The 72,089-nt window shown below is 41.7% G+C and overlaps 2 protein-coding genes across 6 annotated transcripts; one reads left to right on the top strand and one right to left on the bottom strand.

Annotated features, from left to right (window-relative positions):
• Window positions 1-4,888: 4,888 nt before the first annotated feature.
• Window positions 4,889-8,347, bottom strand: SAT1 (spermidine/spermine N1-acetyltransferase 1). The gene is made up of 6 exons (XM_067545041.1): window positions 8,068-8,347; window positions 7,692-7,743; window positions 7,520-7,603; window positions 6,116-6,217; window positions 5,994-6,034; window positions 4,889-5,420 (listed from the first exon to the last, which is right to left on the bottom strand). The coding sequence occupies exons 1-6, from the start codon at window positions 8,131-8,133 to the stop codon at window positions 5,250-5,252; spliced, it is 516 nt and encodes a 171-aa protein (XP_067401142.1). The 5' UTR covers window positions 8,134-8,347; the 3' UTR covers window positions 4,889-5,249.
• Window positions 8,348-23,631: 15,284 nt separating this feature from the next.
• ACOT9 (acyl-CoA thioesterase 9) lies at window positions 23,632-63,553 on the top strand. 5 transcript variants are annotated; one of them, XM_067545035.1, is made up of 16 exons: window positions 23,632-23,730; window positions 26,158-26,249; window positions 31,807-31,833; window positions 37,721-37,766; window positions 39,680-39,850; window positions 39,947-39,984; window positions 46,431-46,514; window positions 47,661-47,770; window positions 50,833-50,906; window positions 53,004-53,071; window positions 54,856-54,967; window positions 56,376-56,466; window positions 57,239-57,324; window positions 58,174-58,261; window positions 58,462-58,612; window positions 58,916-63,553. In XM_067545035.1, the coding sequence occupies exons 1-16, from the start codon at window positions 23,717-23,719 to the stop codon at window positions 59,002-59,004; spliced, it is 1,341 nt and encodes a 446-aa protein (XP_067401136.1). In that variant the 5' UTR covers window positions 23,632-23,716; the 3' UTR covers window positions 59,005-63,553. The 5 variants fall into 5 exon arrangements, with proteins under 5 accessions (XP_067401136.1, XP_067401138.1, XP_067401139.1 ...); XM_067545037.1 differs by lacking the exon at window positions 31,807-31,833; XM_067545038.1 differs by lacking the exons at window positions 31,807-31,833; window positions 37,721-37,766 and having other exon boundaries at window positions 23,696-23,730.
• The last annotated feature ends 8,536 nt before the right edge of the window (window positions 63,554-72,089 follow it).

Raw genomic sequence — 72,089 nt, 5'->3', positions numbered from 1 at the left:
CTTGGGCCCTACCTAATTAGGCAAATTCAGTTTAAAAAAAAAAAAAAAAAAAGACAAAAAACAGCTTATTGGGCTCCAGAACCTTTTCTTTCAAGAGGCTCTGGAAGCTCCCAGATTAGAGAGACCATCATCTAAAAAGGTATCCCCAAGGATGGTAAGAGTGGCCATTAAACCTCCCTTGGTGCTGAAGCTTGATATAATATTCCAGGCAAGACATCCCCATAAGAAATCATTTATAAAATAAAAGTGGGACTTAAAAAGTGCCAATAGTATTTCTTCTTTCTATGCACTAATTTTGCTAATTAGCCGTCTGCTTAGCAAAGCACTTTACTCGTGTGCTTAAGTGTTTGCTGGATTAGGGCCCTGTTCCTGATATTTTAAACTTACTCGACATGAAATGTAAAATGGTTGAATTTATAAATTAGCATTAACTTGTTAAATAAAATTGGTTGAGAAGTAGAATCACATTGTACAATATACACTATTACTTTTTTAAAGAGAACAGTGATGAGGTATGGGCCAGTGCTTTTATTCTTCTCTCTCCTTTATAAACACATACTTCTTACATCATCATTATTTTTAAATCTGAACTTTAGATTCTCCCAGGGGGAGATTTTCAAAGGCAAAAAGTGCAGTTAGGCCGTCATCTTCCTTTGACCTAACATGGTGATGGTTTCCAATATAAACAAGGCTAGATGGTGTATAAAACATGTGCCTAACGTGCATAGATATTGGATACTTGCAGAACACTATACTACACACAAGTGGAATCAGCTTTAAAAATGACATCAGGTGAGTGTGGAATTAAATGCTATAAGAAAATAGTATTTTAAAAAGGAAATTGTAAAGTAAAATCAATCTCTGACTTTTTATCATCATCATAATCATAGGGATGAGATTTTTCAAAGGCACTTAGAAAAACCTGTTAGGCATCTCCTAATTTATTACCTATGTATTTCCATAACACCTATCATTATAATATCTGACCTGTAGAAAGACTCAATTATTTATGATGTGTAAAGATAAACAAAATGATTTTTCTGCTTCCCTCTTTGTTAGTCTTGGCGAAATATTTTGGAGGACCTAGATAACATCACATACAGCTGTAAAACAAACTTCCAAATGGGAATCGGCATCCACTTTGTCTCCCAGGCCTAGATCTTTTTTTTTTTTTTTTGCCTGTCTCTGTAAAGGAGGAAAATAAGTCTGTGAAAGAGTGCTCTCTTTTAATTAAGCATAATTTCCCCTTTATAAATGGTTCCTAAATGACAGAAATCTGCAAAATTCCAAGATTTGATTTAGAAGGGGTTTGGCAACCCTCTTTTGTTTGTTTTTTAGTTTTCATGGGCTTATCCTCCTTGTTTTTTACTTTGTGTTTTGCTGTCAAATGAACACTCAAAGTGAAAATGAAACTCGGCTGAAAATGTGTGCTTTGGTGGGGGTGGAAGCTATGTTGATATGAAACCTTACATTCTTTTCCAGAAGCTCTGAAGAGATTGAGTTTGAACCGGAGTTTGAACCTGAGCTATGTTTAAATTTGTAATAAAATTCAATACCAGATTTTACATAACTCTCCCGATTGAAATATTGTATTTTGTTTTTTTTCAAGAACAGGCTAATATCTTTATTTGAACTGCAACCATCTTTTCCAAAACCTGATTCAGCAAAGTATTTAAGCAGGTCTTTAGCCAGGAATCAAAACAATTTTCAGAATTTAAATTGTGCAAAGTAGAGTTTGATAAATGGGATGGATTCTTTAAACTTAGTCAGCACCTGCACGTTGTAAATTTTGTCAGAACAGCAATCATTCTACTCTATGTATATGTTCATACCCAGTTTAGCATTTGTTGCTTCAGTGGCAGGATAGTGGCAATAGCTTACACCTTGAGAATGGGTGACTAAAACACGGAAAAATTGAGGTAACTTCAGAGCTTTGATGTGGACTGAGCATGAAAAACCCTGGTGCTGATTAATTAAAGTGTTTATGATGTGGCATGTATACTGGATTAGTCTATGAAGAGAATGTCTGGACAAAGATCAGTTTGTTCCTGTTATGATGATGTAATATGATTACTTTGTAACAGCTGCACAAGGATTTCATCCTCAGTTCAAATCATGCAAATATAAAATTTTATTTCCTTTCTCACAAATTTCATAAAAATGAAGCAGAAACAAGCAGTGAGAGATAATTAATCATAGAATCATACGGCTGGAAGGGACTTCGAAAGGTCATCTAGTCCAGTCCCCTGCACTCAGGGCAGGACTAAGTAATATCTAAACCATCCTTGACAGGTGTTTGTCTCCCCATGCATTCTAACAATTAGTGCTTCTAGCTGTTTTCTAGAGAAAGGTAAACTGCAAAAGAAAGGAGGGAGAGAAGTTAGATTTGGTTGTATTGGATTTATGAAGGCACCCTAGGTTCTAATTTTTTATTTTGCATTTTTGACATTTTCTGGAACTAGTGAAACTGACATAACTATTAAGGATGTGAAAACTGACTAATGGAGAGGATTGTTTTTTATCAAGACTGTTTAACATTCTTGGGTCTTGTTAACATCTGTTTATTCCTAATGTTTGACAAACACTTGTGATGAAATCCCTTGGATAAAGATTTAGCATCCCAGGATTTTCAATGAGGGCTCAAAAATCATCTATCCTAGTCCTCTAAGGGGCCCACCATCAAAAACAGGGAAGATGATCTAATAGGCATGTCACACTAATGCAAATAAAGAAAAAAAAATTCACCTTTTCTTCATATATCATGCATAATAAAGGAGCAAAACCCTTTGCAGGTCACCTTTAACAAGGCAGCTAACAATAGAACAGTACAAGGATAAGTAAGCAATATAAAAAGGAATTCAGATTTGAATGACACTACTCTACCTTGCAAAGTTGAGTACTATTTCCACCTCTTAAAAAACGTTCTAAATCTACTTGCACTTTTTTTTTTTGGCTGGTGTAACATTGTACATAAAACTAGGATTTTATAAGAATCAACTGTTAGACATCCAAACCCCACTTTAGGCTCCTTTTGACCATCCCAATTAAAATCACCTGTTCAGGGACCACTTCCCCTCTTGTAAAACTTCTGCTTTAGAGTAGTTCCTATTTGTATATGTGGCATGTTATGTAAGTGCTACATTTTTAAGAACAAAAGGTCAAATTCTGAAGCAGATTATTTTGTTATTAAACTACATCTAGTGTCATTGGACTTCATTTATAAAGGAATTTTTAATGTTAGTCTTAATTTTGTAAAAGTCAGGGCTATTTTTTTAAAGGATTCAATTATTTCCAAATACTTATTCTATTAAAGAAATAAGTGACTGCAGTGTAAGAAGGAAGTTTGCTGCTTAGGCTGGAGAAGTTGTTTAAATGCATATATCTTTTTAAATCTTTCATCAGATAAAATAGAATCACTAAACAAATATTTAGTTATTTTGAATTGCTGTTCCTGAGGGAGAAGGCTATTACAAAAGTTACCTCGCTATAGCAGACCTAGGTGGGTCTTTGTATTGCAGTTTAGTGACAAGGTGATTTCTGTCCTGAAATATTTACAGAGAAGGCCTATTCTATACTCAAAAGTTGTATTGGTATAACTTTTGGTGAGTTTTTTTTTTTTTTTAAATGAATATCCTAGTCCAGCCTGGGGGGTGGGAAGAGACAGACTGTTATTTCCATTGCTGTACAGGAATAAGCTATACCTATATAACCACCTCTAGAGATTTACTGTTTTAACTGTGCTGGTACCCTTTTAGTGCAGAAAAGGCCCCAGCAGTGAAGTGGGTAGCTTTTGTACTTCAGCCAGTCCAAGCACTGTTCAGATTAAGAAAAACAAGTAAAAGCTCCTTAATTATAACCTTGGGGTATCGCTTTCCTTATCACCCTCACTTCCTCCCTTGTTCCTGTGCAGGTGTAGAGTTCAGCTAGTTTTATGAAAATTGCTCCTGTTATCTCCCTAACCTAAAACTATTTTACTACAAAGTATCTCCATCGGTAGGATAATGATCTTTGAGCATTTGTTGCACAGTGCAGTGACAATTTTTGCATGAGTTGGTATCTTTCAAAGAGCCTCCTTAAAAGGAGAGTAGTAGGAGTTAAACACAACAGGTGCAAGGGCTAAGTGGTTTTAAAAACAAACTTAGTTAAAGCTGGTGCAAAATGCTTGCATAAATACTCTTAAATCAATTTAAACATGGTTTATTGGCTTAAGGTCATATAGAAGCTAAAACAGTGTAAATCAGATTTGAATTGATGTCCACAGAGGGGTTTTATACTAGCTGTAACTAAAACAATTAAAAGCCAATTCTAGTTAAACTAGTGCAAACTATTTTAGATAGCGGTAGGTAAAAAGGGGCCTTAACTGTATTGCCTCTAATTCAGTGGTCCCCCAACTTTTGGGGTCATTCCCCTGCCAAGGAGCTGGGGCTAAAGCCATGGTTAGGGCTTGCGCTGCAGCCACAGGGCAAAGCTAGGTAGGTGGTGGTGCTTCTCCGTCCTCAGGGGAACTGGCCCAGGCCTCCCACCTCCTCATAGTTCCTCTACAGCCCCTTATAGGGAATGCCCCACAGTTTGGGGACCTCTGCTTTACTTACTCCATTATTCAAATAGAAAAAAACACTTCAGATTGCACCTCAGTTTTCCCTTAGGCAGTTTTTTTCATGGGGGAGGAGGGGGGGAGAGGAGGTGTTAAAATGAGAAAAATGCAGCTACATATTCCTAAATTAGAACAGTGGACACAGTATCTGGCAGCTACTTTAGTTTTAAGAAAACCTCATTTAGCTTTCAAGTGGGTGTAGTGTTGAGTGGCAGTGGTGTCATCTAGTGCTGCAGGAACTATTAAGTGACTAAAGGCCAGTCTACTTGTAAGAATTCAACCACACTACAGTAGTGCCATTAAAGTGAAAATACTGTACTTTATTTTATAAAAGGAAATTAAAACAAAACCCCTGCCAGTGTGTACATTGTACACATTTGAATGACACTCACAACAATGAAGTTTTATTCAATATACATTTAAAGATCACAAGCCCACACTGGTGAAGGATGATGTTTACAAACAAATAATCACAGGTGTCACTTTCTGTAAAACTGATGTCTCAAATCCACATAACAGTAACAATTATACTACAATGGCACTAGTAACAGAGCTTTTGAATTAGTGTCCAGGCTATTTATTCCACTACAAATTGTACAGAAAGCAAGGCAAGAATTTACACAAAGTATAAGATGTCATTTTCTAGAATAATTCCTCACTCTTCAGTTGCCATTTTCAACAGATGTTCTTTGTCAATTTTGAAGAGCCTCCATCCTTCTTCAGTAGACAGATCCGAAGCACCTCGTCTCTTGTAGAACCTGATGGAAGGTTCATTCCATTCTGCCACTAGAAAGTGCATGCTGCTACAGCGGCATTTGAGAGCAACCTGTGAATGGGACCAGTATATTAATTTGTTGTGGAAACAAATCTATCCTTCCACTATTGATAGGCAAGAGTCCCCAAGAAATCATACTGCTAAAGTGGACACCACAACTAAAATACTGGCAGCTGTGTTAAGCTGTTATAGCAGTTTCTTTCAACCCATCTCAGTCTCCTTTGTCCCCCTATCTCCATTGTGCCTATCACAATTGAGATTCAATAAGCCAGTAGGAGTTTACAGAATTTGATAAGCCTGCCCCAAATGTTCACTTGTCCACTTCATTACTGCAATTTAATCATTAACTTTCAAGTGCTGTTAAAATGGTAAGACGTAAACCAGGGGTTCTCGACCTTCTTTTTGTGCTGTGATCTCCTTTGAAATTATTTCAGACTGTGACGAAGCCCCCACAAAAGTGATGATCCCCCCTCCCCCATCATTACCAACATGCCTGGGGACTGACACCTCGCAACCCCCCAAGGGGTCATGACCCTCAGCTGGAAAACCCCTGCCATAAACAGACTTGTTTCTCTACTGTTGTCTTGTGCTAAAAATCTAATGAAGAAAGGAAAAGCTACTTACCTGACTCAAATTCTTCAGAATTTCTGAACCAATGCCAAGTCCTAAAAAGACAAGAAATGTTGTTAGTTGTAATTTTAAAAAAGCATATACAATACTTGTTCAAGCTATTCCTTAAAACACACCTCTGAACTCAGTCATTACAAAGAAATCTTCAAGGTACAGCAGTTTTCCAATCCATGGGTCGTAAGTGAAGTAGTACATGGCAAAACCCACAATAAGATGTCCTGTAAAAAAGATTATATTACATCAGGAAAAAAACCTGACTTTTTGAAAGGTAACAAGATTAGTACATTTCAACTTACATGCATGAAACCTAAATACCTAGGTTTCCTTTCTGTACATGCAATTATTAATTTATTAGCAGTCATAAGCCTGGTTTAAGAATGGAAATTTTTAATAAGCGCACTGAGTTGTAGGTAAAATAGGAATTCTGAGAGCTTGAGATCTGTGTTGTGGAATGAAGACTATCCTCCTAGCTCCTCCAAGGCAGTGTTTATAATTAACATCTAAGGCTTTCTGCTACAACCACATTGTACATACCCTACTGATTTATCAGTATGTCCACTTTGGAATATAAATCAGTTTACATTTTACACGGCAGTTCAGAATATGGTGGCAGTTAGCTCAATTTTGCTTCCTTAAAAATCAGAACACAACACATAGTAAAATCTAAAAAACACACCTCTGTCTTCCAATTTATATCTCAAAAATTACTCAGTGGGAAAACCAGGAGTGCTCACAGGCAACCATTAATTAACATAATGGCATCTTCTGCACTGCCTCAACTGTGTTCCCACTAATAAAGTAGTAGTCTGCCTTCTTTACCCTGGGCACCAGAAAGATATCTACTTTGATCAACCACTTTCCTTGTTTGCTTGAAACAAGTCTATGGCTCTCTGTAAGAGGAGCCAACAGATCAGTGCAAAACTGGTACCCTCTTCCAACATCATTCCACTCAGTCCTAAAACTTGAGATTTCAAATCATGTTAGCCATGATGCTTTGTACATACTCATATGAAGAGAGTGCATACAAAATTTCTGATCTACCGTGTGTTTTTGGTAAATGTTTGGGAATAGTACTTGTCCCTGTAGACCTTACCTCATGAATCATGATCATCTACTTTATTGTGTAACGGATCTTTTAGTTACCTCCCCGCCCATCCATGTACACGGAAGGGCCATGTACATGGCGAAGCTAGAGACTGTAACCTGAAGATTGGGGACAAATTAAAGAAAAAATGTGATTCAACAGGATTACATAAAGGTAAATTAGGGTCAAACAAGAACAACTATTTAATTAAATGGAATTACAGTACATCATATATATTATACCTGGTCTCCAGAATCTTCAGGATGGCTGATCACTTTAGAAACAGATCACAATCTTAGTTCAATAGTTGCCTTTTTAACCTTTTCTTCTTATCCTCATTCACAGCCGGAGCTTTATGCATCAGCAGCAGCTTTAAATAATGCATTACATACATCCTGTGCATGTCTGATTTTGAAAAAGTAGCAGGAAGTCTTACCTTCAGCTGTCCACTGTTCTTCGGGCACTTCTGCAACAAGACAGCGGTAGAAAGGGTGCTCACCAAAGCCGTCTTCAAGCAGATCTACCAGGACGACAGAAGCTGAGCTATATTATACATTAAATGTAGCGGGCCTATCCCCAAATCAGACTCATAGCAGCTAACAGGTTACCTTTCTCAGTTAGCACGACTTGATCCTCCATCTCCTCATATTTAGCTAGTTCCTGCAAAAAAAAAAAAAACCAAAAAACTACCAGATCTGTAAACAGGTTTCCCTGCGGCTCTAAGAGCCTGTTCCTGCCATCGAGCTGTTTACTCAAAGCCTCGCTGAGAGGCCGCCCCGCTCCCTTGGGCAGAGGCGGGGGAGGCGCCGCACGTGAACCGACCACAACAAACAACTTGTTTTTGCCAAGTCACTCGGGCAAAGCTGCGTGTGCTCGGCGCTGGGCAGAGGTCGGGCAAGCACCATCCCGCACACGGGGGAGGGGGGGGTCAACTCCCTCCTTCCCCTCCCCCTCCGCGCAGCCGCGCGCGCGCCGCCGCCCTACCTTGATGAGGCGCAGCAGGTCGGCGCAGTCCTCAGGCCGCGCGCTGCGGATGCGGAACGGGGCCATTTTCGGCGGCGCTTCCCCCCGCGGCCCCCGCGGCTGGCCAGTCCCCGGTACGTGAACAGGAGCAGCAGCCGCTTGTTCATTCGTGTCCCGGGCGCGGCGGCTCAGTCAGGCTCCGAGCATGGCGCGGCGGCGGCGGCCGCGACCCTCTGGCGTCTCTCAGCCCCCGGCGAAGCCCCGACGAGTGCGCGCGCTGCGGCTCTGCGTCTGTACTGGCTGCCCCCCCCTGCGGCCGGCCCCTATTTATTGACAACAGGCCCCGCCCCCTCAGCCAATGGCGCGTCCCCCTCTCCGGCCGTCAGCCAATCACAGGGCTCCTGGCCCAGTCATTACCTCACTCTTCCGGAAACTGGCGGCGCGGCTCGTGTCTTGCCAGCCCGAGGCCGGAGCCCGCGGCCGGGCAGCGACCCCTGGCGGGCAGAGACATACAATCACCTAGGGAGGGAGGTAGAGAAGGGAGTGCAGGACAGACACACCAGCACACAACCCAACTTGTGAGGGGAGAGGAGATTTTTTTTTTATCTAAAAGGCACCACCCTCCCACTTTCCTCCAATGAAAGTGCCATGCACTGACTGCCATACAGCACACGGAGAACTTTGCTTTGTAAAAGTCTCATTTAGAAGGAGTTCATTAATGTAATTTTTTAAAACATCCATTAATGTTCTGGCAAGGAGCAGAAATATGACACAGCCCATCCAATTTTATAAAAGACCTCTGGTTCTCCTGAGGCCTTTGTTGATTTTCCATTTGACACACTGAAAGTAAAATGGTCAAGAAAACTGAGGTTGGGGTAATGTAGGAAATTGTGACGGTTTTGTCTTGTAAATAGACATGGCTTTAGAAGCTAACGTTTCAACAATGTCTTCTTCCAGCATTAGCATTTTTGAAAGTTCAGTTGTTACTCACCCTACTCCACTGAAATACGATTATGTGTTATTCCAGATAACATGGTTTGCACTTTGTTTTGCTTTCAAATCTAAAAAGATTTTAAAAATTTGCTGAGATGGTAGAAACAGTTTCATGGGCGAATATATGGTACAAAACACAGAAAAGAGGAAACAAAAGGAAAATGATACACTGATACTTACATCTCACAGCCTATGCACTACACTGATTGGTGGAATACAAAAACATATGTAGTTGGCTTGCTAGATCAATCAATTACAGGTAAAAATTCATTTCAGCAGAGGTTCCAAGCAACAAAATGTTGTCTATAAATTAGTGTAATGGGCCCAAGCACAAGAATTAGCCTCCCTCATTGGTCCAAAATATAACTCATTTGACCTTTGGTGAACAGTATGGGTGAAATCTGACTCCACTGTAGTCCATGGCAAAACTTCCACCGACTTCAGTGGGGCCAGAATTTCACCATTTATTTGCTCATCTATTTGCTCAGGCTTTTCCTTGTAGGGATAAGTATAGAGGAACATGTCTTAACTGTGGGAAGTCTATGCAGAGCTAATAATGGTCATTGAGTTTTTGTTTTTAAATTTTGTAAATATATTTGTTCTAAGACTGGCAGATGGATGCATTCTATCAGCCTAAAAATCAACTGACATTGAAAATGACCTTTTCAAAAGACTTACCTCATGATCTGGATCAAATTAATCTTCTTTCTCATGTTATCAGCTAGCAATCGACTCCATGTAAAACCTGCTGAGTCTGAATAAATCAAGTTTTTCCATCCAGCAAAAGGGTTGGTGTTCATTAGCATTTGAGCTGTGAAATACTTAGAAGAAAATCTAACTGCAAGTACCATACACATTTCCCTTGATCCTCAGTTGGCCTCTCCTCTGGATCACAGAAATCTGCTCATTCATGAATGGGCAGCCAGCCAACTCTAATCATGGGAAAATTTAAAATTAATTCATTTTACAAAATAATTTTAAAATGTGGTTGCTGTCTCTATATTCTTTATAATTGCATGTGTATGCCAGGGTATAGGGTTACAAAGATTAAGATTTGACCAGGACTGCTTCCATGCTCACAGTTAATTACATGCTTAAATGCTTTGCTGGATCACACACTTAATGCTGAGCATCTTGTGAGAGTAAGCCTTTGTTGCTAATGATGGGACAGCTTTTGATGCAGGGCCTCATGCACACTTTAAACACACACTGTAATGTTAGACTGTTCAAGCATTACTCATCTTTTTTTGGTTCAGGACTTACATTGAAACTGAATTATGCCAAAATATGACAACTTTTTAGAAAACTAAAATTCTGAGAGTGAATTTACCAACCAAAGATGCTCAGATTCTATGGTGTTTGACAGAAATGTAAAGATTAGATAAATATTCCAGGTAAATTCAGACCTGCTTATACCAGGTCTCAATTTGGGTCTGCCTATTTATTTTAGTAAGTTGTTAAAAAGCTTTCCTCCCTAGTATAGCCATTTCTAGGAAACATTGTATACCTTTACAGATACATCATACATTTCTCAACTCAAGTCCTCTTTGTTTCTCTATGCTATCATATTTCACAATAGGTAACCTATGCCAGCAGCAGTAACCAATAAGCATTCTGTCTTTGAGGACACAGTCTGAACTTTCCAGGGCCTGATTTACAGAAATCTAATAACACTTTTCCTTCCCATTTTCTTCCCTTCATTCTTTCAACATCCATTCCATAATGGCTATTGTTGGGTGGTCATCTTCATAGCTCCAAATTCAGGGCCAGTGCTGCCCTCATCCTCCTGCAAGCCCAGAATAAACGGGATTTATGCAGGGAGTATGGTAGAATTTGAGGGATGAAAGCCTCCCCATCACCCTGCAAGCGCTGCTATTACACCTCTTGGGCTGTAATGAGAGCTAAGGTTCCTAGGTGTCCTGTCCACCAAAGGTCACAGTTCCACTGGCTACTTCCCTATCCACTCCTTGTCCTTGATCTCCAAACCATTCTCTTTGTTGCTGAGTCAAAGAGTAGTCTGAAATTAATTCCTCTGTGCTGCTCCGCTGCAGCGTGTCCCTATGTATTGCAACTGTTCCATAGCACTTTGGCCTTCTGTGCTCATGCATGGGAATGAGGGGAGAGCATCACAAAATCCAATAGCGTTTTAAAGGCTTGTTCCTATGCATTTCTCTGCTTATGTGAGTGCCACATTTGCAGTATTTACTCCATTCCCCCTGTAATGGTCCTTGGTCTCAGACTCGGAGGGAGGCCACTCTGCCTCATTACACCCCTACTAAAAATAATTTGCAAAGCTGGGGTTAAATACAACTATTGAGAAATAACTTCTAGTCTCTCTATTTGAATGTAGTTATTTGGACTCCCTAAGATAGCACACTCATATTTTTAACCCAGTCTGTTTCCTTTACTTACTGCTTATGTAAGGGACTGTTAGTCCCTTACTGAAACTTGGTGGGTCTTTTTGGTTGGCATCTCTTGAGGAAACAGGACCCTGAAACAGACAGCCCCCAGGGCCAGAGGGAGAGATCAACGCGCCAGGTCAGCCTGATTGACAGGGCAGGCAGGCCAATGAGGGAGCCTCCTTGTGAGCTGGTGCTGTCTGCCTGTGCCTGGGCATACAGTGGGGCTGAGCTAAGGACAAAGCAGCCAGTGGCTGGGAGGCCAGAAGAGGCCCAGGGAGCTGAGCTGAGCAGAGCAGAGCAGAGCAGACGCAGAGAAGCCAGGCCAGGGAGCTGAGCGGAGCTGGGGCTGTCTGGAGCTAGGTATGGAGGCTAGAGAAGAAGCCCAGGGCGCTGAGCTGACCCACAGCAGCAGAACCAGTGGGGCCCAAGGAGCATCCCAGAGAGCCGAGCCGAGTCGAGCCACGCCACACTGAAGCAGAGTGGAGCGGGAGCAGGGAACGGGCTGGAGCCATCTGGAGCTGGGTGCGGTGAGCGGCTGGGAAGGGCGAGGAGGTAGGGCCCAGCGCAGGGAGATGCCATCATCCAAGAGGCCTCGCAGACCAGACTCAGAGGGGGATCGTGACCCCGACAGGAGGCCTGATGCAGGGGAGAAGGACCCTGCCCCCTAGAGCCTGGGGGCGTGTGGCCACTGCCAGAGTAAGTGTCTGACTCTGCATCCTTGCAGCGCAGCCAGGACCCAGGCAGGAGGCATGCCATGTGTGAGGAACAGACTGTGAACATCCCTTAACCCTAGAGACACTGTGTATGGTGCCTCCGGGCCAGGGGGCAGCATTGGGTGTTTTCCTTTAACCTTTCCCCTCATTTCTTTTTTTTATTTGGTTTTTGATTACTGTTTGTTTAATAAATTGTAGTGTTTTGAACTATATACAATGATTAGTGGGTCAGGGAAATGCCCAGTGCAGAGTTAGTACCCCAGAGGGGGGACCCTAGCCCCTCCCCTAATTGACCACAACGAGGTTTGGGGTTGAGCCTCCACCAGGAATCCTGGGCCCAGCCTTGTCAGGGTTACAGGGACCCCACCACACAGGAGAGTGGAAGGGGAGCCCTCGATGTCAGGCAGGCCTCTGGGTAAAGGGACTGGGAGCAAAGACTCAGATTCTTTTGCTAGCCAACTCCACCCGGGTATTATATGAGCCAGGAAAGTTCCCCACAATAGTGGGCCCATTCCCCCGCTTACACTGAGATATTGTATATCCTTGAAATGAAACCCTTCTTACTGCTTTTTATTAGTGCAGATTTTCTTTTCCTTCCTCAGTTTAATTAAAAATTTTCCAGAATAAGGGTGCAATCCTTCAATCCTCAGCTGTGAGTAGCCCCTTTGACAACAATAGGACTCCTCAGGAGTAAGGATTGCTCATGTGAGTATGAGACGCAGGATCAAGGCTCAGGTTTGTTTAAAAAAAAATTGTGCATATCTGTAAATAATAAATGAGTTGTAGGTGTACCATGCTTCCTTTTAATTTGTTCAAAGGACACCACTTTCACCTGGGTGTGCTTTTCTTTATCCAGACACAATATCTGTGTTATTTTTCTTCACTTGAAAAATGAGTGATCTTCTAATTGGGATATAATATGAGCATTAATGGCATTCTTACCACTTACGTAAGCTAGTCTTTTTTTTAAAAGTGTATTTATAAAATGGTTTATAATGGGGAAGTTACATTATGATATCAATTTTGGGAACTACATGGAGTTTCCATTTCCTGGAATTGAAAATTTTCTAATTGTAGCAACCTTGCATCCAGCTATCTCACCTTACTAAGTTCCCCATCTTAGTAAATGCCTATTATCTGCTGCCACATAATAGTTTTGAATATTTGGAAATCAAAGGTTGTCTGCTTTCCTTTTTCTGAACATAAATACTTTGCATACAATTTCTTTACTGCCCACATTAAAGAAAGCAACACCCTCTTCTTTGGCACTTGGTAAGAAACTGCCATTAATAAAAAACATCATTAATGATACCACGTGTCAAAACAAAGCACATTTTCTCTACATCCCCTCCTCAGAGATCAGTACTATTCAGGCATGAACTACTAAATAAAATCAATCAAACAATCCATTTTTGGAGGCCCCCTTTTTAAACAGTGGCACAAAAATTAATTAGGGTCAGGGAATTTATGGCATCACCAAGATTTTGTGTTGATATAATATCTTGACCTGCACCCAAATACCTGAATTTTCCCCTAAATCTGGGTTGGGGGGTATAGGGATACAGGTAAGATCTAGCTTCAGGTTACTCAGAGTTAGGTATCAATTGTACAGACTCTGGTTTTTATTCTTTCTTCCTAAGGAAGACTCCATGGACCCCCTGTGAACTCCTCTTTCATGCACCAAAGGTTCTGTGGCTGAAACAAACAGAAGGGGGCAGAGAGAGAACAGAGGGCAGTCCTTTCTCTGCCAACTTTCTAAATTCAGTTACCATGAAGGTAAATAATTTCTGAGCACCAATGTTGTGTGGCTTTACAGTATTTTAATCTAATTTATAACTCTTCTCATTATTAGGCAGACAAGAAATCCCTTTCAGGACTGGCTATACAAAGGCCTCTTTGGATTTCCATCTGACACTACTTTTTGAATAACAGTCAGCGTTGGCTTGGTATTATCAACTACATAATCATTTCTTTTGCTAGGAAAAATTATGTGATTTACGACTGTTTATAGTCTGTCTGCCAGCATTTTTGTAAGTAGCTTGCGGGCACAGTGAATTAGTGTCACTGGTCTAGAATGCCAACATAAAGTATGATTTCTACCAGAATTTTAACTTAACATTACAGAAACACTGATTACTGTTTGGGGAAGGTGCACAGATAAAAAAAACCCCCCAATAATTAAAAGAGTTTCATATAATAAAGTTGTCCACTGTTCCCTAGACTGGAGATAAAAGGGCCAGCTTTTCAGGCACTGGCTTCTGTTTTTGCACTCACAATTCTCTGAGAATACTTTCTTCAACTAAGCCTGAAGCTAGCCTTCCGGTAGGTTAATGAGCCTAACTGGGCTAAGGTTTTAGCAGAATTGCCAGATTGGCTGGGATGCTTGACTGGCTGGAAGGAATGAACAGGTCTGCTCTTAAACTCAGTAGCAGCAGCAGCACCCTTGGGTTATTGGCTGCATAGTGTTTATGTCTACAGCTGTGTGTGGGCCTTGCCTTGTTTTTGTCTGCCCTAGCTCTCCTTCCTTACCTGGCTGTTGGTGCTGATCACTGCCTCTGACTCTTGGCTCGATTCCTGGTTCTTGACTCTGGCTCTAACCTTTAGCTCAGACCACCCATACCCTGGGCCTGACAAGCAGAGCCCCAATCCTGCTAATTATCATGTATGAATGAGCAGATGCTTTGCCTGTCCCAAATACTTTGCTAGATTGGGGCATTAGGCATTTAAGTACTTGATTATTTTCACAAAAGAATAGTCTGTGTGCAAATAATAATGGGTAAAAAGAGGGTTGAAAATCTGCCTTAAAGTGCAAACCAGGCTTCTGATTTTTTTTTTTTACACATATTTTGTGTGCACAGCTGAGATACCTTTTGCTCCAATGAGATGCTTAAATCAACAGGCATTGTCAGCATCTCTCGGACATTGGTCCTTAGCAGTTTAAATACCTTATTTGAAATGCATACAGGTGATTAAGGGTGGGATCTATTGAGAGACTTAGGTAGTGTACCACTGTGCGTCATATTCCTAACTGTTAGGTGGCTAGAGAATCATAGGAACAAAACTGATCTACAAAACCTGAGTTAGGCTCCTCTCTCTCCCCATTCTTAGTACAGGAGCCTAAGAATGTGATCCACAAAAGCCAGCATGCTAGGTGGGGAGCTGCCTAAGCTAGCCAATGGGAGATGCTGAGAGGAGGGGTGTGTGCTAAGCCCTACCCCTGTCGTGGAGATAGGCACCAGCTGGGCTGAAGAGAAGCACCTGGTTCTGCTTAGTATCCATGAATGGAACCCACCACATGGAGGCAGGCTGCTTAGCTGTTTTTTGGGGGGAATTAGTTAGGCAGCTGCCTTGCCCCACACAAAATGGCCAGAGGTGGTCTTATTTTGTAATTTAGCCCACGGGTGTAACACTTGCCTGGGATATGGGAGACCAGGTTAAATTCCCTGCTGTTGCATAGAAGGAGAGACAGGATTTGAGCAGGAGTCTTCCATCTCATAGACAGGTGTGCTAACCACTAGGCTATTGGATATTCTGATGTGGGACTACCTTAGTCTCTCCTGTTGAAGCTGTTCCACTGTGGCTAAGCTGTTAACTAGCCATTGGGCTAGAGAGAGAAAGAAGCACTGACTCTGTAGTAGCCTAGTGATTAAAAGCTCTCACTTGGATGGTGGGAGATCCTGGGTCCAGTCCCCTTATTCCAATCATTATTTATTCACAGTGGAACAGCTTAAACTGGAAACACTGAGGGCACCCCACATAAGCATTTCCCATAGCCCACTGGTTAGAGCACTCACCTGAGGTGGGAGACCCATGTTCAAATACTTTCTCCCCACCTACCTGCTGGGGGGGAATTGAACCTGGATCTCCCACATCCTAAGGGAGTGCGCTCACCAGTGAGTTAAACATATAAGGTAGGTAGCATCACCATCTCCTCCTTTAGATAGATTCTGAATGGAACCCAATCTGGTAGGCAAACTGAGAGGCTGACTACTGCATTAGGCTCTGCACATGATATAGGTGGTCAAATGCCTGTCTTCTTCCAATTTGTGATTTGCTTTGGGTCTTAGGTGGGAGATAAGTGTTTGGACACCTAGGGGAAAGAGGCAGTGTGCATGCTCAGAAGCAGAAACTTGGGCCTTGTCTACACTAACACTTAAGCCGGGAAAACTTTTGTCACTTAGCCGTGTGAAAAAATGCACCCCCGAGTGACGTAAATTTTGCCAGCATAAGTGCTTGTGTGGACAGCGCTATGTTGGCGGGAGACGCTTTCCTGCCGACATAGCTACTGCTGCTCATTTAGGTGGTTTTATTATGTCAGCAGGAGAGCTCTCCTCATCGACATAACACAACTACAAAAGTGCTGTTACAGCAGCACAGCTATACCGATACAGCTGTGTTGCTGTAAGTTTTAAGTGTCAACTATCCCTTTGGCATGGAGAAGGCTTTTATCCTGGCAACATAGGTTCTGAGTGAGTTTAGGCACCTACAGGATTCAGCGGGAGTTTTGTGGCTCACAGTGGAGCCCAAACTGGGTGCTTAAGTTTGGGGTGTAGGTAGATAACTACCTTTGTGGATCCCACTGTAACTGTCCAAGCCTTGCATGCAAATTAATTGGTGTTCTAAGATGAAGTATTTTTCTTAGAAACCTACCATGCTGATCACAACTGTGCTCTAGATTCCAGCAGGTTTCTTACCATCTCTCAATATAGTTTGGAATTGAGTGTGGAGAGACCATGTTTCAGCCACATATGGACATTACTAGTATTTCCATCTCCAAATGTTCAAAAATCTTGAGTCAGCTCCCTCCCTGCACAAATCATGAGACTGACTTAAAAATTCTGAGATTTAAAAAAATGCTCGGTTGACTCCTGTTTCTGAGCCTTCACAGTGCACCTGGTTCATGTTATCAAATTCTTCTCTGCAACCATGAGGGCAGAAATTTATCTTTTTAAAAAATGAAGCTGAGATTTTCATTCAATCTCTTGGAACTTTAAGGAAAAAAACAAATTGTGAGATTTGTACTAAGAGTTGGCAATAGTGGTTGATAATTGTGTTTGAAAACATTTCAAAGATGTTTATAGGGCCTAGGAAGGCCAGGGCCTTAGTCTATTCTGACAGGAAGTGACTCCTCATGAGTAGAAAGAAAATAAAGAGAGAAGAAGAGTGAGAGATTAATTATTGCTGTTGAAATATGTAATAAACAAATTACTATGCCTGCTTTTACTATTTACTGAAATAAATAATACCCTATTCTCTTATAGTTTCTTGTGTAATCCTGATGGCTTTTGTTTCAAGACTCTAAAGAAGTCATGTGTAACTGTTTATTTGATCACCCTCCTCTCCCACAAAAATCTGAGTCACTGATATTTTAAATTGCCAATTTAAAATAATGAAATCTATGATTTTCATGACAGCCGTGGCAAACATTTATCCTTATAGTCCTGAGATATAAGTTTCTCAGAGTTGTTTATATTGTAGCCACGAAAGTGTGATGGCTTTGTTTCTTTGTACTGCATCCTTAAATTTCTTGATAATCAACATGTGTGGGGAGATTTTTTTCTTTGAGTTCAGTAGAGGCTTGTATTGCACCCTGTGCTCTCTCATGCAATCTTTACCTTTGTTCATTTTCATTTTGCTATTTTTAATACAAAATAAAGATAATTCCAACTGAATGTATTTGTTTGCTCTGTGTGTATGGAAAAGCATAAGTTTGTAAAGCTTGTCCAACAACATATTGCTCCATGAGCCTAGCTACAACAAACAGCAATTTCTTTTTATGGAGTAAATATTTTCTCAGGATACCTCCACTGGATTCAATAACAGTGCTGCCAAATGCTAGATTAGATAAAAGGGGGAAAATATATGTGACAATCCATTAACATGTCTCAATTATACAACTGTTAATCCTCCCTAAGTAGTTATCGTGGGAAAAGAGCTTGGAAAAGAATTCAAACAGAAGAGTGGTGAAAACAAATATCCTTCTGGTTCCAGATGGGAGTGAGGAGTGCAACTGAAGCAACCCCTGATTTTAGGTGAAATGGTCAGATTGTGTTCAATTATACATACATGTATCTATTTTCTTCTCAAAACTTTATAGAATTAAAAACCAGATTAACAAATCCTGTTATCAAAAGTTGCTGATATTTGGGTTTTTTTTGTTTTTTGTTTTAAAAAGCCATGAAAACCATGGACTCCATGATTTTCACATCAGCAATGACAAACATCCACCCATAATGATACGTGAATGTACAGTATACTCTCCTACGGTTGTTCATATGTCATCTGTGGTTTGTTGGAAAAAGATTCCAATTGAGGTTTGTTTACCCTGCACCAGATAGAAAAGAGATCCACGCAGGTAGTTGGGCAGTCTCCAAGTTTTATTTCTGCAGAGGTTGGACACTTCCCAGCAAGTGGTCAGTGTGAGACCCCGAAGGCATGCTCTCTTGCATATTTATACAAACACAAACAAAGAAATTACATATGCATAAATTCTTAATGCTTATTGGTACACTCAAATTATTATTATTATTGCTATTGGCTTTACACTTTCTACATCTTCTAACTAGAAAGATATGCATAACATAAAAGATAAGGGCAGAAGATTTCAACTTATCTATCAAAATTGTCTGGTCTATTTCCCAAGACTGAAGAGAAAGCAAAAACTACTTAAGGCTGACTCCTCCTTTCTCCTGTTAATCTCTCTCTCTGACCTTGGCAGAGATAAGCACCATAAACAAAGAGAAGAGGAGGGGGTGGGTGATTTCAACAGAAAGCAGAACACTAAAAACAACTAAAATGGAGTAACTGTGGTCAAGCAAACAATTATTTTCCTTCAGGCTGTGATACCCATAGTCGCAATGCCACCAAACATCTTGAGATTTTGGAGGCAGTCCTGAGAAGATTCTACAACCCTGCCTGAGTCTTAAATAAAACAAACAAACTTGGGTGAGGGAGGAGGGCTGAAAGGACAGAGAAGTTACAAATCAGCCAGAAAGGAGCAGGTAGCATGGGGATTCTACCAAGAGTGGCTGTGGGGACCAAGAAAAACAACCAAATGTGACACTCCTGTGCTTGGAGGAGTGAAGAAGCTGATCCCTGCATCAGAGGAACATGGCGCCTTTTCTGAACTGTGACCTGATGCTGCTTTCCTTGGGGTCAGATGACAAAATAGACAAAAATCCTTGATGAGCTCCAAGTAAAAGAAGCAAATTTTTAGCAGAAGCCAAGAATGAACCTCCCTGCCCCACCCATACACATAGGCTTTAGCTCCTTCCTGTTTCATTTACCCCATCTGACACTCCATGTGCCAGATATCGCTCAGTTTAAGTGACTGGAACAATGATGCAATACAAGCATTCCATCTCGGCTATTTCTCAATAGTAGGGTTTGGCCGGTTTGAAGAAAACACAACCTACAGAGAATCCAGGATAAACAGAAACTAATTGATTCAAAACACACATGGACATGCATATGCATCCATGCACAGGCACATACAGAATCTACACTAACCAGTCAGGATTTCTGGCTCTCTCCCCACCTCCCATTTGTCAGGAGGGGCCATTCGTTTTCCAGTTCTGTGGCGCTTCATTGTACTCATGATCAGAGGATAGGTCCACCAATGGCTATTAGCCAAGATGCCTATGCTCTGGGCATCCCTAAACCTCCAGTTGCCGGAAGCTGGGAGTGGACCACAACAGATGCACATCCCTCCATCCTCTGAAGTGCCTGGCAGTGGCTACTGTGGGAAGACAGGATACTGGGCTAGATGAACCATTGATCTGACCCAGGATGGATGTTCTTATGTTCTTCCTTTGTCGCTCACCACAGGTGAGTTCCTTCTGTGTGTGCTGGAGAAAAGAGAGGGGAACAAACAAAAGAACAGCAAGGACAGAGGATGCCAGGCTCATTAACTGACTGTAGAGAACAGGGTTAACAATGGCACCAAGGCAAAAGGGGGTGAGCTGGGGAAGCCAAAGGCGGGTGGAGCCGGAGAGGGGGGGCGGATGAGGTGCCAGCTGGGCAGAGCCCAGGGGGTTTGAAGCTGCCAGCTGGGGCAGACCCTTCAAAGAAGCAGGTGTGAGGAGCCTGAAGGTCACGTGCAGGGATGGCTTTGGAGGGCTTTGGATTCTTCGATCATGGGATGTTGTTCCAGGAAGAAAGATTACTAGGAAGAGACAGGATTCACCTAACGAAGAGAGGGAAGACTATCTTCACAATCAGGCTGGCTAACCTAGTGAGGAGGGCTTTAAATTAGGTTTGATGGAGAACAGGGACCTAAGCCCGGAGGTAAGTGGGAAAGTGGGACACCAGGAGGAAGCAGAAGGAAGAGGGTGCAACAGGGGAGGCCTCTTGAATTGCAGAAAGTAGGGCAATTGGCCAGTTATCTCAAGTGCCTATACACAAACTCAAGAAGTCTGGGAAACAAGCAGGAGGAATTGGAAGTCCTGGCATAGTCAAAGAACTATCACATGATTGGAATAACTGAGACTTGGTGGGGTAACTCATAGAACTGGAGCACTGTCATGGATGGGTATAAACTGTTCAGGAAGGACAGGCAGGGGCGAAAGGGTGGAGGAGTTGCACAGCACATATGTAAGTGAGCACTATGATTGCTCTGAGCTCCAGTATGAAACTGGAGATAAGCCAGTTGAGAGTCTCTGGGTTAAGCTTAGAAGCAAGAACAATAAGCGTGATGTCGTGGTGAGTGTCTGTTATAGACCAGGAGGACGAGGTAGATGAGGCTTTCTTCAGTCAACTAAGGAAAGTTTCCAATTCACAGGACCTGGTTCTCATGGGGGACTTCAATCACCCTGACATCTGCTGGAAGAGCAATACAGCAGAGCACAGACAATCCAGGAAGTTTTTGAATAGTGTTGCGGACAACTTCCTGGTGCAAGTGCTGGAGCAACCAACTAGGGGTCGTGCTCCTTTTGACCTGCTGCTCACAAACAGGAAAGATTTGTTGGGGAAGTAGAAGTGGGTGGCAACCTAGGCAGCAGTGACCATGAGATGGTAGAATTCAGGATCCTGACAAAAGGAAGAAAGGAGAACAGCAGGATACGGACCATGGACTTCAGAAAAGCAGACTTTGACTCCCTCAGGGAGCTGATGGACAGGATCGCCTGGGAGGCTAATATGAGGGGGAAAGGAATCCAAGAGATCTGGCTGTATTTTAAAGAAACCTTATTGAGGGCGCAGGAACAAACCATCCCGAGGAAGAATAGCAAATATGGTAGGCGCCCAGCTTGGCTTAACAAAGAAGTCTTTGGTAAGCTTAAACACAAAAAAGAAGCTTACAAGAAGTGGAAGGTTGGTCAGATGACTAGGGAGATTATAAAAATACTGCTCGAACATGCAGGAATGAAATCAGGAAGGCCAAAGCGCAATTGGAGTTGCAGCTATCAAGGTACGTGAAGGGGAACAAGAAAGGGTTTCTACAGGTATGTTACCAACAAGAGGAAGATTAGGGAAAGTGTGGGCCCCTTACAGAATGGGGGAGGCAACCTAGTGACAGAGGATGTGGAGAAAGCTGAGGTACTCAGTGCCTTTTTTGCCTCTGTCTTCACAGACAAGGTCAGCTCCCAGACTACTGCACTGGGCAGCACAGAACGGGGAGGAGGTGAACATCCCTCAGTGCTGAGGGAACAGGTTCAGGACTATCTAGAAAGATTGAACATACACAAGTCCATGGGGCCAGATGCAATGCATCCAAGGATGCTGAGGGAGTTGGCTGATGTGATTTCAGAGCCATTGGCTATTATCTTTGAAAGCTTGTGGCAACTGGGGGAGGTCCCTGATGATTGGAAAAAGGCAAATATAGTGCCCATCTTCAAGAAAGGAAGAAACAGGATCCAGGGAACTACAGGCTGGTAAGCCTCACCTCAATCCCTGGAAAAATCATGGAGCAGGTCCTCAAGTAATCCATTTTAAGGCACTTGGAAGAGAAGAAAGTGATCAGGAACAGTCAACATGGATTCATCAAGGGCAAGTCATGCCTGACCAACCTGATCGCCTTCTATGAAGAGGTAACTGGCTCTGTGGATGTGGGGAAAGCAGTGGACGTGATATACCTTGACTTTAGCAAAGCTTTTGATACAGTCTCCCATAGTATTCTTATCAGCAAGTTAAAGAAGTATGGGTTGGATGAATGGACTATAAAATGGATAAAGAGCTGGCTAGATCATTGGGCTCGATGGGTAGTGATCAATGGCTCGATGTCTAGCTGGCAGCCGGTAACAAGCGGAGTGCCCCAGGGGTCGGTCCTGGGGCCGGTTTTGTTCAACATCTTCATTAATGATCTAGAGGATGGGGTAGATTGCACCCTCAGCAAGTTTGCAGATGACACTAAGTTAGGGGGAGTGGTAGATACCTTGGAAGGTAGGGATAGGATACAGAATGACCTACACAAATTGGAGGACTGGGCTAAAAGAAATCTGATGAGGTTGAACAAGGACAAGTGCAGAGTCCTGCACTTAGGACGGAAGAATCCCATGCACAGCTACAGACTGGGGACCGACGAGCTAGGCAGCAGTTCTGCAGAAAAGGACCTGGGGGTTATAGTGGATAAGAAGCTGTATATGAGTCAGCAGTGTGTCCTGGTTGCCAAGAAGGCTAATAGCATACTGGGCTGCATTAGTGGGAGCATTGCCAGCAGATCTAGGGAAGTGATTATTCCCCTCTCTTTGGCACTGGTGAGACTGCATTTGGAGTATTGTGTCCAATTTTGGGCCCCCCATTACAAAAAGGATGTGGACAGAGAGATGTGGACGTGGAGAGAGTCCAGTGGAGGGCAACAAAAATGGTTGGGGGCTGGAGTACAAGACTTATGAGGAGAGGCTGAGGGAAGTAGGCTTGTTTAGTCTGCAAAAGAGAAGAGTGGGGGGGATTTGATAGCAGCCTTTAACTACCTGAAAGGGGGTTCTAGGGAGGATGGAGCTAGGCTGTTCTCAATGGTGGTAGATGACAGAACAAGGAGCAATGGTCTCAAGTTGCAAGGGGGGAGTCTAGGTTGGATATTAGGAAAAGGTTTTTCACTAGGAGGATGGTGAAGCACTGGAATGGGTTACCTAGGGAGGTGATGGAATCTCCATCCTTAGAGGTTTTTAAGCTGCTGCTTGACAAAGCCCTGGCTGGGATGATTTAGTTGGGGTTGGTTTTGCTTTGAGCTGGGGGTTGGACTAGATGACCTCCTGAGGTCCCTTCCAACCCTAATCTTCTATGAGTCTATGACTGGAAGCAGGTGACTGACTGTGACTGATTGTGACTGCTGCGGCATGCGGCGCAGAGAGAGGGCAGGGGCAGCTCGCACTAGGGCACAGGGACAGGTCGCTCGGCGCCAGCAGGCGGGAAAAAGAAAGCAGGAAGGAACCACAGATTGGGGGCGCGGGCGGTTGAGACTAGAGAGGGAAGGAACCATAGACAGAGAAGGGATTCGACTCTCTATGCTGGCGGCGCCGCGTGTCTATGGTGCTGGAGGACTCAGACTGGCTGAGTTCTAAACATCCCGGCGGCCGGGGCGTGGCGGTTTTTGGCGGCGGTTGGCGGCAGGCGCGCGGCAGCGGCATGTTGGCCCTCGGGTGAGTGCGCGGGGGCGGCCCCGGCCGGTGGGACGAGCTGCTGCAGCTGCCGCCCCAGCGGGGAGGTTGGCAGCGGCTCGCGCGGGGTACCCTGGGGGCCTGCGGGCCGGGAGCCGGGCGGTCCGCGGCGCTGCAGCTGCTGGCCTCGGGGTCCCGACACAGAAGTCGGTTAACGGGACGCGGCTAGGAGGGAGGACGGGGGGTCGGTTGGTCGGTCAGTCGCTCTGTCCTGCGTGCTGCGACTCACTAGGGGTGTGGGTGTGTGAGGCCGCGGGGCTGGGCCGGTGATCCCCGCACGCCCCGGGCGAGGCGCTCTGCCACAGGTGGCTTCATGTGAAAAAAATAAAATAAAATACAGTAAATTTCGTTTCCTTCTACCCACCAATTGGTAGGTTCCGGATGCAACGCTATCGTTGGCTCCCCTGACGTTTGTGCTGCGATGGCTGCCCGGATGGGCTGTCAAAATCCGAGCGCTGCTTTTGTGAAGGGACAATAGCCCCTGAGCCTTGCACTGCCACTTGGCAGCATGTTGCAAACAGTGTAGCAGGCAGTGCAGGATCAGGCGGCATAGATGTTAAAGTAGCTGCTTTTACCAACAATACATTAACTCGTTCAAATTGGAAAATGCATTTTTGCCATTACTGCTAATTGCTTTTTTTTTTTTTTTTTTTTTTGCATTTCTCTCATCTTAGATAATAAAAATTGAAGAGTTCATTGTACGGTCATTTTTAGTATTTAACTTCATTTTCCAGATCCGAACAGTTAGAAGGCTATACTTGAGTCGAAAACACTGAAGGGGAATGTTTAAATCCAAGCAAACTGTTTTAAATGAAATGCAAACAAACTAAGCAGGCAGATTTTGAACCCTTTTCTAGTAATGCTTGGGGCTAAATTCTGCCCTAATCTGTATCCTGTGCAACTCTGGTGTTGCCACTGGGCTGCATAGAGTGGCAGTGAGGTCAGAATATGGTCTTAAATGTTGTAACTTTTCTTTTTCTCCTGAAGCACTTGCCACTGTACTTTTAAAATCCTGCTGGAATGTGGACTAAGTTAAGCAACTGTTCACCTGGGGCTGTGCTAAAAAGAGTGTTTATTGGAGTCAGAGGCTGTCTACAACAGGGGATGTTAAAAGAAAGTTTTCACCATTACCACTGCGAAATTCCTGGTGCAGAGGAGATTCTTCTCGCTTCTTGTGTTTTTACTGTCCTGTTAGTTAAATCAGCTAGGGAAGTGCCAAGGGCCACAGTGGAGTAGAGATACATAGCTTTTATGTAGACAACCCTGCCCTCTTATGCATGCCTGAGGACCTACCCGTTTTTGAGGTGCACCCCATGGCCTTTTCTGTAGAAAGTTGAGGGCTAGGCAAACCCTGTTCCTTGACAGGACAATATGGGGGATTGATGTGACAGTCCCTATTCATGGTAAAACTATATGACCTATTGAGATTAATATGGGGAACATGCAAATACAAATAAATAACAATGTGTCTATCAGTTTATTAGAAAAAAGCAATACTGCCTTGTGATCATAGTATGGAACTTGAGGTCAGGACTAAAACAATCTAGCAACATTGGTGCTGACTCACTATGTAACCTTAAAGAAGTGTTTTAGGCCTAGACTCCTAACTTAGATTGATTTCAGTGCTGAGCATCTACCCTAATGTCAAAGAACTTGTACTCTGTGAGACTGTGACCTGAAGTGACATAGCTTTTTTCATTAGGAATATCAATAAGCCTCCTTTGTTTGTTTTACTTTTACAAATTAAAACTAGTGTCTTACTGCAATAAAACAAAACCTTAATTTCAGTAAATTTTACATTTTCCCTGTTAATGTTACATTAAATGATGGTTTAAACTCATGTTCACCTTAGTATAAATATTAGGTATGTCCAAGAATTTCAAAATGCTTTTATAAGAGTTGCTGTACCTATTTTACAAATGGATAAATTGAGGCACGGAAACAGTAAGGCCCAGATCCACCAAGGTATGTAGGCTCCTAACTTCCAACTGCAGTCCCTGCCAACCAAATCCCTTTACAGTGCCTCAGATTGGGCACTTAAACTCACTAGGCACTTTTGAAAATCTTGGCCACTGTTTATATGCTTCATTGGCAGCTTCTTCCAAACAATGTTATGAAAAATTAAAGAACTCTTTCTGTGGGGAAACAACATACATGATTTGGTGATTTGGCTTTACTTTCCCTCCCTTTCCTGAAAATACTTTTACTATACAAGTAATGCAAACTTGGTCTCTTTTACTAATTTAGCCGACTCCATCTGTAATATGTGTTAAACTATTGTGTTGCTTCTGAAAAAAAAAATCACTCCTATGAAAATGATTAAATGAGTCTCTGAAGTAGTGTGTACCTATCTCATTTGTTTTCACTGCAGTAATTTTGAATGATGCTTAATTCCTGTCATGTCTACAGGTGGTATACTGTAAGAAAGGCTCCTTCTATTCTGGCTAGGGCACTGACATCCATGACTAATGGCTCCCAGGCTCCTCTAGACATGTCTGAAGGTAATGTAACTGGTTGAATTTTGGAAGATCATGTCATTAAAAGGTTTTATTCTTTCCTTTATACTGTTGGGTGAAAAGCACTGTCCCACTATGCTTAACTAGTTGAAATCTTTAATAATCAAATGTTTGGACAATATATTACCATATTAGATACTGCATTGCTCCACATCCCTTTGTTAAACACACATTTTTATATCTTGTCCCATAACATAGCACAGGCACAAATTATTAAAACTATCTCATCTGTAAATATTCCATTCTAAATATATTTTCTAATACTTTTTTACTTGTTCTGCTAAAACTCTAAGTGGTACCTCCTTAGCTATCTTTTTTTTTTTTTTTAACCATTGCTTTCATGTGTTCATTATTTCTTTCAGCTGTTATCATATTGTTATTTATCTGTTTCTTGTGGCCTTGGAGTTGCTGGTTAGTTCTGTCCAATCAGTGTTTATCCTCTCTAGTCTGTCTTGCTTATACCTGTCTAGTAAGTTACACATTGTCTGTTTCACTTTGCCCAGTTATCTACACAGACCAAGGATCCACTGTAGATAGGACGCAAAGCAACTTTCTGATTTCTTTGCAATCTTTGAAAGCTGTGTCAACAAGACACAGCAAAAAAAGTTCCCTTTTTACATTTCCTTATAACAATATGTATTATCTACTTCTCTAACATGGTTAGATTCATGTATATTAAATATAGATCATTGTACATTTCATTCTAGTACATGTAATTCCCATTAAGGGGTGACAGGGATGTATTGCAAAGAGAATATTCCTTAGTGTAATTCATATTGTTTAAGACATGACTTCTGAAAGTGTCTTTAAAAATTCTTGCATATGTGTTGAACCTAATGGTAAAGCTGTGTGCATCCAGCTTAGAAATACAAGTTCAGGGTATCACTGTGGTCCTTTTTTCCTGGAAAAGCAGAATGCTCGTGTTGCATTTTTTGAAGGGAGGCCGGAGGACGGTGCTTTTCCTTTTTCCTTGAGGATGTGTTCTGGATGGAGGGTCACTGTAGGATGGAGACATATGGAAGGTGAGGGAGGATGGGCACAACGAGGACAAAGTGAGGAGTAGAAATGAAATAGCCTACAGAAAAACTATGAGTTTTATACATAAAAAATTATAAATAAATATCCTTTAATCAGATTAGAACCATGGATTATGAAAATTCACGTTAGTATTATTTTATATTAGAATACTGTTTTTACTCAGACTTCTAATAATTAAATATGAAACATGAAGCATTAATGTTTTATTAATAAATGATCTGGAAAAAGGAGTAAACAGTGAGGTGAAAAAATTTGCAGATGATACGAAACTGCTCAAGATAGTTAAGTCCAAGGCAAACTGTGAAGAGTTACAAAGGGATCTCGCAAACTGGGTGACTGGATAACATAATGGCAGATAAAATTCAGTGTTGATAAATGGAAAGTAATGCACGTTGGAAAACATAATCCCAACTATACATGTAAAATTGTGGGGTCTAAATTAGCTGTTACCACTCAAGAAAGAGACCTTGAAGTCATTGTGGATAGTTCTCTGAAAACACCTGCTCAGCGTGCAGCGGCAGTCAAAAAAAGCTAACAGAATGTTGGGAATCATTATGATTGGGAATCATTATGAAAGGGATAGATAAAACAGAAAATATCATATTGCCTCTTTATAAATCTATGGTATTACCACATCTTGAATATTGCATGCAGATCTATTCACCCCATCTATATATATTGAAATTGGAAAAGGGCAACAAAAATGATTAGGGGTATGGAAAAGCTTCCATATGAGGAGAGATTAATAAGACCGGGACTTTTCAGCTCAGAAAAGAGTCGACTAATATAATATAATAACTAATAATGATAGCAGTCTATAAAATCATGACTGGTGTGGAGAAAGTAAATAAGGAAGTGCTATTTATGCCGCATAACACAAGTACTAGGGGTCACCAAATTAAATTAATAGCAGGTTTAAAATAAACAAAAGGAAGTATTTCTTCACACAATGCACAGTCAGCCTTTGGAACTCCTTGACCGAGGATGTTGTGAAGGCCAAGACTATAACTGGGTTAAAAGAAGAACTAGATAAGTTCATGGAGAATAGGTGTATCAGTGGCAATTAGCCAGGGTAGGCAGGCATTGCTGTTTGCCTGAAGCTGGGAATGGGCGATGGGATGGATCACTTGATGATTACCTGTTCTATTCATTCCCTCTGAAGCACCTGGCATTGGCACTGTTGGAAGACAGGATACTGGGCTAAATGGACCATTGGTCTGACCCAGTGTGGTCATTCTTACGGTCTTATGTTTAATTTTAAACCTCAAGTAAATGCAAAGAATAATTAACATTAGGCAGGCCAAAAAAATTTGAGGAGCATCAGAAGCAGGAAGCATGCCAAACAATTAGTGAGGCCATTGGATGATTGAGGTGCTGAAGAAGAAGCTAAATTACTTCTTTGCATCGGTCTTCACTGAAAGGATGTGAGGGAGATTCTGACATTCCAGCCATTCTTTTTAGGTGATGTATTTGAGGAACTGTCCTAGCCTGAGGTGTCAGTAGAGGAGGTTTGGGGACAAATTGATAAATTAAACAGTAATAAGTCACCAGGACCAGATGGCATTCACCTAAGTTCTGAAGAAACTCAAATACAAAGCTGCAGAACTACTAACTGTACAATGTAACTTATTGCTTAAATCAGCCTCTATACCAGATGACTGGAGGATGGCTAATGTAATGCTCATTTTAAAAAAGGCTCAAGAGGCAACCCTGGCAATTACAGGCCAGTAAGCCTAACTTCAGTGCCAGGCAAACTGGTTGAAACAATAATAAAGAACAGAATTATCAGACATGTAGACAAACATGATAAAGTTGGTGAAGAGTTAACACAGCTTTTTAAAAGAAAATCATGCCTCACCAATCTGTTAGAATTTTTGCAGGTGACAACAAGCATATAGACAAAGGTGATCAGTGGATATAGTGTACTTGGACTTTCAGAAAGCTTTTGACAAAGTCCGTCGCCAAATTCTGTTACCACATGACTGCTTAGTTTGCTTAAGAGGGAAGGTCCTCTCATGGATCAGTAACTGGTTAAAAGATAGGAAATAAAGGTTAGGAATAAATTATCAGTTTTCACAGTGGTGTTTCACAGTAGTGTTCAGCATATTTCTAAATGATCTGGAAAAGATGGTAAACAGTGAGATGGAAAAGTTTGCAGACAATACAAAATTACTCAAGACTGTTAAATCCAAAGCTGACTGTGAAGAGGTACAATGGGTTACAGAACTGGATGAATGGACATCTGTATGGCTTGAAAGTTTGTCTCTATCACCAACAGATGTTGGTCCAATAAAAGATATTACCTTACCCACCTTGGGCAAGAAAATGGCAGATGAAATTCAGTGTTGATAAATCCAAAGTAATGCACATTGGAAAACATAATCCCAACTATACATACAACATGATGAGGTCTAATTAGCTGTTTGACACCAAAATCTCATGCTTGAATGCTTTGTGGCTAGTTCTCTGCAAACATCCACCTAGCATATAATGACAGTCAAAAAAGCTAACAATGTTAGGAACCATTAGAAAAGGGATAGCTAATAAGACAGAAAATATCATAATGCCACTGTATAAATCCATGGTATGCCCACACCTTGAACACTGTGTGCAGTTATGGTTGCCTCATCTCAAAAAAAGACATTAGAATTAAAAAAATACAGAGAAGGGCAACAAAAATGATTAAGGGTATAGAACAACTTCCTTAGGAAGAGAGATTAAAAAGACTGGCACTGTTCAGTTTAGAAAAGAGACAATTAAAGGCAGATATGATAGAAGTCTATAAAATCATGAACAATGTGGAAAAAATGAATAAGGAAGTGTTATTTACCCCTTCACTTAACGCAAGAAGCAGGGGTCACCTAATGAAATCAGTAGTCAGGAGGTTTTAAAACAAACTCAAGGAAATACTTCTTCACACAACACCCAGCCAACCTGTGAAACTTGTTGCTGGGGATATTGTGAAGGCCAAAAGTATAACTGTTCACATAAGAATTAGATAAGCTCAAGGAAGATAGATCCATCAATGGTTATTAGCCAAGATGCTTAGGGATGCAACCCCATGCTCTAATGTTCCTAAACCTCTGACTGCCCGAAGCTGGGAGTGGACAATAGGGGATGGATCACTCGATACATTGTCTAGTTCTCTTAATGCCCTCTGAAGCATCTGGCACTGGCCATTGTTGGAAGACAGAATATTGGGCTAGGTGGACCATTGGTCTGACCCAGTGTGGCCATTCTTATTTCTTAACACATACATTAAAATAGAGCAAAGGGACTAAAATGACACCCCAATAATTCCTTTGAGATTCTGCTAGTGTCTGATGACACCTAATCCTTCAGGCATTCTTTATATAGAAACTCTCCTTTGTACTAATGACTGGCTCACTCATTGTGATTTACTGAAAGTTGGAGGTTTGCGTTAATAAATGAACAAACACAATTGGGGATAGAGAGGAGGGCAAGAGAAACAAGGATACTGCATGTTGTATTTAATGCAAATTGTACTTTGATCATTTATTGTCATAGTAATTTTAGATTTAGCTATAATAATACCAGCTAGTAATACATTACATTTCTGTAAAAGCTGTAGGGACACTCTATTGTTTGGTTATTTACTGAGAAATGGGGAGCAACTGATGTTTTATATATTTTAACACTTGCTGCTTAGTGAGGTTTTACTCTAGACTTGTAACTTTGCATGGTGTTTTTACAGGCAAATAAACTTCCATTGCTGTGTATAAATAATTCCTCCTTCTTTCATTTCCATTCACTACGTTAATCTATTTTTGCATGCTGTTTCCTAAGTACTGAATGCTCATCCCAACTTGTTTTTCTATACCAGTGTTCTCCATTCAAATCCCTTCTGTAAAAAACAAACAAAAACACCCCTCACTTCTTCTGAACCACATTAAAGATCATCCGCCCCCCAACTCGCCAAAATACTCTGATATTCCTTCCTCTAACTTCCCTAATGTATCCTTCCTTTCCTATTTACATATGTTGAGGCCTTGATCCTTGAGGTTACTCTCAGGCATCAAGTCTTAAGCATGTGTATAAACGTGTGCAGAATCAAGGCCATAGGTTGTAAGCTCTTCAGGGCAGGAAGGGACTATTGTCATTATTGGTGCTTAACAAAAATTAATATTGACAGTGTTTACCAACAGCAGGTTTTCTTGTTAGCAACATGACTGACAATTTGAAATATATGGTGACAGCAAGTAATGTACATTAGCTTTTAGTAGACAAATGAACTGTACAGCTGTATATTTTTGACTGTATGTGAAGGAATGGACTAACCTAGCTGAGTTTGACATATAGATACATTAACTATATAAACCATGTAACTGAATGAAGACAAGTTGCCTACAATTAGATACTAATGTGCATGTGCAAAGTGGAATTTGAAGGGGAAAAATAACCAGACAACCTGAGATTAGAAGTATACTCTTTTCTTCGTTTTATGGTGATATTGATTATCTAACTTGTTTTTTCCACTCCACAGGACACTTATGCATTCATGTGAATAATGGTGTGTGGTGGTAATCAGCATGCATTTTAATATTTACATGACCGCTACCAGCCTATCTTGCTACTATCTCACTTTACTTGAGGGTTCATGAAAAACAAAACTAACATTTTTTTCTGGCAACTTTCACAAGTCATCCCTGTTGTCATTAAAACTGTTAATTATGACGTGAATGGTGCCAGTCTTATTGGTAGAAATATTGTCACAGGACATATATACAATGTGCTGATTGATTTAAGGACATGATAGATAACTTTCATTTTTAAGTAATCTGCAGGTAATAAAACCATTTATATTTTAAGGCACAAATCCTGCAGTTCTTATGCATGTAAATCTCTCATTGACATAAATAAGAATTTTGTCTAAGTAGGGGCTGCAGGATTTGGCCCTAAAAGCATAAACAGAAGTATGCTCAGGAAAGCACCTGGAACAAGTTTTTCCAGCGTAGGTGCCTGAAGTCCCACTATCCATATTTAGGAATTCAAGTATCCTGACTTTTCATAAGTTTTGAGTGCCCATATCTTCCAATGAAAATCAATTAGAGTTGTAACCAATTAATACTCTTGAAAATTCAGGCTATTTGCTTAGGTCCCTAAATATGGATTTAGGAGCCTAACTGTAGGGACTCAAGTTTGAAAATCTTTGACCTGGTATTTGAAGCAATGTTGATCATTTAAAGAGATGCCACATACCAACTAACTCTTGACTGCTTTTGTTTAAAGACCTAAGCCAAAATTTTCAAAGTTGGTTACCTACAGTTAGACTCCTAAAACCTCATTTAGACATCTAAATAAAAACTGTTTGATTTTCAGATATGCTGAGTACCTGCAACGCCCATTGAAATCAATAGCAAGGTCTGCTTAAAAGATGATGGCTCAATATGGCAATTTGTTCAGGGAATACTGCTGTGTAATTTACTTGAAACTAATGGCAAGTTTACTCTCACTCTTAATGGAAATTAATTTTCAGTCCCTCCACTAAATCCTGTTGACAGCCTCAGCCTCTGATTACCTTTACATTCTCTAGGGCAGTGTTTCTCAATCTTTTTGATATCAGGGACTGGCTTGGTACCTTACTAAACTTGTCTACACTACAGGTTACTTCAGCATAATTTACGTAGCTCAGGGATGTTAATAATGCCTGCCGACATGGCTACCACCTGTTGCAAAGGCAGGAATTGTTAAACCTACAAGAGAGCTCTGTCCTGTAGGCTTCAAGAGTTTACACCACAAGTGTTGCAGTGGTGCAGCTGCAGCACTGCTGTAAGTGCTGTAATATGGATGTAGCCTGTGTCAGGGAGATCTCAGGAACCGGCGCTTGTCCACAGACCAGTCGCTGAGAAACCGAGCTCTAGAGGTGGGTTTGCAGTGCTGATAGAGAACTATTTTCAGTACTCTCATCTTCAAAGAGCCCATTTCCTGTACACTGTGCAAAGGTCTCTATGTGTACTGAAACATTGGCCTTTGTTTTCCTAGCTGCCAGCTGTCTCTAAGGCTACTTTAAATTTTCATCTATTCAACTAAACACTTTCACTTTCATTGCTGTTTGCAGTATTCTCTCTTGACCTGAGGAACTCATCATATTTTTGTTTATACTTAACAGCTTTAATTCTTTGTTTTAAAAAAGTTCTGGTTTGGGTGAATGCTGTTACAATGAAGCTGTAACAAAGACTTTGAAACTGATGCAGGATCACTCAAACTTTTGTATAGTGTGGGCCACATGGTAATGCGGATTGACTCATAGAAACCTCCTCTCCCATTCGTGATCTCATAACAAATCTGTCACAAATAAAGCAGTTGCTTTCATGAATGGCATACTAATATTTTGTACACCTAAGAGATTAGAGAGTGTAATATAACAAAACGATAAATCAAATACAGAAGTTTAGGGAGTGTTAGCTCTAATTACTTGAAAGCCTGTTAAATGAAGAAGGGGGTAGATCAGTGCCTTTACCACTGATCTAGTTACCTATTTACCATTGTGGGCTGCATATGCAGCTCTCTGTATTATGTGGGCCGCACACACTGACTCTCTCTCTCTCTCTCTCTCTATATATATATCTATATCTCCCAATCTGTTTATTGAAATAAAGGATTTTTCCAATTAGCACACTGGTCTATACAGGTGTGGCAGAGTGGGTGTACATGTGTATCAGAATGAGCGAGTGTGTGTAGGTGAAAGTTGTGTGAAACAAACAGGAAGTGTAAGTGTGTGTGTGTGTGTGAGAGAGAGCGCCAGTGTGAGAGAGTCATGGGTGACAGACAAATACCAGTGCCCATGATGTATAGTAATTTTTGGGGGGAGGAGGAGGTGAAATGAATCAATCGGTGTCCGTATAAAAGTCAGGATTGTTCTGGGCTGTTGACCACTGTAAGATAATTGTGAATCCCTGAGCTCAGTGCTTAAAGTGGCCTAAAAAAAGTATGTGTATGTGTGTCTATGATGATCCCAGCTGAAAAAATTTTCATGCACTTGGTAGGGCAGCACTTAAAGTGCACCCCTCAGTGACCTGATTCCATTTTAAATTCTTTTTTGCCAGGCCTGTGCCCCCTTGTGACTCTGCTCACTTTAAGCCTTGCCTGAGCTGGGCCCACAAAACAGCTGCAGTGTCAGCAAGGTGTTCTTCTCTGGGATGCTGGGCTGTAGTTCAGGGAGCAGTGTGCATGCCATGTGGCACACAGCAGCTCTTTGTCTTGGGCACCTCTCACCTGGAGCTTGTCTGAGGCAGGGGCAGAGCTCTGCTGGAGGCAGCCCAGCTGTTCTCTGTGCGTGGGTGAGTGGGCATAGACTTCCAGCTGGCAGTAGTGACTATGGATGGGGTGCAGCTCAGATAGAGGGGACTTCCCTGAGCCCCACTGAGTGCAATGGGCACCAGGAGCGTGCACTCATCCTCACTTGGGGCTCAACACTGGGGCATTGTCCAAGCCAGAGAGGGTCACTGCTGCGGAGGGCATTAAGAGTCCTGTAGCAGAGATTGGACGGGAGGGGGATAGAGCTTCTCCCCGCCCTGGCTGCTGTGGCTGCCTGGTTGGACAGAAGTCCTGCCACACTTGCTCCCAGACAGTTAGGGGCAGGGGTGATCCCAGTCACCGAGCCATGGGGGACCGTAGCCGCCAATGGGACAAATTTCCACCCCGCACCAGCTGTTGCTTACAAATAATGGTACAGATTTTAATGTAATGACTTACAGGGCAGCCTCCTGCTTTTGCTTTGCACTTTGGTTCTGGACATGGCCAGCAGGGAATGAATAGATGGGCACTGTCTGCCAGAGGTGACATTGGGGGGACGGGGACGGGACGCTCTCAAAATTTTTGTGAGAGTTTGCTGGCCCCGCTTGGTCCCATGGTGTGGCCATGCCCCCTCCCTGCATGGCAGCTGCTAGAGCCAACAAGCTGGGAGTTGCAGGTGGGGAGAGGCATCAGCAAACAGCTGGGAATTTCAGCTTTTGCTGCTGCTCCTCCTTGCAGCTCCCAGCTGTCTGCTGCTGCCTCTCCTGTGGAGCTAACACCCGGAAGCTGCAGGGAGCGATTGCTGATGGTAAGAGGGGGGTGTGCCTGGGGGGAGGCTGTGACTCAAGCTGTTGAGGCTGGACCTTTAAATTGTGCCTCCCCCCCTCAGCAGTCACTAGTCGGATTTGTGCAGCCTAAAGCAGGCTTATACCCCCCACGCAGGACAGGGAGTGCTCCAGCAGGCCTCTGTGACACCATTTCCCCCTTACCAGGCTCAGTCCCTGCCAGGACCTGGGAGTGAGGCATTCCGCATGGCAATCTTTGAATTTTTTCTGGCACACATTTGGGCTGCTGCTGTGTGCTAATTGGGACACAAGTGGCCCATGGGTTGAGAACCACTGGAATAAATGAATAATTTACTCATTAAACAAATTCTGAAATACTATGTGATTATAAATCTTTAAATTGGAAAAGATTTGGTTTGCCCACATTTTGATAATATTCATTGAATATATTTTCCTTTTATGAAGAAAAGTAGTAAGGATCCTAGCATACAAACACTTGTTCATTTTAAATCTGTGAATAGTTGCACAAAAGTGAACGGGACTACTTGCACATGTAAATCTTCACAAGATTGAGGCTTAAGTCATTCATAGCTTATTGCCTCATTCTCTGTAGCCATTTCTAATTTTAAAACTTTTTCTTTAATTCAAGGTACAGAAATTCTAGGTGAAAACATTTATTTTTCTCTGTCTGTACAATGGTTCAGAAATAGGGCCTTATATGATCATAGGTGCTGTGATGGTCTTCGTTCTAATACAGTAGAACCTCAGAGTTACGAACACCAGAGTTATGAACTGACCAACTGGCCAATTTCTCTTCCTTCTGAAAATCTTCATAAGGAACCAGAAGTACACAATCAGGCAGCAGCAGAGACCAAAAAAAAAAAAAAGCGTAAATACAGGACAATAGTGATTTAAACATAAACTACTAAAAAAAATAAAGGGAAAGCCGCATTTTTCTTCTGCATAGTAAAGTTTCAAAGCTGTGAATGTTCAGTTGTAAACTTTTGAAAGAACAACCATAATGTTTTGTTCAGAGTTACGAGCAATTCAGAGTTACGATCAACTTCAATTCCTGAGGTGTTCGTAACTCTGAGATTCTACTGTACTGCTTTACTCTGATGGATATTAGGGCAAGTTCACTGCTGGCTCCATGGAATTTGTTTGACTTCAGTGGAGTAGCTCCTCTTATATAAAACATAGGCCACTGATGAGGCTTAATTTAATTTAGTTAATTTTTAAGCAGTTCCTTTTGATTACGGTTTATTGGTGTAAAATTAGTCATGGAATTTTCCTTTAATCCAAAATGTACTTTTGATCATTGTTAATGCAAATAGCCTTCAGTGTTCAGGCTGGAATGTGCAAACTCAGACTTTGTCTAATGATTTTAATTTACTTTGGTATAACAAATGTGAAGGATCAGCTGCTGTGCTATCAGTGACTGAATCTGTCTTGCTTGTGGTTTGTTTGTCTTTTGTATAACTCTTCCCTGATGTGTCCTTAGTTCTTTCTTCATAATTTAAAATCCCTTCTCTTCCTTCTGAAAATCTTCATAAGGAAGCAAGGTTGCCCTGCTTGTATAAACCGCTTCATGTCATTGTCTGTCTGAAATTTATGAACCGTTGCTGGATGAGTTCAGGCACTGAAGTCGCCATGCACATACCAAACTAAAACTCATTAGATTTGAGTAGACCTAGCATCAACTTGGCAGTCCCAATGAGAAATGAGCAGAACCACTAATCTGCCTCTACACTGCAAGTTTAAAGAAATCTCAGATCCTCACACAGAGCCCGTTTCACTGTGCAGACAATGACAGATGTATTAGTGTAGATTGGCTGCCAGTATGTTAGCCCAGCTAAGAGCTGGGTTTCTACATCAAGGGAGACACTGCCTGCCCTTGTTCAGAAATGATTGATTTTAAAAAAAAGAAATCTTCCCTTTTTCCTCAGCTGCAGTGTTCCCTTTTGGTTTTGTATTGTTACTCGTCAGTTTGTGTGTTAGCCACAATTTTTTTTTGTGTTTAGGTTGAAATGACCCCATAGTCTAATCCTCAAGTTGATATTGATCTGCCACATTTTGGGTTGTTCAAAGCGCTAACAACTTTAGCATTTGTGTTAATATACTTTCTGAAGGCATTTTCTGTTGGTCTTGGCTGTACAGGTTCATTTTATTATTAATCTGTGGAGAGTCTAGTTAACTCATCCCAAGATCATGATATACCTACTAAAACCAGCAGTGAATTTGGCCATCAATTTCTGGTTTTCAAGCCACTGTTTGCATGGCTTTGCTTAATCTTTCTATTGGGATGAAGATTGCACCTTTTAGCATTAAGCAACCTCACATTTGTCACTTGACTGATTTGCTTTGATTTTGTTTCAGTGCGAAGCAGATTGAGGGCTATAGTGGGAGCTTCTGCCAACTGGAGGTACAGTGTCCATGAATGTATTTTTCTTTCATTTTTGATACTCTTGAGAGAGTTTACCTTCACAGTAATGGAGATTAACAGCATTAAACAGCTAATTTGTGGGGAAAAAACCTGGCTAAGGCTGGAAGAAATTATGAAAACTGAAGGTTTTTGAATTCTAAATTAGTGGCTAAAGTTTGAGAGGGCAGCTCATGTAGACATACTTGAGCTATCTTTGGGACCAGCGCAGTGAAGCAAAAGCAGTGCATGCTTAAGTCCAGCTAGCCATGTAAATCATTTACCAGGGTTCTGGGTGGGTTTGTGCAGCCCACTCTGAAGTACATACTTTTGCATCTTCACTGCTCTGGTACCTGAAGTAGCCAGATTAAGCTAGCTCAAGTATGTTTACATGAGCTGCAATTATACCCATTGATTGCACTGAAGATATACCATACGTTTGTTGTAATGGAATTTTGGTTCATTAATCTCTTGTGGAAATCAGTGCCATTTGACATTAAAGATCAGTCTTACACAGCTTTCTTGAATCTCTGTATATGTTGGGATTACCATATTTTTGAGATTATGAATACACTCTTCTTACCCAGTCAGCTGCTGTAATTGAGAGACCATTTACATCAACTCTGTTGTGCTGCTATGTGTATAAAATTATTAAATATGTTTATAGAATCTAGATTATGGATATGATTCAACTCACGTCAAAGTCAATAGAAACACATTGACTTCACTGGGAGTTGTATTGAGTCTTAAAGTTCTTATATATCTATCTCTAGGGCTGCATGTACTGGACCATACAACACATGCAAGATTCTCTTCTACTTAATGGCTATTTGTATCAATTTTGCTGATGTGAAGAAGTCCACACAAGGCTTTTATAATGACTGATGAGGGGGTGGACCCTTTTGGAAGAAACTGATTTATAGTATTGTGTGATTGTGCTTGACCTGATGTTTAGGTAATTCAGAGATACAAGATTTCCTTTCTGGGAATGTTTAAGTCAGGTAGCAATTGATACATGGACAAGTATTTGCATCTTTATTATAAGAGTAGTAGTGCAACATTTAAAAATATTGATGGTTTTGAGGAATACTATTACTTTATAGTATGCTATAGACAGCATAACTCCTAATATTTACATCTGTGTATATGAAAGTGTGAGGTTTTTCTAAAACTTTAGGGGTGAAGGCCTGGCTTCCTTGAAATCAATAGTTTTGCCAGTGACTTGAAGGGAGGCTTTAATATGTCTATTACAAGCGTAATGTAGGAGTGGGTTGGAGAACAAAATATAATTGAATCTCATTGTTCAATTGCTACATGTTTATGGACTGTTGAATTTGTACCTATGACTATCAATTTCATTTAGACCTCTCCTTTAAAATTTTGCATCTTCTTTGAAATGTTTCACTGATAGTCCAACCTAGAAACAAATCTGCAGAAACGAAAGAATAGAGTTGCATCATCTTCATCCTCACATCTTCACTTAGCAATCTGGTGTATTCCATGTCCGTACAGCTGTCTAACTTAGAATGGAAACCCTTTGGGAGTAGGAATTGTCTTCTTATCTGCTCTGTGTACTCTGATATGCGCTAGAGTGGTCAAAAAATAAGTAATATTTCACAATTTTTTTTAAAGTGAACGCTTTTAATTTCATTCAAAATGTTTTATGAAATTTTTGGTTTCACATTCTATTCATTAAGAGTTTACATTGTTACACAGTTTAACGTTTCTTATTGTGGTGTGTTGTATGTCTCTATTTCCTCTCATGATGTGTGACTCATGGTATAATATTTATTTCTTTTTGACTGCTGTTGTTTGTTTGTTTTTAAAATATTGATCTACAGCATGGCATATTTTGGGGAGGATTCATCCTGTATTCTGCTGCTGATCTCAATTTGGGGTGTTTCTTTCCTTCCCAGTGACCATGTGCAAGCAATGCATGAAAGAAAAGCCCTACATACTCTACTGGCCAAACAGCAGGGAGACTTGCCACCAAGGAAAATGAGAGATAGCTACATAGAGGTTATTTTGCCTCTAGGAAGTCAACCTGAGTTAAGAGAAAAATATCTGAATGTACACAACAGTGTGAGGTAATGAGGCAATCGTTTTATACATATGGTAAAGTAATAATTGCTCATTTACTTTTAATGTAGTAGTTTAATTCTCATGTAATACTTATATTCTAGGTTTGGAAGAATTCTTGAAGATCTTGACAGCTTAGGTGGTATGTAACTATACCTATATATTTAAAACAAATCTACTGTTACTGCATTAGAACAAGAGATAGCAAAACATTTTTTAAAACATTGCAGCTTCTTTATTGTTTGGCATTAATTACTTCAGAACAATACAGTATACTGATCTGTTCTGTCTGTGAGGATGTGCTGTCACCTTCAAAAGAACAAAGAAGGGAAATCTAATACCAGTTGGAAGAGAGGAAAATGTGGTAAGGAGCAGCAAGATTCCAAATTTAAAGAGTAGCATGCAGGTAAATGTTCCTAAAGGAGGGTAAAGCTCTACTGGTTTGTTTTAGGTGGGATGGGATGGGAAGCTAAGAAGAAAAATGCTTTTAAAAAAGGGCTGACTATCAGTTTCTCCCCCCTGTCCCTCCCTCAGTGTAGTTAGTTGGTTGGAAGCCATCCCGACGGTTGGAAAGTTAGCCTGGTGTTATCTGCACACTAATCCATAGGGCTCAAGGCATAACCCGGTTAAGGCACCCCTACCCTTTCCCAATCCGTAGGGCTCCGGGGGAGAGGCACCTACCCATACCCAATTCACACTCTAGAGCTCATGGTCACCCATTTCCAGGCCGTAGGGCTCCGGGTGTAACCTGGTTAACTGCAGTTCCCACACTTTCCCAATTCGTAGGACTCTAGGTGTAATTCTCTGTGAGTTTGCAGGATCTTTTGCCAGTGAAGGAGCCTTACACAGTAATATCCTTATTTTCTATTTATTAACAATTACCAAAACAGAATACACATGCTAAGCATATCCCCATTCCCAAGAAGGCAGACAAACTTTTGCAGGCCAATCAGGATTAGCTCATCTGAGGATTCCAGCTTTTGTAAATACAGTTGGCGTGGTGTTGAGGTCTGGCAGTTCTGATCTTCTTGGGCTGTGTCCTGGAGCTAGGTTTCAAAGAACTACTTTTTGGACCTCAGTTTATATAGTGAAATTTGAGTCCTGCTTAGCTATACCTTAATCAATCATATTGCAAAATAATTCATTGACTAATCATGCCCAACCACCTTAATTGATTTAAATATTTCACACCTAGTTATGAAACAATCAAGAACCAGACAGAAATCATTCAGATAAACAATATAGAATTGTGTTCCATAAAGACAAAACAATAAGTGTAGATTTCACAATCACAACTATTAAAAAGTGATTCCAGGCCAGACAGAATTCTATTAAACAAAGTTTTCTTTACACCTTTTAAGATATATATCTTTATCTGGTGGTGGTAGGTACTATTAGGACAGTAGTACCCTCTTAACAGCTTGATACAACATTGTCTTGATGTAATTTCAAGAATGTGAAGATGTGACTATATGTTACTTAGCTTATGGCTACTGTCTCTGCTAATATGGCTGCTACTGCTTATCCCAAGAACAAGGCCTAAACTTAGCCAAAAAACAAGGCCTCAGACCTTACACTTGGACATCAAACAGAAATCTGGGCAGGGCAAGTAGGTCCACAGTGGGTTCCATCACAGCAAACGTGCTCTTGGGTATTGAAGGGGTCTGTGTATAGTGTCAGGCTCGGGTTTGACCTAATCAACCATTCTGTCTGTAGCATCCTCATTATGTGTGGAGGAGTGATGTTGCTTAATATGGGTAGCTGGTGTTAGTTGAATTGTCTCAGTTACGATGTGCCTGGTTGACTGTGGTTGTGTGTCAGCCAACTTAATGTGAGAAATGGAGCCAGACTGTACCACAGTATTCTGCTGCAGAATAATAGAGGGCTAAACCAAATATCAGAGCGTTTGAGCATTTGTTCCTCATAAAGTACTGGCCAATTTGCCTAGAAGGTTGTTATGCGCCCTCACCTTAACAGTTTTCTTCAGGTGGCTAAGATACGTGGGAGTAACATCTAGGGCTACTCTGAGAGAGACTGGGTGGGATTTGTGTTTCAAACGATGTCCATTGAGAAAGATACTCAGTTCTAGATCTGGTCTGGCTTTGTAAAGATGGGCGCAACAGGAAAATCTGAGATGATCAGAACTAAGGATGCTTTGTACCTTTTCTGTTAATATAAGAACAAGAGAGTACCCAATAAAACTGAATTATCCATTTTAAATGTGTTGCAAAAGGAGATACTTTTTACACAATACATAATCTGTGGAACTAGATGTCATGTGGAACTAGATGTCATTGAATACCAGATCTTAGTAGGATTAAATAAAGATTTAGACATTTATGTGGAGAAAAATCTACAGTTACATTATGCAGGAAATAAAATTAGGAGAGAGAGTCCCTCACGTTTCAGGGCACAAACTAACCAGTAACTGCCTGGAATTAGGGGGAAAAAATTATCTCGGGAACAGATAATGGAGGTCCATTTACGGGCATTTTACACTTTCCATGAAGCATCAGTATCCTGTCCCCAAGGGTGGCCAGTACCAGGACTGGATGTCACACTAGTCTGATTTGATAGGGCAATTCCTGGTTTCTAGAGAGATTAATGAAAGAGAATCAGAGATGTTTTTCTGTGTCGGATACTTGAATTATGGCAGGGTGGAAAAGGAAGGAGGCAGGGTATAGAAATTCATATTAAACTGCATGTTTTTCTCTTTTAAAAACAGCAGGGAAGGAAGGTAGTTTTGTCTGAAGAGAAAGTTGAAAATATGGAAGAGGTAATGGGGCTGTTAGTACAAATTTGTTTAGTGGGGGAGAAATAAGAGTTGTTTGGCATGGGAGCAAGAACACATAGATAGCAGTCTCTGAACTTCCTCTAGAGGCAGTAGGTGGTTCTGAGTTTCAGAAGAAGAAGCCTTTCAAGCAGACCTTTCTTTTACAAACCAGCATTGAAGCACTTATTGCTTTCTGTGCTGGATCATTCATATCCAGTCTTTAAAGACATTGAGATCCTAGTCTTTCGTTTTGCAGCTAATAATAATTTGTTTCTGATAGAAGTGTGGGAACATTTTTGCACTCAAAATGATACCAGACAACTGCTGTATTTGTATCCATTTTGCCTAGTGTTTAAAGATTATATACCCATGTGAGGCTGTCTGGAGTAGGGGGACCATTTATGATATTATCTAACATCAATATTTAAACATTACAATAATTCTTATGAGATATACCATGTCACATACTGCTGGAAAGGTTATACTCACTAAAATTGATAAGCACATTTATATATATGTATCAGTGTTAAATTCTAAATATGTATCATACATCGGCATTTCATCTTGTGATGTGTTTCTCAGTGACAGCCCAGACAGGATGGCAGCAGCACTCAGCCTGCTTAATAGCACATTAAGGGAACTCGAAGGTAGAATGAGCTCCGGGAGAGAAGCCAGGGCTACACTTTGAGTCACCAGGACACGTAAAAACATGATCTATGGACAGGGGACTCTCTCTGAGGCTTTTTCATGCCATGTGCTGAAGCCACATGGCAATTTGAGAGACTATAAAAGGCATCTGCACCACATCCATATTGTTTTCATTCCTGCTTCCTACCTCTGGATTGACTCCTCTGCAACTGAAGTTGTGAAACAAAAGACTGAGACCTATCCAGGTACTGGATGTACACTAGAGGGACCGTACTAGCCTGCAAACTCCACAATTCTATTGAGAATGATATGTATCGACTTTAAAGTCATTTGTATTTATCTGATTGCTTTGACCAATTTAACATCTCTTATTATTTGTTTCTTTCCTTTTATAATAAATCTTTAGTTTTAGTTATTAAAGAATTGACTGGTAGTGTGGTGTTTTGGGTAAGGTCCAACTGTATATTGATCTGGCAATGTAGCTGACCCGTTGGGGATCAGGAGAACCTTTTTGGTAAAGGGAATAGCATTTTAATAACTTATCCTTTTACTGGACCTAGTGGTTGATTGGGTGCCTAAGACTGAAATACAATAAGGGGGCTGCCTAGCTTCTTGTTTTTAGCTTCTTGATAACCAGCATCGGGGATCAGAAGCACTGTTTGTGACTGGTTGGTGAATTTACTGCAATGTTAGCCACCAGTTTGGGAGAATCTGCTCTCCTTTTGCAGCCTGCCTTGACCTTGCCATTTTCAGATAGCCACCCTAGGCATGGACATGTCACAGCCCAGTTATATAATGTTCATAGCTGTGGGAAGCAATTTTCATGTGAAGATGTAGTGTTTTGAAACCATGCCAAAAGAAGTGAGATTTCAGTCTCCAATGTTTTGATGGCCTCGAGCAGTTCAGAACAAAAAGCTGTGTGAAAGCTCAGCTCTTGTAAGAGCTTTGAGTTGAATCAGATTAATTTCAGCCCATTAGTTGGCTGTTGTTGAGGTCAGAGGCGTGCTTTTATCAGCAGAAGCCAATGGTCAGTATGCAGATTAGCATCTCTGCGAACTCATACATTCATGACCATTGGCTATCAAAGGTTGTTAATAAGGACACAATCAATAACAGTCCTAGTGAAACCATCTGGTTGGACCAGGTCTGCTTGTTAATTGTTAAGTGACAGATGGGTGAGTCAACAATCACCATGTTCTTGGCAGTTGCAGATTCCAGTCATTGCTGCCCATTCTGTTCTTCTGCCTGATACCAAACTTTCTGAGCATATTTGCCCAGGTGTCATCCTTTCCTACCTTCCCATTAAAGATGACCGGGATCATGAGGACATCTTTTCTTGGAATTTAATTAAGGATTGTCTGCAGTTGCTGGTAAAAAATTATCTGCAGCTTCATGTTGGCCTTGGTAAAATGTCCACAGCCAGTATGGAATTGCACACTGATAAGTCATTAGTTACCCACCAACTCTGCAATGCCATTGGGCACTGAATGTAAGTACAATGGCCACCCTTTGATCTGACAGGTTGCTCCAGCAATCTGAAAATGAGTGCAGCAGCAAGAAGCAGTGCACAATGGTCTAAGTCCGAGGACATTACCATCAAGCAGCTTCCAACTCCAGATTACAAATTGCTCAGTATTAACCTGTCTGGATGGGATATCAAGCAAGTGGCAACTGTCAAATACTTGGGCAGCGTTCTAGACAGTGCTGTAGGATGTCTGAAAGATGTGGATGCTAATAGGGCAGCAGCTGCCCATGTTCCAGGCCCTTCAGTGGCCTCTGTGAGAGATGTTGTGACATCAAGCTAGCTATGAAATCATGGCTTTGTAGAACCACGGTTATACCAAATCTGTGGTATGGCAAGGAAACAGGTGGTGATGAAGGCTGAAAAGCACAAGATTGTTGTTGATTCTCATCTTCATTAGCTGCTCCATGTTAAGTGTCAGGACAATATTAGCAATGAGGATATTTGTAGCTGAACCCAGCAATAGTCTCCATCAGCACTGATTCAGTTTTGACAGCTTTCTTTGTTCAGACATGTTGTTAGGATGGAAGACCAACGAATTATGAAGCATATGTACCAAGGAATGCTGCTACTTGGCTGGTGATTGCTATGGCACCCAAAGCTTTAGAGGTGCAATAAGATCACTAGTGATGGGGACAAACTGAATATCCAGACAGACTGCTTTACAGGCCTAGCTAGAGATCAATCTGCCTGGCACTCGATCTGCAAGGAGGCTACATATCTTTGGGATTTGCCTTGATGATGTAGTGGGGTTTTGGTTTTTTTTCAATGTCACCTGACTATGAATCTTGCAAATGAGCTATGTGAGGGCCTTCCAGACTGTTATTTGTCACTTGGCCATGACCCATCCTTGTATCACAACCAGACCTTTGCTGATCATGCTCATGCCATGACTGATAAGTTCAAGGTTTTTCAGTGATGTGGTGTTCTTGGCAGATTTGACAGAAGCAAGTGAAGATTGTGCATGTTCTCTCACATTTTCTGGGAGGGTAGAGAAATTTCTCCCTATGTTCAGTGCTTCTTTTCCATTGATCCCCACTTAAAGTGCAAGCAAATATGTTTAGATTATGTCCATACAGCAAAAAAGGCTGTGTTCTTAACTGTGGGCTAGCTGTCTCAGGTTAAAATAGCAGTGAAGTCATGGAAACTTGGCTTTTAACTTGGGTTAGCAGCTTGAGTTAAAGCTTATAGGGGAGCCTGGGGATGAACTTGAGCTGCTAACCTGAGTTAATGCTATATTAACTCTAACCTGTGTTAAGAACACACTTTTTTTTTGATAGTGTATGTATACCCTCAGTTACAAAAATCTCCATACAAAAATCTTTATACTGTATAAATACTAAAAAAAGATCAAGTGCAATGTGTAATTGATCTAAGGAGTTGGTATACTTAAATGCACTTGCATGATCAGACCATATTAACATACATGACATTCTGGGTGATAGTGAATAAAGTATTGTATGCAGAATAATTACTTTAGTTATTTATCTTTCAGAATATAGTCTTGTTTTTCCTCAGTTTTGTTTCAACTGTACATGAGTCCTACATTATGTATCGCCAGGGCTACATTGTGAAGCTTGTTCCACACTTTAAAATTCCTTTTAAAATATACGGAGAATAGATCATCTTCTTTATTTATCCACAGTTCTCATTTGTTACACTCACACCAAGCATGAAGCTCCTCAGAGATCTCCTTTATCCATAGTTACAGCCCTGGTGGATAAAATCGGTAAGTGGTCATTTGATCAATTAAAAAAATGGTGGTCTATTCTTTGAACACTTAGTGATTAACAGCTTATCTCCAGCAGAAACTGATTTCTTCCTTCTCTGTTTACATAAAGTTGTTTTTAATTAATTCTGATACTTTGCATTTTTTCTTAGATACTATTCTGCCTTTTCTGATGCCTTTCCTTCCAAAATGTGAATATTTCATTTTTCACACATATCTGTATTCAATTTTTCATCAATCAAGTCAGTCTCTGAGATATTGATAGGCTAGTGTTGCTTGTCTGCCAAGATCCAAGGAAAAAGTTTATAGTAGTATGACTCCGCTTTGATTTTGTACAATACATAACCGAGCACAATAATGGTACTTTAAAAAAAATAGTTAGCTTTATAGAGCACTTTCCATCTGTAGATCTCAAAGTGCTTTACAAAGGATGTCAGTATCATTATCCTCATTGTATAAATGGAGAAACTGAGGGACAAAGAGGTGAAGTGACTTGCCCAGCGTCACCCAGCAACCTACTAGCAGAGCTGGGAATAGAGCGGAGGTCTTTCCTTCTTACTATATACAAATCTATTAAACCATTTTTAAAAACAGATTAATTGTAATTGGCAATTATGATGACTTGCTGCTGAAAAGTGACACTAACTGTGTGTTTGAGAGTCCATTGCTGGTGATTCTAAACCAGAGCTAATCTTGATTTAATATCAGGTAACTGCAACAGAATAAATTTGCTATGTGAACAGAAAATACCATAGCCCTGATTCTTTACCAAGTCAGAGCTGCATTTTGAGTCTGTGTGCCTGGAGCAAGTTTACAGGGGCTTAGGGATCCTCAGGGAAGGAAACTTACACTAGTGGAAGATGGGGTGTAGTGGAACTTTACTGTGGTCTGTCATTCTGCTTCCTTCTGTGTGCTGCCAAGACCTGCTATTGGGAGGATTGGCTGGTATAGAAGCTGGTTGAGCTGCCTCCATCTGCAGAGAGTTGCCCTGCAGTGGGTGCAATATTGGCTGGCCATCTCTGACTGCTTTAGGTCCACTTTGTGCTGCATACACAGTGTGAAGTGGCCTTAGAGAATCCAAAGCCTGGATTTTTAAATACTAAACTTCAGTTATTCTGCTGTAACACACTGTCACGTATGTTCTAGATTTGTGCAAGAAGGTCATATACCCAGATTGTGATATCAAATTCACTGGAAATGTTTCCTGGGTTGGGAAGACCTCAATGGAAGTGAAGATGCACATGCTTCAGGCTGGTGTAAGTAACCTCTGTTTTTTCTATAGAGGAAACCTCTCTTAATTTCTTCCAAGATATCTTGGACATCTCAGAAGGAATTATGAGTGATAACCTTAGAAACCTAAATTACACTGAGGGTAAATATTTTAGAAAGGCTACAACCCCCATGTTTCACAATTTAAGATTAGGAATATACCTCCCTATTCTCTCCTCCTTAAAGCATTATTGTTTATGGTAGGTGTTTTATATCTTCCATTGAAGTATCTGGTACTGTTGAAGACAGGGTGGACCATTGGTCTGATGCCGCATGGCAGATCCTAAACCCTGCTTTTCTTCTCAAACAAAGGGTCCTCCTTTCTTTCTGAAAATGTTTTCTTCTGTATTTTAACATCAGAAGATGCCCAAATTAGAATGCCAGCATTTAGAATTGATATTGAAATAGGACATCCTAGAAATTTAGGGCTGGAATGGACTTCAAGAGATCATCTAGTCCACCCCCCTGCATTGGGGCAGGACCACGTAAATCTAGACCAGTGTTTCTCAATTGGTGTTCCGCGAAACCCCAGGGTTCCGCGGGAACCCTGTCAGGGTTCCGCGAGCAGCTGTTCGCCGCCGTGCCGAGAGCAGCTGTTCGCCGCTGTGCCGCCGAAAAAGGGAAGATGTCCCGGATTTTTTGGCGGAGGGCATCGAGTGTAAGTGTAATTTAATTGAGAAATGCTGACCTAGTTGTTTGTATATAATTTGCTTATTTCAACATTTATTTTGGCCCCATATGTAAAAATACTGTTAAGAGTTTGGGGGGTTCCGCAGTTATTTATCGAGTTCAAAAGGGTTCCGTGGCCAAATTTAATTGAGAAACACTGATCTAGACCATCCCTGGCAGGTGTTTGTCTAACCATTCTTAAAAACCTCCAATGATGGGAATTCTACAGCCTCCCTTAGAAGCTTGTTCCAGAGTGTAACTATCCTTACATCCTTAGGAAGTTTTTCCTGATATCTAACGTAAATCTCTCTTTCTTCATATTAAGCCAATTACTTCTTGTCCTACCGTCTGTGGACATGGAGAACAATTGATCACCATCCTCTTTATAACAGCCCAGGAAGGGAGAATAGTTATTTAAATTAAGGGCCAATGTTGGCACAAGAACAAAGGGATATAAACTGGCTATCAATAAATTTAGGCTTGAAATTAGATGGTTTCTAGCTGTTAGAGGTGTGACGATCTGGAACAGCTTTCCAAGGGAAGTAATGGGGGCAAAAATCCTAACTTGTTTTAAAACTGAACTTGGTAAAATTATGGCGGGGATGATATGATGAAATTGGCTACAATGGCCCATGGCCTGTCCGCAACTGCTGTTAGCAAATATCTCCAGTGTCTGGAGATGGGACGCTAGAGGGGAAGAACTCTGAGATACTACAGAAAATTCTTTCTCAGGTGTCTTTCCCACGTGCTCAGGGTCTAGATGATTACCATATTTGGGGTCAGGAGAGAATTTTCCCCCAGGTCAGATTGGCAGAGACCATGAGTTTTTTTTTTTGTCTCCTCTGCCGTGTGGGGCACAAGTCACCTGCTAGTTTGAACTAGAGGAAATGGTGGATTCTGTGTAACTTGAGGTCTTTAAATCAAGATTTGAGGAGTTCATAACTTGGCCAGAGGTTATGGGCCTATTTCAGGAATTGGTGGGTGAGGTTTAGCCTGAAATGTGCAGGAGGTCTGACTGGATGATCATGATGGTCTCATCTGGCTTTGAAGCCTCTGAATCTATGTGGATGAGACAGGTAGTGTATTTCATTTCTTTATAACAGCCCTTGGTATATTTGAAAACTATTATCGGGTCCCACCCCCTCAGCCTTCTTTTCTCAAGACTAAACATGCTCAGTTTTTTAACCTTTCCTCGTAGGTCCAGGTTTTGTAAACCGTATAATTTTTGTTGCTCTTCTCTAGATTCTCTCCAGTTTGTCCACATCTTTCTTAAAGTGTGGAGCCCCAAACTGGACACAATAGTCCATCTGAGGCCTCACAGTGCCAAGTCAAGCGGGACAATTACTTCCCAAGTCTTATATATGGCACTCCTGTTAATACCCTCATGAATGATATTAACCGTTTTTGCAAGTGCATCACAATGTTGACTTGTATTCATTTTGTGATCCATTACAACCCCACAGATCCTTTTCAGCAGCCCTACTGTCTGGCCAGTTATTCCCCATTTTGTAGCTGTGCATTTGATTTTTATTTCTTCCTAAATGTAGTCCTTTGCTCTTGCCTTTATTGAATGTCATCTCATTGTTTTCAGACCAATTTCCAAGGTGTTTATTGATATCTTCTAGTCTGTAAAATAACTTAACTTTTTAGCATTGTAAAACACAATTTATGAAAGTTACTGGAACAAATGAAGGACTGTGATGAAATAAGATTCTCCAGGTACAAAGTGGAGTACAATTGGTCTACAAAAAATATAGCCTGGCTAAATTATTTATTAGTAATTATTCAGTGAAAAGCTGCCAATGAATATTATATATTATTCACAATTATTTATCCAACTCCATTAAAAATACTAATGTGGCAATTGAATTGTTCAAAATACATCCTTAAATATCTACACTCTAGAAAAACAAATACAAAAAACCTCTGATTTTGATCCAGTTTACCTCTTAAAAACTAATGTCTGTACTGTTGAACTGTTAGTAGATAAGGGATTATCTGTTGCTGAGTGTGTCATTCCTCTCTGTGCTGGAATTCGGTAGACAAGTCTGTAGTGATAATGGGTTGTTGTGGTATTTTTCCATGGGGTTGTTTGGGAATGGAAGTGGGAACTAATTGGTAAATAGAGTAATTGCCATGTTTTTTAATACTAATTGTGTAACCTGCATCACTGCTGAATAGTTGCATTGCAGTTTTGCTGAAATAGAATATTATGTCAAGCACTTCTCTTGTTTTAGGTCCCTTGCAAGAGAACTGGAAAGTGTTGAAATAATATGAAAGCAAACAACATCTTAACTGCATTATTAGTATGAACTGGGTGGCCTGTTAAACAATGTCACTTTTGTAGAGATTAAAACTGGATTTGTTTCTTCTGTTTTAGTTACATGACAATGCTTATAGTCCTGTGTTAGATGCAACCTTTGTCATGGTGGCCCGTGATCCAGAAAACAAGAGGTAATTTATCTGTATGGAACTTTGGGAATATCACTTAATCCAGATTGTTGTTGTTGGAAAGTGGCAAATGCTCTTAACTTTTATATTTGCTTTAGTTATAAATAAATGATATACTTGTCTTTTTGTTGTTAGGAAATAGGCAGTGTATTTTCAGTCTCTTTTTGGGGAGAGCTTGAGCTTCTCAGAGCTGTATATAGTACTATTGGTAGTTTTCAAAGTACAATCGGCATTTGACCAATTTCTAGAAATGGGTTTTCCCTGAATTTAAACAGTAGACCTGATTAACATTCCAGAAGAAAGATTCATTTGGAACCCACTAGGATTATTCCCTGTAATCATGAGAATTAATTGGTCCATGTATCAAGGGAGGGAAGGGCTGATCATCAACTTGTAAATGGTCAATCTCAAATATAACTTTAATACCATACTGAAAACGCTGGGACTTCCTTAGAGGACCCAAAACTTGTGGAGCTAATAACTGGGACTGTTAATGATTCTGAAGAATTTTAAAATTCTGATTTACATTTCCCCATCTTGCTGATTTTACTTTCTACACATTGTTTTAAATGACCAAGCAAAGTAAACAAACTGATCATTTTCTCTTTTGGCTTATAAGGCATTAGCATTGCTCTGGGAGGTTTAATTAAAACTTCTACTTCTTTCCTTTTTAGTTTGCAATTTACAAAAATCTTAAATCTCTCTATTCATAATAGGTTTAACTACTTTTTGTGTGTGTAATAACAGAAACATATTTTTGTGATAAAATAATTCCGTGTCCTTGACATGGTAATACGGTAACATGTTTATTTCTTCAAGTTTATAAAATATCTATCCAAAGTAATTAAATGGGTCCTGTTGCCATAGTATCTGAGCACCTTACGGTCTTTATTGTGTTTAATATCACAATACCCCTCTGTGGTAGGAAGTGCTGTTACCTCCATTTTACAGACAGGGAAGTGAGGTACAGAGAGAATAAGTGACTTTATTGAGATCAAACAGGATGGCTGTGGCAGAGCAGGAATTGGCCATGGGCGACCCAAGTTCTAGGCTACTTCTCTAATCACTGTACCATCCTTCCTAACTTCAGATCTGGGTAACTATCCCAAAGAATAAAACACACAAAATAATATAAAAAGACCACCTCAGCCCAGCTCCCTCCTCTATAGTGAGAGAACAGAAGGCAAAACCTTCTGCATGCATGCCTGGAAAGTTAGCAAATCTGGGCTCTGGCAGACCAAGGAGAAGGAGAGAATGCGCTGCCAGCAGCCTCCTTCAAGGATGGGGACCAGAGAGAAGCTGTCTCAGCAATCTAGCATGATGTAAACATAGCATATATGTATCTTTATATTTAGTCTGAACATACTTTTGTTCTTAAATTGTCACGTTAACGTCTCCAAATTATGGAAAGGGAGGGCTCTTAAAATTAAACAGTCCTCTTGCTTTGCAAAAGATTTGTATGTGAATTTGATCTATATAATTAGGCATTGTAGATTTATGCAGTGCAATAAACAATTTAATTGGACTGTAGGCAGCTTCTTATGTTCTTATTTGGTAAGCCGTATGTGTGGTAAACCGCTTTTGGTTGCTGATAAGGCCATCGCCAAAATGAATATATTATGGGAGAAGAGTTGCTACATCCAGCACTGTGCTCTTTCATTTGCAGAGAGACTTTTTATAAGTTATTTCATTTAATTATTTTAGACAATCCTATATCACAGCTTGAATTTACTATACTTTTAAATCGTTTCAGTCTGCAGTCATTTCTTGTATGAAAGTTTTGGTCATCATTTATCTCTTTAAGAAGTATAAATGCAATGAAGACTCATTTTTAATTATACTAGAATTTTATTATACTCAATTTTAATTATACTAAAATTATACTAGAAAGCTGTTAGCAGTTTGAGATCTGCTGAGCAATGAAGCCAGTTGGTGACCTTCTAGTGTCACCAGATGTAATCTTATCTGATAAAGCTATGTCATTCTCTCTTAGGTTGTATGTAAACAAAAATGAAAGAGTACCTATTGATCTCCCCCCTGTGCATTTACATGACAAATTTTTCTAAAGCATATCACTTTTAAAATAATTCATATCCATAGGCCAGCATTTGTTAATCCATTAATTCCTGAGGGGCCGGAGGAGGAAGAAATCTACAAGAAAGGAGAATGTAAGTAATACTTCCTGTATACCTTATGGTAGTGGAAAACACTGTATTAGATTCATTGCAGTAACTCAGAGAGAGCAGAGTTCAGAAATTCTACTAGCAAGCATTACTCTTAATTTATTTAAGATCAAATTTTCTTCCGCCCCCCACATACCTGGTAGTACCTGGAGATGACTCTAAACCATGACTTTTGAATCTGATTTTGAAACACATTTTCCCCCTCACATCAAATTATTTGGAGTTCAGATACAGGGTTTTGCGTTAGACCATATCTAAATCATATCTAGACCATATCAATTTGAATATAGTATTGTACTACTTCAGAAGTGCTGAATAACTATCTCAGAGTAAGGAAACGGTATGTATGTTAATTAAATAAATCATACTTCCTGAACTGCTGCATCTTGTGTTGCCTCCATAGTGGACTGTGGCACACTGAGGCTATACTATTTAAGCTGAATCACATAATATCTTACCCATTAAAGCCTCTATTCAGGACAGCATTTAAGCACGTGCTTAACATTAAGTGTGCACATAAATCCTATTGACTTCAGTTTTCGGTGCTTTAATCTTTGGATGACTAATTTAACACTTTAGAGGGGCCTGATTTTCAACAATTGGGTGTTCAATACCTTCTGAAAATTGAGCCCTTTAAGGTGCGTCAGTTTGGGCACCCAGAAATAACTAGTTGGTCTGTTCCTTTATATCCTAAATATATTCCACTGCACAAGACATAAAGTACAGAGCAAATCCTTGTTAGTTTTCTGTATGTGCATGGTAAATCTTTGGGGTTTGTGGCAGCATGTACTATGTATGACTGATTTTTCTTTCTTTACCTCATCCTTGGGGACTTTTTGATTTAAAGTTTCAGAGGAGTTTTAGAGGAGTTCAAAACTATTCAAAATGAGCTCAAATAGACAACTTAGTTAAAATCTGAAAAATTGTGAGCCGCCATAACTGGTTTAATCATAACTCGTGTCCTCATATATTTGGTTCTTTGTGCCATATACACAATAACCACACAAGTTTGTGGGGAAATCCAGATGCATGAGCAGCTAACTAACTGAACCGCAGAAACACTATTGAGGGAGATATGAGGGATGGATTGTAGCATCAGGACCCTTGGAACTTGTCACGATAAAGCCAACTTGAAAAAAAACAACAACATAAGGCACAAATCCTTGCTAATGGCACATTACATTCTGTTATTAAAGTCCCTTGTTTTGTTTATTTTTAAAGGTGAACAGAAATAAAGCACCAGAAGCCTTTTAAAACCTTTCTTTTTCTCAAAATGTCCTATGGTATCTTCAATAAATATTTAGAGTATATACTGCCAATAATACAAAAAGTAGAAATGTCACACATTCTATTAGTTCCTTTGCATTCTTTAGTATTCATCACTCTGTAGTGGTTAAATGAATATCCTAGTATGTGAATGATGGGTCTCCAGTACATTGCTGTGTTTAAAAAATGGACAAATTCTATTGGCACACCCAGCTAAGTGACCATTTCAAAATAAAGCATTTAAACAAAATGTATGGGTGAAATCCTAGCCTCAGTGAAGTCCGTTTGGAAAACTCCCATTGACTTCAGTTGGGCAGATTACAACCTATATTTTTTCTTTAATGTAGACAAATATTAAAAGCAAATTTCTGATATAGTCTGACTCTGAATACAAAAATTACTTAGTTTGGTGATGAATTTTAAAAGGAGTTGACTCCTTTGTAAAGCAGTTCAAACCAAATGATGATGATCAGTCTTTGTGTTTTATGAATTTTTTTCTTTAGTGAACAAGATAAGGAGAGTTGATTTCAGCACTGCATCCTTACTGAAAATGGCTCCTACTGCAGAAGAAAGAACCATTGTTCATAACATATTCCTTAATACACTGGACACAAGGCAAGAGGGGAGGAATTAATAACTTTCAAGAAGGGATGGTAATGTGGCAGTTGGATGTGTAAGGGCAGATGACTAGAAGGAATGCAGATACTTTTTGCTTCCACATCCCATCACTTAAAATAAAATGGGTGAAAATTGGCAGAATTAGAAAAGATTAAGAAGTAAAGGGATGCTAATATATGCAAAAGAAAGCTGAAAATATAATTTTTGTACAATTAGTAATATTTTTAATCTGAAGTGAAATCAGACTCTGAAAAGACAGAAAAAGTCAAAGTAAGATACAGAAATTATCTTATATTTAGAGTATGAAGTGAGAGAAAGGAGGAAAGGGAAAAATAAAAAGGGTAAGGGAAACATTTTATTACCATTTGTATTTCTAGTTTTGTTTTGTTTTTTAAATCCCCCTGTATGCATGATATCTTTAAGCTTTCTGAAGGAGTAGTTTCAGAGTTAGACACATGCACTCACACAGTCTTGAACTAAAGCTTTATTAACAAAAAACAGGAATAACAGTACACCAGAAAATCCTGTAAGGTCTATAGAAATAACATTAGAAGAGCTCTTATTTATTCTGATAATAACATTAGAAGAGCTCTTATTTATTCTGATAATTCACAATGTATATTTCTTAAAATTAGTTATGTAGTTGAAATTTTCAAGACTGCTTAGTGGCTTTAGATATCTTCCATTTAAAATTAGCAGATATATGTATAATCCCGTAGGCAAATTTGCAAATCTTAAACTATTTGTCTGTGATTAATTCATCTGGCATCTTGTATCTTCTTATATCCTAATCCAGTGGTTTTCAACCTTTTTTCATTTGCAGAACCCTAAAAAATTCAAATGCAGGTGCAGACCCCTTTGGAAATCTTAGACATAGTATGTGGACGCCCATGGGTCCACGGACCAATGGTTAAAAACCACTGCCCTAATAAAAAAGGTGAAGGACTTGCTTAGGAAGTGTAGAATGTTTTTTTGAGTGGGCTTTGGTTTTTTTTGTTTTCGCTAGTTATACACTTCAAGTCAGGAGGATTGAAAGAAGTTTTTATGGTCTTAAGATCAATGGTTCCACCTTAAGTACATGCATAAGCATTTTGAGCACTGGGGTCTAATTTCACTCATGTGAGCAGTCCCACTAAAATGATGCACTTAAAGTTAAATATGAGCATACATGTTTGAAGGATTGGGGCCTTGGACTAGACACTTGCATTAATCAAGAATGACACTGACTGATTATGGTTTTTGAGGTCTGTCAGAAACAGCATATGTTACTAGCACTTCCATTTGAATCCCGGCTTGGTATGCATGCACACACAAGGCGAGGGTTTCTGTTTTTGCAGTTGTAACTTGTTGAGTACTGTTATAGCTGGATATTGAGTGTATTGCCTAAAGCCACTTGTTTTTACAGGACTGTAAGTTTTCGGAGTCGTGTGCTACCACCCAATTCGGTGTGGATGGAAGATGCAAAACTTAAGAGCTTGGAGATCTGCCATCCTCAGGTATTTAAAGGAGTACTAAAGACATAACGAATGAGTTATGAATTATCTTTATTTAACTCAATAACTTTGATTAATAACTCATTAATCTTTGAGGTTGATGGATCTAAGTCATTTAACTTGGGCTCAATTTTTTTTTTGTTCTGACATTTAAATATAGTTACCTTCTAAATGTAAGACTATTAGCACTTCCTTTTAATTTATCAGAAGAGGTTTCTTATGTAAAGAAATTCCTCCACAGACATCTGAGAGCAATGGGTAGTGTTCAGGAGACAGTATCCATTAGTGTTAGTCTAATTGGAGTGCTCAAGACTTTGACTGAACAGTTCATATTGTTTTAACACCTTTCGTCCGCCATGAATAATCTTTTTAAATTAGCATTGAATATACCAGCTAGGCTCACAGATTTTTGCAATGCAAGCCCTAAAGTTACAAAGGTTTATCTGCAGGGGTCAGCAAATGTACAATTCCGGAAGTGCAAATACAAACTTGAAAACACTTGACAGATTCTGCAAAGAGTGTTTAAGATGGGCTGATCACAATTTTGTTTTTTTGATTTTATGTTTTGAATGTGGTAAGCTCTTCAGAAGTAAGCATCAGAGTCATTTTGACTTCTGTATATGTTTTAATTGTGCAATATAGCTGCCAAGTACTCATTACAGGTACTGTTTTTAATTCCATAAATAAGAATACAGATTAATCTGATGGGCTTTACCACTGTGGTGTGTGAGTATATGCATCTTGTTGCCAGTTTGATATTTTTTTCTAAATGCAGGAACGGAACATTTTCAATAGAATTTTTGGGGGATTTCTTATGAGGAAAGCATTTGAGCTGGGATGGGCTGCTGCCTGCAGCTATGGGTGAGTTTGAGGTTTGCAGTATTTGAGTAATCCATAAATTGTGTGTGTTTACTGATGGGTAGGGAAAACCAACTTACAAACTATGTATAGTTGGAATAAAAAGGATATTTAAATGGCTATTCTAACAGCATGAGACATTAGCTATAACTTGAGCCTAATCGGTCAGAACACACTTTTCATTGTCACTAAGAACTCTAAATTTGCATACCAGAATTCTAGAGCTCAGATTTTACAATCTGTATTTGGGAAAATATGTAATTGATGGAATTTTGTTTTAATTTTAAAGTGCCTTTCTGTGCTACTATCACTAACTCTTGGAGATACTCACACTGTCTAAAATGTCAAACATGGATACTTGTAGGTATTACATCGTGTCATATTTGTGATATGATGAATGGCTTATGTTTTTTATTTTATAGCCACTTACTCTTAGAAACCTAACTAGGGCCACGATCCTGCAAACACTTATAAATGTGCCTAACTTTATGCACATGAGTAGCCCCACTGCAGTCTGTGGGACTATGCATACTGAAAGTTAATTATGTGAGTAAGCTTTTGCAGGAGTGAGGCCTAAGTGAAGAGGACTAGACAAGCCAACAGTGTCAGAAGATTGTGTTTTGATTCTACCACATAGTACGTGGTGTAGTGGAAGAGGATGGGAGCCAGTACTGTGGCAGGAGTACATGTATTGCTTCTCTATGCCAGCGTTCCCTCGGGATATTTGTTTTCTTCTTCGCACCCTGGAATTATTCTTTAACAATTTTTAGTGTTTTTTGTATTTATATAGCTCAGTTTCAGATACATTTTGCTGCTTTTGAATACAAAGTGTCTTTTTTTTTCCTCCGCCAGAGGTTCCAGACCTTATGTAGTAGCTGTAGATGATATCATGTTTCAAAGACCAGTTGAGATTGGATCATTATTACTGCTTTCTGCACAGGTAGGAGTTGGTATCTTTTCAAACAGCCACAAAGCTTATTCAGCTTGAGGTCTTAATTAACAGTCACGGGCAATGAACAATGAGTTAGGAAAGAGAAACTCACTTCCAGTGTCAGGAAGTAGAATTAACTCTTCTTCTGTCTTGTCCCCTTTCTTTAGCGTAAATGATAAAATAATAATTGTGTCCCCTGTTCTGTCTAGGTTTGTTATACAGAAAATAGCTATATCCAGGTTAGAGTACACAGTGAGGTTTATGATTCAGATACCAGAGAGCACAACACAACCAACGTCTTTCATTTCACGTTTATGGCAGAAAGCGAAGTACCACAGATTGTCCCAAAAACATATGGTGGTAAGTGGCAATTTTAATGCATCACATTAAAATTTTGTCCTTGGAAGGGAAAGACCTATTTTCTGTCTGCTGGAGGAGCATACTTAATTTTTAATAGACCACTAGTACTAGTTATGTAACACAAACTACCCCTTAATGCTAAACTATATTTATTCTATACCCTGCCATTACTGCGAATGTATTTCTGATTGGTTCTCAATCTTGGTCTCTTGTGCAGTTCCCAGTACAATCTCATGGCTGAGTTTTTAATTCAGTTTTTGACATTTTCTTTTAATACTCTTCCCTTTCTTCATGTTATTTCAGAGTCCATGTTGTATTTAGATGGAAGGCGGCACTTCAGTGCCACCATGAAAGAAACCAGAGAAGTGGAGAAAACTACTGCAGCACCTTAACAAAATGTTACTTTTGGAGAAACCGTCACCAAAGATTGCTAGCTTTGTATGCACAATAAGTTGATGGTATTCCTGCTCTTTAAAAGCAGTATCATCATCGGTAGCAAGCATAGTGAAAATTTGTCTATTTCTGTACAAAAAGACAATTGTTTAGTGCTATTTATACAACTAGCTGCAGGCTGACTGATGTTATACAGCTTTCCCCCTCTCCTTTTAGAGCTTCCACAATGATGTATAGCTTCTTACATTTCTGCTCTGCCAGGCTGTTCATGTTAGTATAGAAGGATGAAAAACATAATCCAGAAACCTTTAAAAGGGATATTACCATTTAGAAGTCTCAATTTTGCCACCATTCCCATCTTTTTCCTCCTACTACACACACACTGTACTAAACTTTGGAAGGCTCACAAGATCCTACAATGGCTTGGCTATATTAATGAACCAATCCAAGTCTTAATTCTAAAAGCAGGTAATAGGAAGTGGTCCGCCTTAGGAGATTTATAAGGGTTTACCAGAGGTTACCATTTAAATAATTGGAGAACTCCCTAGGCTTGCCTGCCTTTGTTTAGCCATGAGAGGACATGGATGCAGCCCTCCACTCAAAGAATTGACACTCAGACAGTAATTTCTTTGAAAATGTCTCTTTATTAAATACTAAAATTCTAATACAATTGGATTTTAAATTGAAAATCAGCTCAAGATTACATATGGAATAAGCTGCTTAAGACAATACAAGACTCCATAAACTATATAACCTAATGCAATGCAAAATCAAATAATATAAACCATAAAATTGCAATGCAATACTCATAACACAATGTAACATTTCCTTAGCACCTATTACAGTGTTATGAATATGTAATTGCCGTGCTGCATAATAAACATACAATGTTTCATCTTATAACAAAGAAATCCTGCATACATACGTATAAAGCCTTAATGCAATGTTGCATTAAAATACCAAACTAATTACAGTATAACATACAATTCCCTTATACATATGTATACAGTGATATTATTATGACATAATAGTACTGCTACAAACTAACATTGTATGCGTGTTGATCAGGCAATCATAGAATAGGTGGGGTAAGAAGAGATCATTCAAACGCAACATCCAGCTTTATTTACAGTTATACCCATACATTCCTTATATTTAGAAGAATTATACTCGGTCTCCTTGTTGGTTAAATACCTCTGTTTCGTCTGGGCTTCTTCTGCTCTATCAAACTGCTGTTGTTGCGTTCCGCTGTCACTGCTACTCCTAGATGTCTTCTCTTGCTCTTCTGCTTCTCTGCTGCTGCTGTCTTCTCCTCGGATCACCCGACACTCAAGCCTGTCAGCCCTCTGCCTTGTATATGATTTTTCTGTCCTTTCCTGGTTGGTTGCTTTCTTAATGACAATCAACAGCATCTTCCTTACCCAGTGGTAATATTTTCAACTAATCAACAGTCCAATATGCTACTTCAAACTTGGACTTGCTTTGGATCCTCCTTCCTGCCTACTGACCCCTCCCTGCAGGCATTAGGAGTGACCTTTATTTTACCCTAGTCTACGTTTCTGCTGTTGGTCAGTTTAACACTTCCATTTTGTTTCTCTCTCTCAGCATGACATTGGCCACCATTTTAGATTTCTAGCTAAATTTTCTCTAAACTATCATTGTTTACTACTTATCAAAAGCCGTAAACTTAAAACTAACTTTCTATTTATGCCTAATCATTATGATTGTCACCATCTTTGTTATTTAAATCAGAACTGATAAAATCCACGTTTTCTATCCTCTGCTTACTTTTTCAGCTGTGTGGTTAAATACTATCTCTGGTGCTGAACTCCTTACATGGATTAGACCAGCTTAAAAATCTCTTGTATTAACACCTGTGCTTCTCTTTATAGTCCCTGATACAGGAAATCTAAATGAGGGCTGCAAATGTTGAAATTCTGTTTGATCATTTGTGTGCAAATCTGATCCTGGTTCCTGTCTAAGTTAAAGACAGCATCCTGTTGCTTTACAGGAACAGGTTCATCTGGGCAGCAGAAGGATGATGTAATGTGCACATCTGTGTCATGTGAACATAATCCTAGCACACATGTATTTGTCAGCTGATACATTACCCCAAAATTTGACCACATTGGCCTGCCTACACCCCTAATTGGCTTATCAATTTGTCCAGTTTGGTGGGTAACAGGAGGTGGCCTGCTCTAATGGAATTGCGAGGGTTTTACCAGGGTTTTCCCTCTTACCATTGGGAAATTCCCCCAAAACAGACTGACTCTTTACTTTGGGGAGGACACGGATATAGCCTTCCGCTCAAAGGATTGACGCTCAGGCAGTAATTCTTCAAAAACATAAGAACCTCTCTTTTGTAACAATATTTCCTAACAATGAATCTAAAAAGCAAGAAATTCTTTCACAAGATATACTTCAAAAGAAAAATTTTCTTGGCACATATACACATTGATACCCAGTGCTGCAATATCATAAATGCAACAACAAAGTCTCCATAACACAAGTATACCAATATTGCAATATCATACAATAGGGGAAAAAACCTTAACATAGTTACACTCTTCATAAGTGATCAATCTCATGTAGGAAGCTGACTGCAAGTTTTTAAACCTTGAAACCTCTGCATAAAATGATACACATACGCACGCATTCAGCTTCATTATCTCATGCACACACATTCATTCCTTACATTGAGGTCATCACGCTTGCTTGTTGGTAGTCTGCTCAGCCATGGTCCTTCTGCTCTATCAAGTAGCCATAGGTGGTGTTATGGCTGCTTCCACTTTTTTGATCTCACCTCTTTTTCTTCAGTGATTTCAGTTGTTCTTTTAGCTAAAATTTTGCTGCTTCATTCTGTCTACTGATCTTTTGCTGATTCCTTCCACTTGCTCCACACACACTGTCTTCCACTTGCAGAGTGCTGACATGCTTTAGTAAATGCCCTATGTATAGATTTTGACCTTCTCTGATTGGCTCTTTCAGTCCTAGCTATTAGCATACCCATTCTACCAGTCATCTTTGAGCTTCTCTGATTGGTTGCTGTTACAAACCAGTCACAGCTGTTAAACACATCTGTCAATCAAGCCGGATCTGAATGAGAACCTGCACTTTTTGCCTGACTGGCCCCTCCCTTCAGGTTTTGAAGTAACCTTTATTTCACTCCATCCTGCCTGCTTGCTATTGGTCAAATTGTTTTAAGGCCACCATTTTGGTTCTCTCATCTCTAATTCCCTCTGGCTGCCATCTTGGATTTTTAGCCACGATCACTTAACTATCTTTATTACATATAAAAACTCTTTTAAAACTAAAATTCATATTTATGTGCAGCTACTCATCATGGTTCACTGTCACACTAATTAGAACAAGTTAATTATATTCATGATCTTTTCATCTGTGTGACCGGGAGCTGTTCTTGGTGCTGAATTCCTTACATAGACTAGGGCAGATGAAAAAAATCTCTTGTATCAGATGGGATTTCACAAGTTTGCTGCAGCACTCATTTTGAAGAGCTGATGCGTGTTTCCTACTTTGGAGGAGACACTGATTTTTACAATGAATGAAATGGCCAAGTGTGAAGTGTTTGCACTATATCTGTATGTGGGATATCCCACCAGGCTGTATGCTCCTTTTTGTATTCTTTTATATAAGTGGTTCAGTAAACAAAAGATGGCTAGTGGGGCAAATTCCTGAAAGCTTTTAGACTAAATACAGTACAGATGCTATTGGTAGGATGTTGTGTATGTATGGAGAGGGACAGAGGCTTTTTAGAACAGAATGTTAGGTTCCAGCTTTGTGTGAAAGCTCTGTGTGGAGGCTGCTAGAACAGCAGTGGATTGAGCTGATCCATGCAGAAGTCAGGGACAATTGACCCAATTGAGCAGCTTACAGGTCAGGTCCTGGGGTGGAAAGACAGCAGTGATCTCAGACCAAGAAAGCTTCCAACCAGACGAGAAAATACTACTAGAAGAAAGAATCCTCAACAGGGACATAGATTGGTTCTTGTTGATGAAGCACTGCACATCTTCCCCATCAAAGCCCCAAAAGGTTATTATGTACGTATGAAGTGCAAAGCAGCTTTCCATTGTAGAAAGACAAACACCAGCTGTGAAGTCTCAGTGAAATAGAAATGCTGTAGGATGGATCACAAAGGATGACCCAGATCAGGTTGAGAACAACGATAGGATAGATGTGGAGGAAGATGGAACAATTGCAATTTAGGGACCTTAGAAAAACCTGTATGGCACCAAAGAAGAAAAGAGAAAATTCACATGGAGGCATGCAGCCTAGAAACTGACATATACATTGCACCCTTGACAAAACAGGAAGATCAGAGGGAACAGAGGCAAAACACAGACAGCCCATCCAGTCAGTAAAAGGCAATTACTGAAAGGGAACCGCTGAAGAGTAATATAGACAATAGATGTAATATACTTAGCCTTTTGATTAGGCTTGATGCTTTTCAACATTTTCATCAATGATCTAGAAGTAAATATAAAATCACTGCTGATAAAAATTTGGTAGAGGGTAGTAGAAATAAAGTTGGTAGAGAGGTGCTGCCGGCCCTATGCCCCCTCAGTTTCGTGACGGTTGCTGGAACTAGCCTTGCTCACAGCAAGTACTATTCCCCTTGTTTAAGAGGAGCCTCAGGGCAAGAGACAGCGGAAATCATCGGTACCGAGACGACGCTCTGGTACCTCTAGCTCTTTGGAGCGTGCCCCCGCCCGTCGGCACTGCTTGCAGTTACGGAGGCAGTCCTCATCGTCCTCCAGGTCGGAGGCGTCGAGAGGGCCGTCCCCGGCACGGAAGGGCGCCCAGGACCGAGGTCGAACACGGCACCGCTGGTCCAGATCTGACTCTGATGATGCTTCGGGGTCTTCCAGGGGGGACAGTCAGAGCCTGTGGCGCAGTTGGCCCTGGGTTGGGCCCAGGGACAATGGCCACAACAATGGCCGTATTGGACCCCATGGAGTATCCAGGTGGGGCTGGGGCCCCAATCCATTCAATCATCGGGGGTGCAGTCCATGCCCTCAGCACAGGACAAGGCCCATTGGCATCACTCCTCGGACGAGGAGTCGGACCCCTTGGAGGGAACCTCAGCGGGTGCAACCCTTCGCCAGGAGGGGGCACACATGCAGGCTGCACCTCTGCAGTCTTCCTCCTCGCCGGACGAGGCAGTCTCCCGGGATCACTCTGTGCCATTGGAGGATTTCAGGGCGCACCAGGAGCTGCTCAAGAGGGTGGCCTCCAACCTGGGACTGGAGGTGGAGGAGCTAAAAGAGGCAGCAGATAGCTTCTTTAATGTGCTGGCAGCAGCTGCCCCAGTGTGAGTTGCCCTCCCAGTCCACGAAGGGGTCCTTAAGATTGTGGTGGCCCTGTGGCAAACCCCTTCCTTGGTCGCCCCTACGTCAAAGGTGACCGAGAAGAAATATTATGTCCTGGCTAAGGGGTTTGAGTATTTGTTCACACATCCTGCCCCGGGAACCTTGGTAGTAGACGCGGCTAACCAGCGAGACAGGCAAGGTCAGCCAGTGTTGACTCCCAAGAACAAGGACAATAAGAAGCTGGACTTGTTTGGCAGAGAGATTTATTCCACAGCAAACCTTCAGTTTAGGATTGCCAACCATCAGGCCCTCCTGGGCAGATATAATTTCAACCTGTGGAACTCCCTCAGGCGGTTTGCCGAGGCCCTGCCCCAGGACCAGGCTGCAGATTTTAGCACTATCGTGGAGGAGGGAACCACGGTGGCTAGGGCAGCGCTCCAGATGTCCTGTGCTGCTGCTGACTCGATGGGCAGGGCCAGAGCCTCCGCCATCTGTATGCGAAGGTGCTTGTGGCTGCAATCCTCGGGCCTGTCCCAGGAGGTGCAACAGTCTATCCAGGACTGCCCCTTTGATGGGTTGGCCCTATTCTCAGACCAGACCGATGTGAAGTTGCACGGTCTGAAGGACTCCAGGGCCACGCTTTGCTCCCTGGGCTTGTACATGCCCCAGTTTTCCAGGCGTCAGTCATGCCCCAGGCACAGCAGCAACCAAAGCCTCAGCCCAGGCCTTTCGAACCCTATAGGCATAGGGATAGAAATAGGGGGTTTAGAAGAAGAAATCAGCCCCCCCAGCTCGTCCTCAGCTCCCCAGCAAGGGCCCCCTCCAGGAGGTTGGGCAACCAGAGGAGACAATGTTGATGGTGCGCCCAAGGGTGGCACCCCGACTGCTCTCCTGGATCCGCCCTGCCCCTTCCTAAACAGGTTAAGCCCTTCTACCCCAAATGGGCAAAAATCACTTCAGACTGTTGGGTCCTTGGGATCATCTCAGCGGGCTATGCCCTGCAGTTTACATCTACCCCCCCAACAACCCTCTCCATCCCTCTTCAGGGACCCATCTCACAAGCAACTTCTCTTTCAGGAGGTGGACACCCTCCTTAGTCTGGGAGTGGTGGAAATGGTCCCTCAAGGCAGAAGGGGGAAGGAGTTCTATTCCAGGTACTTCCTCATCCCCAAGGCAAAGGGGGTCTGAGACCCATATTAGATCTGTGTCGTCTAAACAAATATGTCAATCGACTCAGGTTTCGCATGGTCTCCCTAGCCTCCGTAATCCCTTCCCTGGATCCAGGAGACTGGTATGCCACCCTCGACCTCAAGGACGCATACTTTCATGTGTCTGTCCTCCCCAGCCACAGGCGTTTTCTCCGTTTCACGGTGGCTGGCTCCCACTGCCCATTTACAGCCCTACCCTTTGGCCTATCTTCGGTTCCAAGGGTGTTCACCAAGTGCATGGCGGTAGTGGCTGCCCACCTGAGACGAAAAGGTGTGCAAATTTTTCCTTACCTGGATAATTGGCTGATCAGGGGCAGATCCAGGTCCCAAGTTCAGGAGAGCGTGACCCTCGCTCTCTGTGTCACAGGTTAGGGCTACTCGTAAATGAACAGAAGTCCACATTGACCCCAGTGCAATGCATAGAATTCATTGGGGCTACCCTGGACGCTTCCCAGGCCAGAGCCTCCCTGCCTCACCCACATTTCAAGGCGATGGTCACTATCATCTCCCAGCTGCACCGATGCCCCACGACAACAGCCAGGCACTGCCTACAGCTGTTAGGCCACATGGTGGCGTGCATGTACGTAGTGAGACCAGCTCACCTGAGGCTCAGACTGCTTCAGGCATGATTGGCCTTGGTATATGTGCCGAGCAGACACCCCTTGGACTGGGTGGTCACGGTTCCCCCACCCGTCTTAGCCTCCCTAAACTGGTGGCGGACTCCCAGGGCAGTGATGAAGGGTGTTCCGTTCAGGGAACTGGTCCCGTTGGTCACCCTAATTTCCGACGCTTCAAACTTAGGATGGGGAGCCCACATCAGCGCCAACCTAGGCACTCAGGGACTCTGGTCGAGGGAGGAGAGGCGCCTGCACATCAACATGAAGGAGCTGAAGGCCATTCGCCTAGTGTGCAAGGTGTTCCTTCGATTCCTGACGGGCAGAGTGGTACAGGTGCTGACTGACAACATCGCAGCCATGTTTTACATAAACAGGCAGGGGGGAGTGCACTCCTCAGCCCTTTGCGAGGAAGCTATCCATCTGTGGGACCCTGACGTGAGGCACCATTTCCACCTGATGGCCTCTCATCTCCCGGGTGTGAGGAACGACGAGGCGGATCGCCTCAGCCCTTTGTTTCTACCCCACCACGACTGGTCACTACACCCAGAGGTGGTGGACATGATCTTCCAGAAGTGGGGAGTTCCCCAACTAGAGCTGTTCGCGTCGGCCTGCAACACAAAGTGTCCGAGGTTCTGCTCGCTTCGGGGTCATGAGACTGGATCGATTTCTGACACGTTCCTCATCGACTGGACAGAGGCCCTCATGTACGCATTCCCATCCATTCTGCTCCTGCTCAAGGTCCTGCTGAAAATAAAGAGGGACAGAGCAGATGTTATACTCATCGCTCCAGCCTGGCCGAGACAGCACTGGTTCAGCATGCTGCTGGACCTTTCGATCACCCCACCCTGGAGCTCCCAAGGTGGCACGAACTTTTATCCCAGGACCATGGTCGCCTGATGCACCCAGACCTGGACTCCCTGCACCTCATGGCCTGGAGGCTCTGTGGCTGATGGAGAGAGCGAGAGCCTGCTTGGTGCAGGTCCAACAAGTCCTGCTTGGCAGCAGGAAGCCTTCTACACAGGTCATGTATCGGGCTAAGTGGAAATGGTTTACCTGTTGGGCGGAGTCCCGGGGCATTCTGCCCAGCCTCTCGCCTATACAGGCAATCCTGGAGTACAGGATTTGGTGCTGGCCTTGCTGAAGGTTCACCTGGTGGCCATTTCAGCCTTTCATCAGCCGCTAGAGGGGAGATCGCTGTTCTCCCATCCCATGTTGGTCAGGTTCCTCAAGGGGGTGGAGAGGCTTTATCCCCAGGTCCATGACCTGGTGCCTCCCTGGGATCTCAACCTTGTCCTCTCGAGACTCCTGGGGGTCCCCCTTTGAACCCATAGCTTCATGCCCTGTACTCATGCTTTCATGGAAGGTAGCCTTCCTGGTGGCCATTACTTCAGCTAGGAGGGTCTCCGAGATTGGGACCTTGACCTTGGAGCCCCCTTATACAGTAAGGATAAGGTGCAGTTGAGGCCACATCCAGCCTTCCTGCCCAAGGTGGTTTCCCTATTTCATTGTAATCAAGATATTTTTCTCCCCGTGTTTTTTCACAAACCGCACGGTTTGGAGGAGGAGCAGAGATGGCATTTGCTGGACGTGAGACGAGCCCTGACCTTCTACATCGAGCACAAAGCCATTCCGGAAATCAACGCAGCTCTTCGTCGCAATGGCTGACTGGATGAAAGGCTCACTTGTCTCCACCCAGTGCATCTCCTTGTGGATTACATCATGCATCAAGTTCTACTACGAGCAGGCGAAGATACCGCTTCTGAGAACCATCACAGTGCACTCAACCAGAGCTCAAGCCTCATCTATAGCCTTCCTGGAGGGAGGGCCCCTGCAGGACATTTGCAAAGCTGCCACCTGGTCATTGGTGCACACCTTCACGTCCCACTATGCCATTGTTCAGCAGGTGAGAGAGGACGCGGGATTCGGCAGAGCGGTGCTGAGGGCAGCTCACTGGTAACTCCAACCCACCTCCAAAGGTATTGCTTGTTAGTCACCGATAGTGGAATGGACGTGAGCAAGCACTCAAAGAAGAAAACAAGCTTACTTACCAGTAACTGTTCTTCAAGATGTATTGCTTATGTCCATTCCACAACCCATCGCCCCTCCCAGCTGCCAGAGTTGGCAGAAAGAAGGGACTGAGAGGAGCGTAGGGCCGGCAGCGCCTCATATACAACGGCATGTGTGCGGGGCTCCAGGGGGCACCAGAGCCGGCCCTACGGGATCTGCTAAGGGGAAAAAAGTTCCGGTAGCCGTGCACGAAGGTGTGCACACACTTATATTGGAATGGACATGAGCAATACATCTCGAAGAACAGCAGTTACTGGTAAGTAACCTTGTTTTATCTATGACAAACTGAGTATGGTGAGATGAGAGCAGCAGGGCAGGGTACTCCCCACCTCCTGGCTGCCTCAGAGGCAGAGAGCTGGAAGCTTTGGGTCTGCAGTTCCCCCACCGCCCTTGGGGCCCACGTTTTGGAGCTCCAGAGTCCCCGTCCCCTGGGGCTGTGGCTGGGAGCTCCTGAGTCACGGCTGATGTGCTCCCCACCCCCGCTGTCCACAGTGGCGGCTCAGAGTTGCGGGGGCCCCCGCCCCTACTGTGTCTTGGAGCTCGGGTCCCCCACTCATGCTGCAGCAGCTGAGAGCTCTGGGGGCTGCCTGCAGTGGTGGATTGGTGCTTCAGGCGGCCCCCACCACCCATGGCAGCTGGGAAATGCCAGGGCTGCCAGTGGCAGCTGGGAGTACCAACGACCCCCCCGGCCGCTCGTGGCGCCTGGGAGCAGGGTCCCTCTTTCTCCCCACCCATGGGGGCAGGAGGGAGCCACTCGGCTCCCCGCCGGCTGACAGCTCTCCCCCTCACCACCACCCTGCCTAAGCAGAAAATGTCATGATTCCATGACCTGTGTGACATAATCTTATCCTTAGTCATCTGTTCGTGATCTGCTCCACAACGAGGGGCAGCATGTTACTGTGTTGCCCCTGGAGCAGCTTCAGCGGGAAATTGGCTCCTGTCCCTGCTAGGAGGAAATGTAACCTGACAGATCAGTTGTCAGGTATACTGGGAGGGTGCAGTTCAGGCTCTGCCCCTACCCACAGAGGGACATAGTAGCTCTACAGGGTCCGTCACCTCTGGAAGCAGAGGTATGACACATTGGCGAAAGAAGAGTAAAGGGCACCCTGTGTCCTAGTACTTCGCACTGGCATGCAAGACAGGGCACAATCTGGCCCCCAAGAATTAAATCCGTCCAGTGTTGGTTTCATCTAACTAGCAGCCTAAAAAATGTTCTGTTAATTCTAAAATCTCAGGGAAGTTGAGCTCAAGTCCCAGTGCAATGGAGTACCCAATGAGCTGAAGCTTGAACTGTTTTTTAGACCATCAGTCCAGAACAGACAATATGCATAAGTTGCACCATCTGCTGGTGTACTGTGGAACCAGCTTTATCAGAATAAAAAAACTCAATAGCGCCAGGGATTGTGTTCCATTACTCCCTAGTTAGTGTCCATCTACTGATTTTCATCTAAGGACATAGCTGCTTTATGAAGTTAGGTATCATCTCTTTTTACAGATGGGGGAAATTGAGGCAAAAGGAGGTTAAAGTGTCTTGACCAAGATCATAATGAGAATCAGAGGTATAGTGGGGAATCTATTTTTCCTGCTTCAGGTCCAATGCTCTGACCACTAGCAATGCTAACTACTATCTGCTTTCTTAGGATGTGTCTCTCTCTCTCTTTGAAACCATATTTTAAATGACATCTATCCATGCTAAAGCATTTGACAGTTTTGAGCTCCAGACTACTTCAGTACCTATGATTCCTTTCTTGAATGGGGACAAGGCAGTTTGATTACATCAGCACGTATGTAGGCTAGCCCACTTAACGCAGTTTGGGTGGAATGGAGAGCTACTGAAACAAAAAGGTGGCTCGCATCATATGGAGGGGCTACGCAAGCCTTGATCATGCTTTAGCACATCAGCTCTGATAAACTTTGAATAGGAAGAGGTTGAAAGTGAAGATAAAATTAAGGTAGCAGGGCTAGAAACCGTACCACAGCGTGGAACAGAAGGCAGAGAATCCCACTGCTTGTGGGCTTTTGAAGTGAAAGATGTTCACACTGGCTAATATCTCATTATAGAAGGCTGAGAATGTTAATAATAAATTTGCTGAAACATGCATTTTTGGGGCATTGAAATTATTTGCAAATTTGACATGAATGGGCCAAGATCATAAAAATAGAGTTGTGGGGACTGAGGTACTATTCATGAAATAGAGGGGCCTCCCTTGTAACATTTAGCACAATGGTTCGAGCATGCATGGGGGAGGGGAAGACTCTGGTTCAATTCCCCCTGCTGCTTGAGGGGGACGGTTTTGATCTTGGGTCTTCTCAGACGGCAGGAGCACACCCTCACCACTGGCCTACGGCATCATTGGCTCTCTTTGCTCCAATGACTGTTTAGTTAGTTATAGAAAATGGAACAGCTTCAGAAGGGGAGACTGAGACAGCCCTACCAATCCTCTTGGATAGTCCATGGGTTAGGGTAGTCCTCTGAGAAGTAGGAGACTGAGATTCAAATCCCTGAGCCAAAGCCTATTTTCTTATCGCTACAAAATGGAACAGCATCAAGGGGCGAGGCTGAGTGCCTTACACCCCAATAGGCCTGTGCTTGGGGTAGTTTCTTGTAATGTGGGGGACCCAAGTTCAAATCTCTTCTCCACAGTGGGGAAGACAGAGCATGAAAGTGTCCCAGTCAATCCTTCCCAGAAGGCAGGGAAAGTACCCTTTATTGATCACATCCACTTGTAAGGCTATTGAAGTGTACCAAGTATTTCAAGCCAAACTCTGCCTCCATTAGTTAGCCACCAGTGCACATCACCCTAGAGTGTTTTGAAAACAGCTATGTGATGAGAAGAGTGGTCTCAGTGGTAGAGCCCCATGGGACCCATCTGTGCCTAGGGTAGCCCACTTGAAAATGCCAAGGTCAGGGCAGGCTGCAAAAGGAGAGCAGCTTCTCCCAGAACTGGTGGGTAACACTGACGTTAGATTCCCCGGCGAGTCAGAAACAGTGCTCCTGATTTCCCACACTGGTTATCAAGAAACTACAATAAGAAATATACAGCCCCCTTTATTGCATTCTCTGCATTTATTCCAGTCTCTGGCTCCCAATCAGCAACTAGGTCCAGTAAAGAGAGAAGTTATTTAAACTCTATTCCCTTTACTAAAATGTTCTCCTGATCCAGGGTCAGCCACATTACCAGATCAATGTAGGTTTGGATATTATCCAAAATACCACGCTGCCAGCCAATCCTTTAGTAACTAAAACTAAAGGTTAATTATAAAAGGCAGGAAGAGAGATGTTAAATGGTCAAAGCAATCAGATACATACAAATGACTTGAAAGTCCATATATATCAGATTCTCAGCAGAATTGTGGAGTTTGCAGTGTTGGAAAAAGATTCCAAATGAGGTTCGTTTGCCCTGCACCAGATAGAAAAGAGATCCACGCAGGTAGTTGGGCAGTCTCCAAGTTTTATTTCTGCAGAAGTCGGACACTTCCCAGCAAGTGGTCAGTGTGAGACCCCGAAGGCATGCTCTCTTGCATATTTATACAAACACAAACAAAATTACATATGCATAAATTCTTAATGCTTATTGGTACACTCAAATTATTATTATTATTGCTATTGGCTTTACACTTTCTACCTCTTCTAATTGTAAAAATATGCATAACATAAAAGATAAGGGCAGAAGATTTCAACTTATCTATCAAAATTGTCTGGTCTATTTCCCAAGACTGAAGAGAAAGCAAAAACTACTTAAGGCTGACTCCTCATTTCTCCTGTTAATCTCTCTCTCTGACCTTGGCAGAGATAAGCACCATAAACAAAGAAAAGAGGAGGGGGTGGGTGATTTCAACAGAAAGCAGAACACTAAAAACAATT

Source organism: Emydura macquarii, unplaced genomic scaffold (genome assembly GCF_026122565.2).
Source record: "Emydura macquarii macquarii isolate MOO-44397 ecotype Brisbane River unplaced genomic scaffold, CSIRO-AGI_Emac_v2 contig_1043, whole genome shotgun sequence".
Taxonomy (NCBI): Eukaryota; Metazoa; Chordata; order Testudines; family Chelidae; genus Emydura; species Emydura macquarii.
Note: the sequence above shows the minus strand (reverse complement) of the source record. Positions and strands in the feature narration are given on the sequence as shown.

Coding starts and splice junctions, on each gene's coding strand:
- SAT1 (XM_067545041.1), bottom strand. CDS start 8,133: ATGGCCCCGTTCCGCATCCGCAGCGCGCGGCCTGAGGACTGCGCCGAC. Junction 6,218..7,519: donor AGAACAGTGGACAGCTGAAG/GTAAGACTTCCT, acceptor TCTTTTTTACAG/GACATCTTATTGTGGGTTTT. Junction 5,421..5,993: donor TTCTGAAGAATTTGAGTCAG/GTAAGTAGCTTT, acceptor TCCCATTCACAG/GTTGCTCTCAAATGCCGCTG.
- ACOT9 (XM_067545035.1), top strand. Junction 50,907..53,003: donor CGTGATCCAGAAAACAAGAG/GTAATTTATCTG, acceptor TCATATCCATAG/GCCAGCATTTGTTAATCCAT. Junction 57,325..58,173: donor GCTGCTGCCTGCAGCTATGG/GTGAGTTTGAGG, acceptor TTCCTCCGCCAG/AGGTTCCAGACCTTATGTAG.